The 71,797-nt window shown below is 42.5% G+C and overlaps 3 protein-coding genes across 4 annotated transcripts in view; all 3 read right to left on the reverse strand.

Annotated features, from left to right (window-relative positions):
* Positions 1-26,061: 26,061 nt before the first annotated feature.
* On the reverse strand, positions 26,062-37,306 carry LOC141425735 (protocadherin Fat 3-like). 2 transcript variants are annotated; one of them, XM_074083137.1, is made up of 4 exons: positions 36,853-37,306; positions 33,153-33,266; positions 30,472-30,507; positions 26,062-29,869 (listed from the first exon to the last, which is right to left on the reverse strand). In XM_074083137.1, exons 1-4 carry the CDS (start codon positions 37,304-37,306, stop codon positions 29,247-29,249), a joined length of 1,227 nt encoding a protein of 408 aa, XP_073939238.1. In that variant the 3' UTR covers positions 26,062-29,246. The 2 variants fall into 2 exon arrangements, with proteins under 2 accessions (XP_073939238.1, XP_073939245.1); XM_074083144.1 differs by lacking the exon at positions 30,472-30,507.
* Positions 37,307-37,356: 50 nt separating this feature from the next.
* Positions 37,357-51,302, reverse strand: LOC141425737 (protocadherin Fat 3-like). The gene is made up of 3 exons (XM_074083155.1): positions 50,718-51,302; positions 39,474-39,627; positions 37,357-37,489 (listed from the first exon to the last, which is right to left on the reverse strand). Exons 1-3 carry the CDS (start codon positions 51,274-51,276, stop codon positions 37,357-37,359), a joined length of 846 nt encoding a protein of 281 aa, XP_073939256.1. The 5' UTR covers positions 51,277-51,302.
* Positions 51,303-70,622: 19,320 nt separating this feature from the next.
* Positions 70,623-71,797, reverse strand: part of LOC109676995 (protocadherin Fat 3-like) — a 7,143-nt gene continuing 5,968 nt past the window's right edge. Inside the window, exon 2 of the mRNA XM_074083171.1 lies at positions 70,623-71,416. Within this exon, the coding sequence (XP_073939272.1) occupies positions 70,688-71,416 (729 nt within the window). The 3' untranslated portion in view covers positions 70,623-70,687. The remainder of the gene's footprint in view (positions 71,417-71,797) is intronic.

Here is a 71,797-nt window from a genome sequence, read left to right on the forward strand (position 1 = left end):
CATTTGTAAGGGACACTCAACTGACATTGATTTCCTTTTCCTCATCCACTTGTTACTGGACAGTGAGCACAGCTATCTTCCTCAGTCCTTGTATGGGCAAGAGAATTCAGGCAAGATGCAAAAATGAAAGCAAAGTTTAGTAAGAAAGACATTTAGTATAGCAGGATAAAAGTAGGGAGAAATGAGGGTGGGGAGAAAAGGCAGAAATATTTCCTGCTCCCCATGCAGGAAATGGGAGTAAAGACTCAAAAATGGTGGTTCCTACCTGTAGTCTAATACTTCCTGAGCTGGGGGAACACGGGAGGTCATGTTTCTAGCCAACCTTCATCATTAGACAATGGTTTGGGTGACTAAGATGGGTGCTATTTATTATTTTAAAACATGGAGATGTCATCTAGGCCCACCTAGACTACAAGGACAATAGGTGAGTTTTAGGACTTCCCTTTGCCAGCCAATCTCTCCCTCTACCCTTTCAAGCGATTCCCAGCTTATTAACATCTCAAAGAAGAAGGCAGATGCAGGTGTCCCTGTAAGTCCTCTCTTCTTACACTTAACATTTAGCAGGAAATGGGAAGGGGCTAGCTGCTCTGGCTGTTTAGTTTTTATTTCCTTTTTCCAATGTCTGAGTCTGACTTTTTTTGGTATTTATTAAAAATAATATTAGAATTTCTCTGTCTCTTCATCTTTCTTGCATCATACTCATCTAGATCTTCCACTTTCAAATTTAGAAAACTATAGTTCGAAGAATTACGAGAGTAAAATGAAATAAAGCATTTATACACTTGGCACAATTGCCATTTACTAGTATTCACAGTTATTAACATGACACATTGTGAAAGTTCCTAACACATGGTAGACATTTAACACATTTGCTAAAACAAAACAAAACAAAACAAATAAAAACTGGTTGGAAAATGGCTAAGCTTAAAAGAACAATCTTCTCCTGTTCAGGTTCTATGGATGAGTCCCAAACCAGTGATGGAAACAGACCAGAGTCTAAACTTGGGATATCTCTAGAGGTTACAAAGAAGGTAACATAGTCCAGGCTTTGGCATCAGCTCTTCTAAAATACAGACAGCACAAAGTTCTCAGAATAGTAACTCCCCATCTGTGAAGCCATTGACTACATTCTCAAATGGTCATTCAGACGTCAGTTTTCACACACCAACAAGCACTTTGAGTTTCCACTCAAATCAGAGAAAACTTGTCTTGAGATAGTTATCTTGCCTCTCTCCTCTGCGACTTCCCACCAACTTGCACAATTGTTTCCTCCTTTACTGTCACACAGTCAGTTTCTTCTCCATCTCTCATTATGAACTTGAACTTGAAAGCTGCCGTCATTTTATCAATTATGTGTTACCAGTTGATAAAGGCATGGGAGGGGAGGGGCTATGCTCAACAGTTGACCTGGTGAGCTTTATTTCAAGTTTGAAAGATTGTTTAAAGCTCTTTGCTTCAGGGCTCAGCCTATTTATTACAGTTCAGAATATTCAATGTTTCGCAGTGGCCTGCGAAATGCCACTTCTACTATAAAGACCTGGGAGTAATTGAAACTGGGCTTTTGGACCCAAAGGCCAAACTCCTGGGATTCCACATGGCAGGTCTGGTCACTCACACTCAATATGACAAATAGAGGCATGGTGAAGGCAGAGAAGGAGATTTAATACATGGCTCAGGACATGACATGGGGAGAGGCAGAGTGAGCACTCAGCCTGTCTTTAGCCATCGTTGGGGTACAGACATGAGCTATAGGCTTAAGTAGACAAAAGAACTGAGGACAAGGACAAAAAGAGGCATAGTTACACAGTTCCAGGCACAGGTGTGGTCTGCTTGGTTCTTCTCTCAGTCCTTGTTCTGGGAGAGGTTCCTTTGGAGGGTGTCCATCCTAAAGAGGCTCTACTGTGGGAGGTAGTTTCTCTCCCTTGTCAGGAAGATGTTATCTGTTCTGTCTTTTCTGGAATCCAAGGTGACTGCAAAGTGACTGCAAAGTGGATGTCTTAGAGCAAAGGCAGATACAAATTGAGGGAGAGATGCCATGCTTTTTTCCTGCTTTTAATTGGCCTGAGTAAGGAGTTTGTGCTTTTCAGCAAAAGCAGTTTAAGCACCTCTTACATAATGAAATACATTCACATTGTACCTTGAAAGCAGTATTCTGATGAGACTTCTGTATCTCAGTAGCCTCCATTGTGAAAGGGGGATGGTAATCCTGCCCAGCTCATAGGGCTATCAGGAGGATGCAATAAAGCAATGCATGAAGAGTGGCTGTGACTGTGCCAGGCATGGAAAAGGCCAACGCGTACTTCTAATGAGAGTTGTTTTGTAGGAAACCAAATCTTTGGGGTGACAATGCATTGATGATCTTTGCAGTTTTGTGGAGTCCGACTACTGCTTTCTTTATCCATCATCAGAATTGGTCAAGGTGTGAGTCCAGGCCCAAGGTGGCTGTGTGATATGTGAGCCTCAGGCATAGCCCACTTGAACCCAATGGTCTCAGACAGGGCACCATTTCGTGTTTTAAGGGTGTGACAAAATGACAGCAATAGCTTCAATAAGGAGACTTCATTCCTGTTGAGCAAGTAGACTAGGCAGCCAGCTGAAAATAGTATAGCTAGAACAGAAGGGCCTCCAGGGAAGGCCCTGGATTATGATCTCCCTGTGACTGTAATGATCTCCCTGTGACTGTAATGATCTCCCTGTGACTGTAATGGTGGAAAGAAGCAAAAGCAGGACTTGCCAGAATGAGGACACTATGAGGACTAGTCAGAATTCAAACTCCCATGGTTTAAAGAGTGCAACCAATCAGATCATTGCAAGCACAGCCAACCAGAATGCTACTTTCTGCAATACTCTGGAGTAAATGGATAAAACCTTAGGCCAAGTCACTTCATTGGCAACCCATTCAGGATCCCTCCCTGTCTCACATGGTGGCTTTGTCTTTTTTCTTAATAAACTTCTTGCTTATACACTCCCCCTCCATTGTCAGTGTACTATATTCTTCACGTTCATGAGACAAAGAATTTGAAGTGAATTGGGAACCCTTTGAGCTAAAGCAGCTGTGACCTAGCCAGCCCAGCAGATCCCCATCTCACAAGATGATTCTGGTTTCACTATTTTTACAGAATCAACAATGGCTAAAGGGTAGTATAAATATCCCAGTTAAATTCACAATACATTTTATTGAATAGATGATGTGCTATCAATGGCATTCCTAAGTCTGGGGACTCAAGAAAGTTTTGGGACACCTTTTGTGATTGTTAGTGCCAAAAACAAATAGGAGTGGGATTTGCTTGACTACAGGAAATAAGAGCACAGGGGGCTGCTTTCTGTCCTATTTTTCTATGCTGTAATCCAGTATTTTCCAGACTATTCTTCAGTGCATTAGTTCCACTGGTGGTTAGCAATTTGCCTCTATGAAAGGGTTTTCCAATCAGAGATATGTGTGAACTCTAAGATTAGAGTTCCATTTACAGCCAGGTTCCTGTGGAATCTAAGTGCAGGCTATTCTGTTCACACTGTGGATGAGGCTGTAGCTTTGTAGAGGCAAATGAAGGCACAGCTCTCCTGGGACTGCATTTTTATTGGCTTTTTGGGCACTTAAAATGTGCAGATTATAGCTTAGTTGGAGTTAGTTCTCCAGAACATTTACCTCACCAATTATAAGTGAATTTTCTTCTTTTTTTCTGTTTCATTTTCTTAGTGTTAGAAAAATAGACTTCCTCCATAGCTGGGGACAGACTCAGCTCAGTTCACCTGCTCAATCTTACTGCTTGCTGCTTCTGTTCTTTTGCCAAGATGTGAATTCCTCAGTCCTTCCCCAAATGCTAAGAGCTTTTCTACTTTATGACTACCCATTCCTTCTCACAACCTCCTTCTCTGCAGGAAGCCTGCTGACACGTATGAGCTTTGTTGAAATGCCACCTCTTAGCCATCAAATATTGACTGCCTGTTTTGACCTGTGCTTTGTTGTTATAGGATCTTGTCGGAGACAAGGCTCCCTTTGTGAGCCATTCTGTCTTGACCTTGCCCTGGAACATTTTGCGGTTGTTTGTCCCAACTTCTCCATCTCCAGCACAAGATGGCGCCGTCCCTGCTTCTCTTCCGGGAGTTTACCTTGCCGCCGGCGCGAACGGGCACCCTATCAGAAGTCCTATAGCAGAACCAGCCAACCAGCCTGCACCTCCTCATACCCCTCACTCCCTCAGCACATAAATACCCCTGTATGAACAATAAAATTTTGCAGCTTGATCAGAACTCCTGTCTTGCTGTCTCCTTCGTGTCTCTTGTCCCTTCATTCTTCCCCTTCTAGGTTCGCTACCCACGCTGATGTGTCCTGCAGGACGGGACAGGATCTGAGTAAACAGATTATCCCATGGATGGATTTACTCATTCCTTAGATTTGGGAAGATCTGTTAAATAATGCATTGGCTAGGCATGTTTATCTTTTAGGGAGAAAAGTGCTCTATAAATCAGAGAGCTATTATAATATTTACATGGTGGTCCTATAGAAAATGATAAAAGCAGTTTTCACTATAATAGGAATCCTGACAATTTGTGTTTATATGGCACACTATTGGCACAACTTTGTCCTATTGAGTACCTTTATTTAAGGTGGTTTTACTTTAATTATCTCTCACACAGCAGTTGTAAAATGGTTATAAAACAATTTGCAAGTATGTGTAAATGGTTAATTATGAACACAATGCAATAGAATCTGATGTTTCTCAGGATAATATTTTAGTTGACACCTGATGGATAGTCAACTCTTTTAGTCTCTAATTTTTTTCTAGTTGTGCCCTCCAGTTTTTCTCTTTTATCCTACTTACTATCTCCCATTATACTAAATTAATTTATTTCTAAAGCAAACCAAGATATTCACAAAGTATGCGTGTGTTCACAGACTAACAATATGAGTTAGATCTGTAGGATACTTTAAATATTATCTAATAAATGGGCTCTTCATAGAAATCCAAGCATTTCCTTCCATCTTTCACCAAGGAACTTCTACTCTTTGCAAATCACTGTGAATAGCAGTGAGACAGACTAGAGTAAGGGGAAGTTTGGGACTGAGACTCTTCCCTGATGTACCTCAAGAGCTCCATCGTAATTATAGTAAGTTAGAAAGAATGGGAATTTCCTCCCTTATGGGTAGAGCACCTGAGAATTAACATCTGTGTTAATTCTCAAAGGTCAAGGTCAAGGGACCTTGACATGCCCAGCTTCTCCCCCTGGTTCTAAGGTCATTGGAGCCAGGGAATGACATGCCCTCATCTAGCTCAGGAACCACATATGCCTCTCCCCACTAATTGATTATTGGATGGGAATCACCTTGTTCTCCCCTCCCCATAGATTATCATAGGTTTTTAAAGCACCCAAAGAGAAGAAACACACTCTCTCTGCTTCTGGTTTCCACCTGGACTTTACCATGCTTCCCTTTGTATTTCTCTTCCTTAACTTTTAATAAACTCCCTTTATACCCACATGTCCTGCCATGGATTCTTCCTGGTGGGTTACAAAGAATTTGGAGGTCTTCTGATCACAAACTACACCAGCACTGTTAATAGTAGTACCTTAGAAGCAGCAATGAATCCTGGAGTCACAATCCTGGAGCATAGATTACCAGGAAGTTTCTGGTAATATTTACAAAATCACTTTTTTTCCAGTGCTCTGGAGGTAACATCTATTTACTTATTTATTATTTTACTGTACTTTTCTTTTCTTTACTATTTTATTTTATTTATTGCCAGTACTACAGAACTTCTGTGTCATGGATTTGGGGAGCTGCAGGTTGGTAAAAGAATTTACCAAGACAAACAGTAGGAGAAGCAAAGATTTATCAGGACACCATTAAAAGAAGACAATGGTGGGTGACTATGCAAAAGAAGCACAGCATGCAGAGACAGGGTTCACAGTAAGTTTTATACCTCAGGTTAGGCCACTTTTGATTGGCTGTCTCTTTTTCTGTGGACCTTACTAATTGGTTGACTCTGACTGATAGGACTCTTCTGGATCATGGCTTGAATTTTGTATAGGCAGGAAAATCTTTGGGAGCTTAGCTTTTACTTCTGCATTCCATGCAGGACCCCAGTGGGAAGATCCACACTCCATTCCATCTGTTCATTGGTATTCCTTTGTTCACCATGTCTGCTTAAAATGAGGGCCTCCTCCACATTCTGTTCACTTTTTAGTGTGGTTACTCTGTGGATTTCTCATGGAGCCAATGGATTTATTTCCAATCTATTGTCTGATTCTCCTAAGGACTGGTGGAGGGGCAGGACTGGTGGAGGGGCAGGACTGGTGGAGGGGCAGGACTGGTGGAGGGGCAGGACTGGTTAGCAACCCTATTCTACAGGTGGAGACTTTACAATTCAGAGTATCAATGACTTATCCAAAGTCACATGTAGATAAATGAGAGATAGAACCTGAACTCAGATTTCCAGGGGGAAAAAGTGTGCTCACAAATATGGAATAAATGAAAATTTGATTTGCTGTACATCGTATGCTTGACAACTGAAAAAATAAAAATGGAAACTCTGTAATTTTCCCATTGCTTCATGAATGAATGAAAGAGTGGGCAGTTCTCTGCTGGTACCCCTGGTGACTTCTCAGACTGTAGAAGAAAGCCCTGGTACAGTCAGCTTTCACTGTGCCCTTAGTATCCTTCACCCTCCACTCCTCCACTGTCCCATCCTGCTTCATTCTTTTCTGTTGAACCAAAGAGGGAAGGAGCCCCTCTAGCTGTCTTGGCGCTTCCCTGAGACAGGGAAAAGCAGACTCTGGGCTGGTGGTGGCACAGTCTTGACACTTTCTGCCTTCTTCTTTGGTTGTGCTCTGCCTCTGGGATGAAGTTCAGAGTTCACTTACTTTTAGATTTATACTCCTATCTGGCATATAATACAAAGTGAATAAAGATTGAGAACCTTAAAATTAACTCTCCAGTCCTGGAAGAAAGGGATGGTCCCTCCAGTGTACTAGGGGAGAAAAGTGATGGTGTAAATATTACCTGGTGCCCCCTTTGTTGGATGGCTGTTCAGTAGAAGTACTTGTGTTCACATCAGTCAGTGGAACCTGTAGAGGCCACCGCATGTGCCACTGCATCACAACAGTTACCTACTTGTGTGGGTGTGCATGTGTCTCCCTAGTTGACCTGGGGTTTCCTAAAAGAGAAGTCCTTCTTGCACTGTTCCTAGCACATAAATGTTTATAGGCTCAGCTCAGTTTGAATCTGACTGACCTGCATCTTAGCTTCCACGTCCAAGATGAAGATGCTATCCTAGAATGATGCCTTGGGGTTTTCTTGAGGGGCAGCATGTCCTGCTGGGGCAACAATGCTCCCTAGAAGGGGCACATCTTGATTAAAATTTCAGCTCTGCTGCCTACAGTTTACCTTTTCTGTGCCACCTGTAAAATGGAGATCAGGTAAAAATGCTTGTCCACATTGGGGTGGCAGAGTGACTCAAGTGCCTCACAAGTGAGAGGCCCCGAATTCAAACCCAAGTACCTCCCTTCCCCTTCCCCCTCTCCAAAAAAAAGCTTGTCCACAACATTGGGTGGGGGGTTCAGTGACACTGAGAAAGTGCTTAGGAAATAGTTGCTGAATGAAGAGTTCTCTGATAGCTTGGAGTAGAAGCTTTGCATTTTGACAGGGCTTAGCCAGGTCTTCCTACACATCAATCTCTGGGGCATAAAGGAAAGACCCTGCTCCCTCTGTCTGCATTCTCCAGCTGAAGGTTTTGAACAGAAAATCACCAAGTTAGAGTTATGAAATATTGAGTCCAATGTGAGACTCTAGCTTCTGAAGTGCAATGTGAGTGAAACTGTCCTTATTTTCTCCTTTAGGCTGTTGATTCAGGTACAGAGATATCATGGTCTGTTTATGCCCCAAGACTTCCATGTGGAAGATGCTCCATATGCATTTGTTGTAAAAAAAATGACTCCTTCCTATTTAGGAGTTGCCTTTCTATTTCTTCAGGTCTGCAAGCTGAGTCTCTCTCTATGCAGGTGAACAGCTCTCGTGAAGTTAGCATTCCCTGCACATTCACAAGCTTGAGATTGGGATGAACTCAGTCAAATAATTCTTGATTGGAAAATTCTATTTTCTATATTAGGATGAAAGAAACTTGGTTAGTAGATGGATCAGAGAAGATATTCTACATATCTACTTCAATATAATTGCTTTCAGGAGACACCCATAATCTAAACTTCCCCCAAGTGGAATGGTTTTGTATTTGACAAGAATAGAGAAGACATAGACAATGCCAGAGATTACACCATTTTGCTTAAGTTAGGTCTATGTACACAGTTTAACAACAACAAAAACAAAAACTGCTATGGATTTTTTTATTAAATATTGAACTGAATTTTTTTTTAAAGAAGGAGCACAGTTTTATTATTCATATAGTTCTATCTTTATTTCTTGAATTCAAAATCTATTAAACATTTATTAAAATATTTTATTGGGTCTTATAAACATATTAGACAAAATGGCGAAACCAGCTGGGATATTGAATCTGAAATATTCTTGGATTGGTAGGTTCAGTCATTCTGAATCTTTCTACTTAAATATTTGGCTCAATTGAAAAAATGAGCCTAGAATTGTACTGTGGGCATAAATATAAAATGTCAGAAGACTATGTTCAGACTGGCTGATCCTTTTATGCTTTTATAAGCTCCCAAAAGTTGATTCATGACCGAGCAAAGTTGGAGACCCTGTATCATTTGGGAGTGTTCTTGTAAAAAGCTGATAAACTATGATAGTTGATTTTCTTAATTCTGGGATCACAACAATGAAACAATGGGCAGAAATCTCTGTCCTCATGGAGTACAATTCTGGAGCCAGAAATCTGAATCCAGAAGCTGGCAGGGCTTGGCTCCTGGAGGTGGTGGAAAGCAGCCTTCCTTGCCTTCTTCAGATTCCTTGAGACCACATCAATCCAATCTCTGCTTCAGTGACCATGTTGCTGTGTCTCTTTCTGTCTGTCTGTCTCATGGGCCATGGGTACTTCATCAATAACATTGCACCAACACTTACTAGGTAAAGCAGCTCATGACCCTTGGACCTTGCTACTGTTGGTGGACAGGGGGCCTGGGCTTTATTTCTAAGGCTTGGGGAAGGAAGTACATTATCACAAACCTTGGAAGAGTTTTTCTCACCTATGTCAATCATCCATCCCTGAAGAATTAAGGAAGAAAGAAGTAAAAATCTCATTGCTTTAATGAAGCTTGGAGATACTGCTACCCTCTGGAGTTGGGGTAGGGGCCTGGTTTAGTGACAACCAGATAAGTAGACCAGAAGAAATGAACCAAAAGCTCATTTACCTGACTGGTTAAGAGTTTGTCTGGGTAACAGGACCAATGGACAGGATCCATGAATTTCCTTTGAGTTTCTCAGGGTACCAGCTTTTAAGGGATTTGACACTTCCCAAGGTCTAGCAGGACCTTGTAGCTGGGCATGGTTGCCACCTCCTCCCCCCTCAGCTCATGCAGTCCTCCTATCCCATGGTGCGGACATGGTGATAGGATGGCATGGGTGAGTTTGAAGTGGGCATCTTCCAAAGCCTATAGACTCCTGACCATGCACTATTGGTCTGCATGCAGGGCATGAACCAACTCATAGTAGCAGTCAACAGGATGGACTCCATCCAGCCTCCCACAACACCACCTGCTGCCAGGACATCATCAAGGAAGTGAGCACCTATATAAAGAAAAAGTTGGCTATAACCTATAACCCTGACTCCATGGTCTTCATGCCTATGTTCAGCTGGCATGTGTCAACATCCTAGACCCCAGGACCAACAAGAGTGTGCATGAGTGTGGTGATCAGAAGGTGGAGACAGCCTTGGGTTGGTGTGCCAGGAACCTTGCCCCTGACTGACCTCCACTCTACATCTGGGCAGGTGTCCTTGTTCAAAAGCTGGAAGATGTAGGGGAAGTAGGGAACCACCACCTGGGTGACTCTGCTAGAAACTATGTCCCATCCACTGGCCAGGTCAACAAGCCTTGAGGCTGACCCTATAAGACATTTACAAAATTAGACATGACTGAGGGCTGTGTGGGACTGAGGCTAGTGTGCTCATTTAGAAATTAAGGAGTTGATAAGGTAGAGACTGACTTGTAGGGCTTAAATACTTCTTTGAGCTAAGATCAAAATACAAAAATACACAGAATTCCAACCTGTCTGATACATAGTTTACACAGAGCCACCTGGTGTGTTCCACCAGTTCTGTGTGTGGATCTTGTTCTTGAACCCAGAGCCAAAAGGACCTATTCCCAGAAACTGAGTTCTCACTGAGTGTATCTCTGCGTGGCTAACTTCCCTTCTTACCAAACAGACGTTGGCACTATGTCTGTGGAGCCAACTTCCTGAAACCTGGACTGGTGGTCACCTTTGCCAGGGGTACTTTATCACCAAGGTCAAATCAGTGTTGCTGTATCTTGAGGCCTTTCCCAAGGCCCTGCCTGGTGACAACAGAGGCTTCAATGTGAAGAATGTGTTTATGTAGGGAATTTGGCATAGGAATGTGGTTGGAGAAAGCAAGAAAGAATCACTCCCATCATGGAGACTGGCAGCTTTGTGGCACAGTAAGGCCTAAGTAGCCAAAGGCCTTGGGGGTATTGGTGGTGGTGGGAATGCTTAAGAATTAGTCTTGATTTAGACTGAAGCCCCAGGTATCCGTAGATTTTGTCTCAGTGCTAGACTGTCACACAGTCCGCATCTCTTGCAGTCTTGTAGAGCTGGAGGAAAAGATGGGGCAAGAAGCTAGAGGACAACTCCAAACCCCTGGAGTCAGGTGACATAGCTACACTGCAGATGGTCCCTGGCAATGCCATGTGAGTGGAGACCTTCTTAAAGTACTCACTTCTAGGTAAGCCAGGAATTGCTAACAAGTCATGGAAAGAAAACATTGTCTCCATTCTACAACTGAGGTGTGAGCAGAGGAGCACTCCTTTAGTGCCACTTCCCAGGAATCTCATTCTTTTCCTTCTCTCCCAATCCATTTTGCTGAACAGGACACAAAGCAAACTGTTGGAGTCATCAAGGTTATGGACAAGAAGTTCTCTACTGTGGAGAAGTCACCCAATCAGTGACAAAAGCCAGCAATAAATGAAGCCCATCATCTGAAGTTTCCTTAGCAATCCCCCAAATAACTTTACATTCTGTGTATATACTGAATAAAATTAATTAAATCTGACTAGCCATCTTGCTTCCTTCTGGGGAGGAAAGAATGAGTAGATAGGGACACTTTAGAGTAACTAAAAGCCATAGCTTTCCTGAGTTGTAAAGATAATTCAAGGTTCTCTACCTCATTCACGCCCAGGGTCTAGCCATTCCTTTGTGTCATTTTGCTCCCTTTCTAGCCCATTCTCCCTGTTAAGCTAGTAGGAATTTTTGTGATGTGAAGAGTACACTCACAATGGCGTAAGTGAGGAGGGATCTTGGTAGTGTCGATAGATTAGTACAACAAGGCTATGGCTCCTACTGTTGTGTCATCCAGAACTTAGAATAAAGCAGTACATGCCAAAGGTCTCTCAGCTAACAGGACAGGGTGGATACTCTTAATAGTTCATCTGGAAGTGTGGGCTCAGAAACTGGTAGACAGCAGACCAGCTCCATTAGGTTAATGTGCCTAGTGGGTGAGGAATGAATGGAGAGAACTTTGTAGCCTTTCTCCTTAGCTTTTTTTTTTTTTTTTTTTTTTTGTCAATTAATGGATGCATAAGGATGAGTCTTTATGGAGCCCAATATGTAAATTATGTGCTTATTTAGCATGTGCTAGGAGTGAGGACCCCAGTGTGCGCTCTTTATCTCATCTACTCACCCATCAAAGATTGACACTCACCATGTGCCAGATGGTGTTCTGACCCATGGACTTATTTAGTGGGTGGATACAGAAATTGATGTATGAGAAAATAAAATGTAGAGATGGGGAATAGACCATGAAGAGTGCAGAGCATGGAGATCACTGCAGTAATCCAAGATAGATGGCAACTTGGATCAGAGAGTTAGACATAGGGTTAAGTGGTGAAAGGTGATTCTCAATGTTTTTTCTAAGTGACAGACATGTTTAAAGATTGGCTACAAGGTGTGAAGAAGTCGTGTGATACTGAGGTTTTTAGCCTGTGGAATTACAAGGATGGGACCTCTGATGAGAGGTGGGATGGATTCCTACTAACAGAAATGCTGAAGTATTAGAAATGGCATGGAGTTTGGGGAAAGGTGCAGGCTGACTGAATCAGGGGAGTAATTCACAAGGAGGTAGCACCACTTTTCCCTAAGTACTTTCTAGGGCATACTAGTACATGCAGGCAGACTCTATCATCCTGGACGGGGATGTTAGCCCACTGCACAACATGATCAGTTTTTTCTTGGAAAGGCCGTCATGCTTGAAGCATTGAGAATGTTGGTTGTTAAAATGGCTCAATTCCCAAGAGGACTATGGGAATCTGTTCTGAATCAACTTGGGAATGCCATCACTTCCTGCCTAGCCCCAAGATTCCAATGTCCAAGGTTTAGAATAGTAGAGAGGTGTAGTTTTTTCACTGATGAATAACATCACCTGTCTTCCCTGTCAAACTGGCTCTCTCTCAAGTGCACATCTCATGGGAAACACTGGACCCTGTGCAAACATAGAAATAATAGCAGGATGACATATCAGAGCTGTCACCAGGCCAGACATCAAGAGGTTCACCTGTCTCCAGTGTTGGAAGGCCTGTCAGATTCCAGATGTTGTCAACATGAATCAGTGCCTACTGGGACCTGCACCAAGCTTTGGATTATCTCAAGCCTGTCAATGTCATTAAAGGCCACCCAACCTGGATGCAGAGTTTAGCAGGTACAAGGGTTGTGGCAGGGATAGGATGCAGAATGATCACCTATTGTATTCTCCACTTCCTTCCTGAGTCCTGTGCAAGAGTAGTCAGCTTCATCCAGAGCACTTTAGACTTCTATAAATCAGAAGTCTAAAATGATTGGGTAACATTTAATCTAACAACCTCTATGTCTCTAATATGCACTCAGTAAACATTTGAGCAATACTGAATGAATACCACTATATATTTGCTGAAATTAGTGAATGACTGAATGCCAGTTCACGTTTTATTAGCATGTCAATTGCACAAAAGGGTTTCATTGTGACGTTTCCATACATGCACGTAATGTGCCTTGATCAAATTCACCCCCTTTATTACTTTCTTATCCTCTTATCCTCCATCTCTCCCATTAAAAAAATTAATGGGTTTCATTGTTCTATTTTTGTACTTGAATATAAAGTACTTCAATTATATTCACACTCCATCACCCTCTCCTTTCACCTTCTCTCTTCCCACTGCTTTTGCCCCAAAATATTCTCCCTTTTATATTCATGTCACCTTTTTTTCATTTATGTCTAAATTCTGTATGTGAGAGAGAACACGTGGTCTTAGTTGTTCTTCTTCTGGCTTATTTCTCTTAACATGATGATCTCCAGCTCCATCAGTTTTCCTGAGAACAACATGATCTCACTCTTCTGTATGACTGAATAAGTCAGTTCACTCTTAACTCTCAAGAATTATGGCACTTATTACTTAGAAATGGTTTAAAAATTAGATTGAAAAGAAACTTAAAATATAAATTAATCCTCTAAGCTCAGTCACTGGGGAAGAGTGGAGCTCAAAAACACCTGTTGAAATGAATGGAACAGAAACTGTTGCTGGTAAGAGGGATTGTTTCATTAGAAATTGTGAGCATTTTTGTGCAGCACTAAAAAAAGAGTCACTCAAAACTCTAAGTTTCACATCAAACTGTAGCTGTAGCAGTGCCAACTAGTCCATAAAGGCTTCAAACTTTTATCTGACAAGTAGAACTTTCTAGTCATTCTTTCGTGGGCCAGCAGCAACTGTGCCTGGTGGTCCAGGGCCCCTGTTTGTTCTGAACATAATGTAAGCATCTTGGCCAGTCACAATTATTGGATTCATTTTTGGGGCAGATATCGGAAGCTTCATTGTTAGATTCCTTGCTGCTGCTCACCTGGTGGCGCAGTGAAGCAAGTGTCATGCTTCCATTAGCAGTCCCTAATAGTCAGTTCTTTGTGTTATTTGATAACCTCTCAGCAACCTGTCCTTTCAGTCTCAGATGAGCATCTCTCGTTTGTGTGACAATATCCTGGCAGTAGGCTTCAGCTAGCCCGATGGGGGGGACAATCCTGTGGAAATGACTCAATAGGATGGACTCCTTAGGCTTGGCTGCTGGACTCACTTCTTCATCCAGGGAGGTACCTATGCCATAGTTCTCTTCAACTCACAAGTCTTGAACTTCACTCATTTCACCAGTTAAACTATGATAAATAACAAACCTTTTGGTGCTGACTGGAGATGAACATGGTTGGGCCTGTCTGAGGCTTGTGCTAAAGTCCCCTGGATGGGGGCTTTGAATCATTCTTTCAAATGCTAAATAACCACCTGTAGTATGTATATTCTTAGTTTCAGCGCTTTGAACTCTCAGTTTACTCTACCCTACTGTGTAGAGCAAACTATCCTTGAAGACCACATAGTGTTTGGAGACATGGCACGGGGAGACCTTGGATCTACTGTTCTCTGAGAGGTCATGCTGCCACCCTGTTTACCAGAAGCCAGATGTGTTTTCCTGGCAGCAGTTTCCCCTCCAGTCATTGTTCAGTGATAAGGAAGCCATCTTGCTCTCTCTCCATCACCCTCAGTGTAAAGTATGCTGTGCTCTATAGTGCCTGCTCCCAACAGCCCCTGGCTGTAGAGCTACCTAGGCCACCTCTGCCTCAAAAGGAAACACCCTGGCTCCCAGGTTTCTCTATGTCCCTGTTAGATAGCATGGCTCTAAAAACCTTTCTTTCTGTTAGCTCTAAGCCCATCTCCTTAAGCCAATTTGGGAGACTCTGCAACTTGCAATTCACTCTCTGGGGCTATATGTGCTCAGAACTCACTGGGCCCAGCCACTCAGCAATCCAGACTGAAGTCTGTGGGTTCTTGATCTTTCAGACTCACAGCAGTTACACTGAAACTGGAGTTTTAGACCCCACCCAAACTCCTGAGGTTCCACGTGTCAGGCCCAGACATTCATCCCTATAAGCCAGATAAAGAGACATGGTGAAGGGCAGAGAAAGATTTAATATACAGTTCATACCCACCACAGGAAGAGGCAAAGTACACATTTCAGCCCATCTTCAACACTGCAGTGTACAGACATGAGCTGTGGGTTTAAATAGACACAGAATTTGGTCAGGAAGTGAAGTATGCATATTAAACAGTCCTGGTCAAAGTATAGGTGATCATCATGGAGAGGTTCTGGACAAATTGTTATCCTTGCCATCACTTGAGGGGAGCAATCTGGTCAGGAAAAGCAAGTCACTGTTGCCTAGGATCTGTCCTGTGGAGGCTCTGCTGTTCTTTCTTAGGGAGCACTTTCCTCCATCCTGCCTTGCAAACATGTTACTGATTAGTTCAGTCCTGTCCTTCCTGAATTTCAAGGTGTCTGCAAGGTGAATGACTTAGAGCAAAGTCAGATACAAAAACAGAGATAGGAATTGTAAGGAAATATAGGCCCCAAAAGTGACCACGTGGAGAGTAGTGATCTGACCAAGATATTCTTTATTTGCCGGGTAGGAGAGGGAGAGAGCAGAGAGCCAAGAGAGAGAGGGAGAGAGGGGCAGGGACTTAAATACCCCTCAGTGAGACTCAGCATGATCTGAGTGGTTAGGATCTTATGGTTTATGCTGATTGGAGGTTGGGGCAGGAGGAGGATTCAAGCTGGACTTGAGGCAGGACTGTGACCCTGGAAAGCAGAAGCTTAAGGGTGCAGTAAGAACCAAAACCTATCGGCACCATTATTGCCAACATTCCTCCCTTTTTTGTTTGTTAAGGAAGGGGGGCGTTGTGTTTGCTCTGGCTTCTTCGAGCTGGCAAGGGGTGGCATAGGGGAAGGGAGGATCAGTTGGCAAACAATGTTGGGGTGGTGAGCCTCACGATGGCATACAACCAGCCTCCAAAAATGAAGCTTTCCTCTTCCCTGAAGTTGATGAAGGTCCCTTGCAGCCACAGGTCATAAAGAGTCTCGAGCCAATCCTCCGACCTCTGCATGGTGGGTATCAGCCAACTGGAATGCCAGGCTCTTGTCCCAATTTTGGTTTATTTGTGAGCCCAAGAAAGGAGTTGGTGCTGTTTAACAATAGCAGTTTAAACACCTGTTACAACCCCACACTTTGAAACCAGAAGGATGGGTTCATTCAGAAACTCACTGATGACATCTGCAGTTAAATTGGGCTAGGCACAGTCTTGCCCATTCATTTCTCACAGTTTGGGAAGGGAGACAGAAGGTTATGACATGAGGGGAGACATGCTGTGATGGGGGCATCTTCCAGGGGCTTTGGAAGAAGGAAGAGGTCAATAATGAAGTTTGAAAAATCAAAGAAACTGCCTCGTCTAGAAGCATGTTCAAAAGTCTGAAGAGAAGCAGCAGGGAGGACAGTATAACTGACTTGCAGCCAGGGAAGGGGAGGATGGGCAGCTCAGGGAAGGGCCTTAGTGACAAGGTGGGGCGTCTGAACTTGGTACTGAGGCAGAGAAGAGCCATGGAACGCTTAGATAGGTGCTTTTCCTCTACGTGAGAAGTGCAGGCTTTCAGTATTCTCAGAACTTAACTTGGGCCCTCATGCAAGACAAACACCATGACTAGACCTGATCTCATAGTTGCATTGGCCACTGGAAAAGCAGGAGTCCTCTAGCCACTCTCATTAGGCCTGAAAAAGTCCAGTCATGATGGCATATGTGTCACTGGCACAGAAATAAATGAGCAAGACTCTACCAGACTGAGACAGGCTTTCCCCTGGATAGAAGCTAAATTGAAATTCGGAAATGATTCTCTTCATTTGTCTGAATACAAATGATTTCTTCTTGTCATATTAAACCAAGTTCCAGATATTGGAAAGAGAAATTCAGGCTGCCATTGCCATTCATGCAAACAATTGGTGTTTTGGCCTTGTGGGGGATGTCCCAGCTCATGTTTACCAGCTGTTTGCATTTGATGATGACAACATAATACAACTGAGAAAAGTCACCCGATGGGAAAATCTGTTTTCCTTCTGTTCTGAAAAGAAAAATTCCACCACATCAGACAGAGCAAGTATGTCCGGCATACACAGATAGCAGCAGAGTGAGATTCTCAAAGAGAAATCTGCTCCCCAGCCCTATCCTCTTTACCTTTTTAGATCAACTAGGGGTTAGAAATATTTCCAGAGAAAAATTTCCACCTTGCCCACATTCCGTTTCCCACAATTATCCAAGTCCTAATTATTCCTGTATTGTCTCTGCCACATTAGTTGTATGAGACAATGGTGTGTAGGACAACGGTGCATAACTCAAACACAGGCCAATCTAAAGGAGAAACTGGCAGAGGGCTCATGGGAGGATTACATTATTCATGAAAAGACATCAGAACAATTGGAGGATAACATTAGATTTTAAATCACAGCGGCAATTACAAGACAATTATCCCAAATGGTATAATTGCCACAGTGATGGGGTGTGGGGCAGAACTTACACAGCATTCATGTCACTTTCTGTGCCATCATGAACACTGGTCTGTACATTGTAAAGGGGTAATTCCACAGAAGAAACCATTTGTATTCCATATTCCCAACCCCCACACAGCAAGCAACCAGAGGCTGAATGAAAACTGTAGCCTGAGGCCAGGCTTAAATCTATCAGAATCCCTTGCCTGCTTACTCCACAATGTTTTGCTGTCAGTTACTTGCCCTGTTCTTGTGAGAATTTCAGTGCAGCACAGAACTTTAATTCTGCTCCTAGATGCAGTCCCTTACACTCTGCAAGGGGCAGTGGTTAGACAAACTGGGTTTTAATCATTGTACTAATAACTTTAGTATCTGCCAGTACAAAGGCAGGTACCAGCTACTCAATGCATATGATGGACATGCAAGACACCTTCATCTTATTCAACTTAACCCCAATGAGTCCTGGTTTTCACACATTCACTTATTCAGCACATGTTTATCTAGCACCTTGTACAGAGCTTGGATTACAAAAACAGAACCCTGCCTTTGTGGAGCTTATCTCATGAGAAGAATTTTGCACAACTCTCAGAGGTACAATGGACTCTCTATGGCACCAGCAGAGCAAAAATGCAAATTGGGATCAAAATATTGTCACCTCTTTTTTAAGCTTACTTCTTTCCATCTACTTCTACTTCTTTCTCCTTTCCTCCTTTGCTGTTTGGGCTTTAGATCTCTGTGTCTCTTCAAATCAACTCAACAAACATTTCTTAAGCCCCTATTAATTTGGCAATATCCAGCAACATTTAAAATGGATAAATCCTTTGATTCTACAGTTATACTATTAGATCATTATAGTATAACATACTTAACCAAGATTGCTAAAATATGTTTAATGATTTTCATTGCAGCTTTGTTTTTGATACAGGAAACAATGTAAAATGTACCTTAATAAAAAGGTCATTTAAAAAATTAGGATGCATTCATACAGTTAGTTATTGCAGCTGTTAAAAGAATGTTCAGATTATGGAAAGATGTTCAGGATCCCATGAAGTAAAAAAGGCAAGTTTCAAAATAGGGTAGACAGTCAAATCCCATATTTGTTAAACAAATTTAATATATATATAGCAAAAAGACTGGAAGGTTATGAATGAAAAGACTATATTGGGGTGCCTGTGGGGAAATTAGTCTTCTTTATTTATCTTCTGATTTATAGTTTGTACAGATTACTTCTATAGGTAAAATAAAAATAGATGAAGAAGAAGCACCAGACTGCTAAGTAAGAGGGCATGGCTTCCTGTACTTGAGGAATGTGATGATTAAATTAATGTGTTAACTTGTCCACACCTTTGATCTAATATTATTCTAAGAAAATGTTTGTGGATGAGATTAACATTTAAATCAGTGGACTTTGAGTAAATCAGATTGACCCCCATAATAAGGATGAGTCTTAGCCAATCAAGGCTTTAGTCAGTCAGTGGTCTCACCCAATCAATGAAGACTTTAATAGAGCAAGGACTAACCTTTCAAGCAAGAAGAAATTTTGTCAACATACTGCCATTGACACTCTTCCCCAAGCCCACCTACCCCACCAGATTTTGTACTTACCAAGCTTCCTCAATCACTTGAGACCATTTACTAAATTACACTCCCTCCCTGACTTGTTTCTGTTTCTCTGGCAAACCCTCATTACTAAAATAAACATGTGGTTGAGTAGTCTAGTGACACCATTAGGGGAAGAATGGTTTTGCCAGGAGCCATATGTCTGAGTGTGATTAGTGGACACACCAAGGGGTTGGCTTGGGGGGTATTTTAGACCTCCACAATTTCCTTCAGCCACTCAAACATGAAATCCCAGAGTATGCTTGCCCAGCAAGAACAGTTTGAGGACAGTCTTCAGAGAAAATCAGGGAGGTTGTCTCTGGAGAACAAGGCAGGCAGACACAAACTGGGAGGCTTTGAAACATTAGAAATTATTCCTCACAGTTCTGGAGACTTGATGTTTGAAATCCAGGTGTCAGCAGAATTGGTTTCCTCTGGGGCTCTGAGGGAGAATCTGCTCTGAGCCTCTCTCCTAGTGTCTATGGATGTCAACAATACTTCATGTTCCTTATGCTTGTAGACACAGCACTTCAATCTGCCTTCACTGACCACCACATGGTTTTCTCCTCTGTGTCCCTTTTCCTAATCATTTTTGTATAAGGTGAGAGAGAATCTAATCCAATGTGATCTCATTTTTGACTAGATTACATTTGCCAAGCCCCTATTTCCAAATGAGGACAAACTAGGACTTTAACATATCTTTTTAGGGGACACAATGTGACCAATAACTGAGGGAATCAACCCTAGCTCTCTCTGAAACTTCTGGGGTGCAGTCCCCAGTAGTCTTGATAGTATTCTTAAAGGAGGAATTTTGTAGGTATAAAAAAGACAATGGATTCTAGGAAATTATTCTAACAGTCTTGAAAATGCACAATTGATGAATTAATATAAAACATCAGAAGAAGACATAAATATTTACATAAGCAATGCCTGAAATGTGAAAATGAGTGATTTTGTAGGTCAGTAGATTGTAGCACAACTGTGAATGCTGGGTTCATCAAAAGTTAATTTCATTCTTAATTTTTAACTCCCTGAGTACTAATTGGAGACCAAAAAAATGTTCACAGCCTCTATTTGTCAAGGGAAGCATAATTCATTGGTAACACAATGTCACCTTTATTGAATATAGCAGTAGTTGATTCATTCTCTCTTGCCCCAGTGTATAACATGAAATAATGACATAGCTTCACATCCACACACACACCCACCCACATGCACATACCCATGCATGCACACACACACCCACACACACCAGCACACACGTGCATACCCACACACACATGCACACACACACCCACACACTCACACACGTGCACTCATGCACACACGCACACATGCACCTGCACACATGCACCCACACACACACACGCACATGTGCACCAGAATTACAAATACAGCAGTATTAGTAGCTTGATGATAAGAAGACATGAAATTCAATGGCAATTTATGCACTTTTCTCTCAAATACGTTTCTGTTGCAACAATCATTTCCCTGATTTAGATTCAATCATTTGATCCTGATTTTCACTAGAAAATCAAAATCAAAAGAAATAATTTAATTTGCTGACTGCACTACACAAACATTACTCTTATGTTATCTGAATTTGCAATCTATACCACATGACCAGAAAATTAAATTTTCTCATTCTTAAAAATGATCAGAATAATTCAGCAGTATGCCTCCAGGTTGTGGTTTCTCTAATTACCTTGTATGCTGAATTCTTAATTAATTTTATTCTGTGATGTGAATAAGTCCCTTTGTGCTCAGAGCCCGTCTCAAGACTTTTTCTGTGCTAGGTGAATTATTTACACAGTAAATCTTATCACTGCATTTCAGTTTTTTTCCCTGAAGTTGCTGCCCTTTTGGTCATTTTAATCTCATTCCTCTCAAAGTCAATTTCCTAGCATTTAGAACAAGCATCCTGAGTGTCAGTCTTCTCCACACCAAGATCATCTCACCTGTCACTGAATTCCTTTGTGACCTAGTTAAATGCCTTTTCTTTCTGGGTCACAGAAATTAAAGTTTGTCTCAAAAAGCAGCTTCTGAAGTTGGTCAGAGCCTTGGCTTTATTAGAAAATGACTGGGTGAGAGGAGATGAGCTTCCACAAGGATGAGCAACTGCATTGAAGCCCCGGATGTCTTACCTGTGCAAAGCATACTTATTTAAACAAGGAAAGATAATGTTTCCAAGAGTTTCTGAGAAAACATGACTCCAGAGAACACCTGAGCTTTAATTCAGCTATGTTAGCAGTTTTTCTACAGGCTAACATAGATAGGACCCCTAGAAGTGATTAAAGGTTCTTTTACACAATGGGGCCTAGAAGAAAATTAGGAAAAATATTGAATGGCTACCATTTGAGTTCTTATTATTGTACTAAGCTCTTCACATGCATGTGTCATTGTCTTTTTTGTAATCAACCTGTCTTGAAGCTTAAGCAACTGAGGTATTGAGGAATTAAACATGCACCCAATTTCACACAGCTGGCAAGTATCAGGTCAAATCAACAGTCAAAGGCAGTGTTTCCCAGATGTGAGCTGCACATAGATCACCTGGAGACCGGTGAACATGTAGATTTTGATTCAGTGGATCTGGGATTCTGCTTTACTGGCGAGCTCCTTGGTGAGCTTGGTGAGGCCATTGTTGCTGGTTCTCCCTGAACCTAAACCCCACAGCCTAGTCATACTTGTTCCTGTCCATGTTCCTTTTCTATTTGCAGCTGATGGAAATTCATGGTGGGACTGGGGTTTGCACTCAGGACTTCATGCTTGCAAAGCAGGCACTTTACTGCTTGAGCCACACCTCCAGTCCATTTTGCTGTGGTTCTTGATTGGGCCACATGAACTATTTGTCTAGGCTGGCTTTGAACCACAATACTCTAGATCTCAGTCTCCCAAATAAAGTATTTAGAATTCAGGATGCCAGCAAGATGGGCTCTGGTGAGGGCCCTCTTCGTGGTTTCAGACTATCAAGTTCTCAGTGTATCTGACATGTATCAAGTTCTCAGTGTATCTCACATGGTGAGAGAGATCTCTGGGGTCCTTTTATAATAGCACTAATCTTATTTGTGAGGGCTCCACCCTCATTACTTAATTACCTTCTAAATTTCTGACTTCCTAATACCATCACGCCAGGATTTCAGCATGCAAATTTTAGGGGGATAGAACATTTGGTTCATTACTCACACATACATAGATTCTTCCATATCCGAACCTCTCACAGTTACAAGGTTGGCTGAGAAGCAAAGGTAGTCCACAGTAAGAAAATATTCACCAATGAAATGAAATCTTGAAAACCTAGTCTCTACTCCAGTAACTTCCCTGATTAGCACAGGAGGCTCAGATCAAGTCTGTACTGCTTTGTCTATATCCAGTTGTGGATTCTGTAAACTTAGTGCTAATTTTGTGTAACTGACTGCCAAATGAAAGGCAAAATCTTGCGAGGATGCAGGATTTCACAGAGCCTGACCAACTCTTGTGAAATGCTCATGAGAATCAATGGAAAAGCTGGTAAATCATGAAACATGTATAAAGGAAATAATCAAGGAAGATCACAAGAAGGCACTTGATGTAAGAATAATTTCAATATGAAGGATCAAAGTGTGTACAATATTTTAAAGATGTGATCTTGCTTATGTGCAGGTGGAGGCAGTATGGAAGATGGTACAAGGGAAGGGGATGCTTGTGCTTTGTTTTGAAAGCTTTGTATGGGTTCTGTTTTCAGGAGAAAGTAGTCATCTGTTATTTGGAGTAATAGATTTAAAAGCTAGCTTCCATCTCCAGCACCAAATGGGAAAAAAAAAAAAAACATGGCCTGAAAGAATATAGTCTTGATAAAATACTAACTTTGGTAGCCATTATTGAAGACATACATAGGGGTTCTTTATGATATACTTTTGACCTGCATTAATTTTCTTCTTTTTATAATGACTTTGCACTGTTTTGGAAACAAAAAAAAGAATGGAGGAATACAGGTTGAGCATCCATAACTTGAAAATCTGAAATCCCAAATGCCAAAAATCTGAAACATTTTGAGCAGTGACATGTCACCATGAAGGGAAAATTCCTGCCTTCATGTATCAAATTGGGGCACACTAAAAATTATTGTAAAAAATTACCTTCAAGCTGTGTGCATAAGTGTAACATAAATGAATTTCATATTTAGACTTGGGCCCTATCCCCAAGATATCTTGTTATATAGATTCAAATATTCAAAATTCAAAAACGATTTGAACTCTGAAACACTTTTGGTTTCAAGCATTGTAGATAAATTGCTACTCAACTCATAATATAAACCATAGTACAAATCTATAGTACTACTCTATTGTAGTGCAAAAATTGAAGAGCATTTTTACAAAGTATTTTAAATTTTTGTTTTTAAGCCATTTATTCTTCCTCAGCATGTTACACTATTTTTATTTTTGTGCCAGTTTGTTCCAAATTATCACCTATTATTTGATAATTAGATTGTCCCAAATCTTCATTAAAACACAGCATAAAGTAGGCATAATTGTCCAAAAGTTAATTAGCATTTTAAAAAGCAAATGGAGACAAAAATGCAAGAATTTTGAAAAATGCTTCAAGTTGTACATCTAGATGGGAAAACTGCCCATTTGTATATGGAAACTACCAGTTATTTGAAGCTGATGACTGAAGGAGACCATTTTTGCACAAGTCACAATTTGATAGAATGTTCTGTTGATCAGCTTGCTTTCACCCAGGATGCTTTTGGCTGAATCATGTTGACCAGTTCTTTTGCTTCCATGGAGAAGGCAGGTAAGGATTAGAGGAAGAGCAGCAGGCAGGCCACTCAGAGGTCCTCTACATACTCACAATGTACTCTGCGAGGAACTGAGATTATTCACTGCTAAGAGTTATGGCAAATGGGAGTCAGGTGGAAATTTTAGAGGAAGTGTGAATAGAAAAGTTAACATACAGGTCCAATATCCTTTTGAAAGATTGATCCTTGACTGTTGTATGGGAACTTGGATTTGGGTAAGGTCTCTACCATTTCCAGAACTGGTAAGAGTGACTTGGTAAGCCTAAACCATACAACAGGTGCCATTAATATAGAACACCTGATATCATTCTATGGTTCTGGAATTTTGGTACATCCTAGGCAGAGGCTTCCAACTTCTGAATCTCTACTGAGTGTCCCAGGTTGACAAAATTTCACACATGTGGTCCCAACTTTTGTTGTGTGTCATACATCCTGTGTAACTCCATTGGGAGAAGACACTTAGGAGCTTGCGTCTGATTTCCCCTAGAATCCAGCCTGTACACTTTTTCTTTGAATCCTTTTATTGTGATAAATCATAGCTGTATACTACATGCTGAGTTCTGTGAATCTTCTTGGTGAGTAATTAAATCTCTGACCCATGGACAGAGAGGTAGAGAGAGAGAGAGGGAGAGACAGAAAGAGAGAGAGATTCATATATAACTACTTCCAAGCTAGGTGCCAGCCCTTCTATCTTAAAGAACTAGCAGAGAATGCAGGTAGATAAAAACTGTCTTTTTCTTTTCCTGTTCTCCCAAGAGTCCAATATAATTTCTTAATTAACATCTCTGGATTGATCTGCCATTTTAAACATAGGGTTGAAGATTTTAAACCAATTATCTTTCTGCAAAAGTTGGCCATACAAAAGACAGACATGTAAATACTTTCCTGTTACTAAAATCATGAACATATCACCATGGTGTGGGGTTGAAAGGAAGGAGACTTCATCATTTTAGTTCTGTTTCTCTAATCCTTCTCAGTAAAGTGGCTAAATTTATCAAAATGAGGAAGGATCAAGGAGGACAAGGGTTATTTATCTGGAAATGTCATTGATTAATTTTTTCATTCTAAAACATTGAATGAGGGCCATACGTATACTACTGTGAGGTGATGAAGCTACGCTGCCTTCAGGTAACTTATGGTGTAGTGGTGGTGCGGGGGGACCCTTGGCATAGCTCCTACTGGCTGGTGAGACTGTTAGACTCTCAGGAATATTATGAACCACTTCCCATTACCTTGGTAGTGCAAAATCAGTCATGATAGCTGTCTTTACACCAAAGGAATTGGTTTATGCTGCCAGTGGGTGCATAAACCCAGCTGTTAAAACACCTGCATACCTCTGGGGGTATGGACAAATTCCCAGAAGCACTCAGTGAGTTCTGAAGGTGGAAGTCAATAAGGATTTCAAGTAAGAAGGCTCATGTCTAGCTGTAGCCATTTCTCATGGAGTTGTGACTCCCTGGCTGAATCTTGGATAGGATCCTTGGACAGGTTGAGTTCTGCTGCTGGTGTAGACAGGGCCCACTCTGATGGCAGCCTCTGGACATTTGCTTACTGGCTACAGGCCTTGGCGTGCCCTCAGTAAAGCAAGACACAGGTTAGCTTCTTTCTAGAGTCTTCCGGGTCTTAGACTACCTTTTTGTGATGTCTCTCATCTTCAAATTGTCAATTTGAGCTCTATACCCTCCCCAATTGCCTTATACATTTTAACTCATTTCACTCCACATAGAATTTCTGGAGATGTGGAGGCAAACTCAAGCACCAATTATGCCCCAAACTTTTAAGAAAACTTTTTTTTTTTTTTGAGAGAGTAGTACTGCACCTACTGCCAAGAAGAGACAGAGCTGTGCTTAGGGGACACTTTTGCAGAGGTGGAACCTGAGGGCCCTTACTTATTCTAGCCTCTGGCACTCTTAAAAGCACCACAGAGAATGTGTCCAGTAAGAAGTTACAGAAGACTCCAACGTACATGCATCTCAACCAAGGCAGAAAGTCTTTGAGAGGAAAAAAGCCACAAAACACAATGAAACCAAAAGATTTCCTTCAGGCCAGAGACTGTGTTCTTTGAGTGGAGATGAGAATTGAATTGCTGAGATTGGCCTTTTCACTCTGCCCTGTAGAATATACCCTCCTAGGTGCCATGTGAGAAATTAGCCAGGGAAACCCAGGACACACACAGGAACCACTTACAAAGAGTCAGCACAACAAATGGCTTCATTTTTTTTTTTTTACTTGAAAACTTGTTTTGACCATCAAATTTTGGCAGTTACAAATCTGTACACTGTTGTTGTTTTTTTTTTCTTTTCTCTTTTTTTTTTTTTTTGGCTGTGTTTTTTTGTTTCTTTTTCTTTCATTTTTTTAGAAAAAGAACACAAGACTGAATACCGCCAACAGCAATATATGCAGGAACAATCCATTTCCATAGGGACAAGATCCACTTCAAGTGTTAGCTTTCCACTTTGCATAAGTTTTGGTGTGTGATGTGTGTGCAAGTTTAGGTGAGTATGCATGTGTGAGAAGAAATGATATACCTCATCTTGATCAGTTGCTTAATAACTGGGCAAAACACATTCATCTTTAAAAAATGTCAATAGAAACATTTTCTTGAAAACTGAGGAGGTTAAGCAAAAACAGTAGAACCAAAGAAAAGTTACAGTACATTTTGAAATAATTTAAAAAAATCATTCTCAAATCTAGTCTTATTTTTTTGTATGTAGTTACCTCAAAAGTTTGCAGACCAACAAGTTGGATGACTTAGAATTATATTTGACCCTCGAAATTAAAGCATCTGGTAGGCATCAAATATAGTATCTACAAAAGCCTGGAAAATTGAAACATTTATACACAATTTTATAAACATTTTAAACACCAAAACATACATCTTTTACAAAGCAGCCTGTTTGCAACAGGTAAATGTACAAGACAGTCTCTGATACAGTGCTTTAAAAGAACTGCTTGCATTTTCAAACTCATTTGTCACTCCCAAAATGCAGTAGTATGGGCTAATAAAATTGTGGAACAGCAATTCAGGTATCTGTTTGCTGGAAGGGTACTATAGTATACACTAATGGATCTGAACACACTCCAAATGACTACACAATTCTCTAGTGCATCCTAAACACTGGAAGAGACTAATTATGGCCTTCGTGTATTATTACATACTTGTAATTATTGCTTTTCATTATTATATAAGGAAAGAAATACCTTATTTTTTTCCTATCTTAGCCAGCTGGCTAAATGTGAACTGACGCCAAACCCACACACAGTGACTTTTAAACTCCAGGATTACACAACCAGAAGCTCAAAGATGTGGGTTGTCGTCAGACTAATGTGCAGTTGAATGTTGCAGGACAAAACCAGCAAAAACACAAAACCACCTTCCCACAGACCACACAAAATGATGACACTGAAGAAATGCCTCTTCAAATCCCCATTTGCCAATGTTTGAAACAAAGAGCACAAGAGCAATATCTGTGTGCTGACAGGCAGCAAACTGAAGAGGGCAGACAATTATCTGGACAATCCAAGCCACACAAACACTAGCTCTTCCTGAACTGTTTCACCTAAGAGTGTTTTCTGGGTCTTCAATGGTTTGTTTTGATCAGTCCTTTTTCAGTCTCCCTGACTGTGATGATGCAGGCACAGCATTAGGGTGAGGCTGGGAAGTAAGCAGGAGGCGAATGGGATACATTTTCGATTTGCCTTTTCTTCAGGCTGTGCTAGTGAGTTCTAAGGGAAGTTCCCAGTAAATCTCAGAGTAAGTTCCCTTTCCAAACTTTCACACTGATTCTCTTATAGGTCAAACCTGAGGTGCATGGGTTTGACCAACTTATATTACTAAGACTTTTACCATAGCATTTCACGAATGTGCAGGAAATTGAAAAGAACTCAGCAGGAAGATACTCTAAGAGGAAAGGGAATAAATTAAGCACCTACTCATTTCATCTTTTACTGCCCCATGACTCCTGCTTCGAGTATGTCAGACACCATAGTCCAGCTACTCCAAATCTAACCAGAATGTGTACAACACATGTCAGAAAAAATAGAAAGACACTCATTGGCTTAAATATTTCCCATGTTTTTTATCATGGTGGAGGGGGGAAGGAACAAGCATCAGGTAGTGCTGTTAGAAGGAAAAAAACAAAAACAAAACTGAATCTGATTATTCTATAATCAGTTTCACTGCAATTGATGACTGGGCTGGGTACAGTTCTGTACTTATCATCCCCATGTATGAACATTCATTCTGTAAAAGCAGCATTTTGATGAATGTCCAAAGAAATGTAGGAATTCTGCAAGTGCATCCTTCCTGGGGGTGATGCTGCTTCAAAGAAACAAGATTATGAGGGCTCCACAAACATTCTCCATGAATTTTCTTTTCTTACATATTCCAAAGACAGATTGGTGGGAACTAGAGGGTCCATCAGAAAAAAGCAAGTGTCTGCTATGGTCAAGGCTGGTTAGTGGAGAACAAGGTTATTTAAAAAGAATGTTGGCTATTGGGTAGGCTCTAGTCCGTAGTTCCCTACTGCACTTCTTATGTGTTCTAGAGAACAGTAGAGGAAGAGAAACCAATTTCTGCAGCAGTGTCACAGTTGCAGATCTGGCCAAGAATATTTACTTGGAAACCCAAAACAAGACACTCACATTCTTTCCAGTGTTTGAATATTAACTTTCCAACACACACAATGCAACCCAAATAGTCTTGTATTGCTCTTCATTGATAACTTTCTCAAAGATCATAAAACCCAACTATATTATATTGGATGCTTAACACAAACAAAAGTAATTCAACTTACTAAACATATTACTCAAACCTAGTTTTATAGCCGAAAATTGGGCAGCTTATTTAAAAAAAAATAGTTGATTTTAAAGGCTTCAGCCCATTTCCTTATTTGATAATTGTTTCTCTTTTCTTTTACCTAAAACTCTAACTTTCCCAACAATCATCACTACTATTATCATCTCATTGGCTCAAAGTGACAAGCAACAATGGCTCTCTGATCACTGCCAGTTATTAATACTGCAAGGACGACCCTGTCACACTTTGTAGGATGCAATACTGCACTAAGCCATATAGGATCTCCTGTTAACTTCATTTCCCCTCCTTTGCATTTTCAGCCACAAACACAGGACCTTCACCAAGGACTATTGGTCCCTATCAGAAACAATTTCTGAGCCTTTCCTTTTCACCCAATTGGAATCAAGCTTGCTTATGACAATATGACTTATGAAGAAGTTCCTTGTGGAAAATACCACATTTCCACAGACTACTTTCCATTGAGACAGGAGCCCAGCCAATCTCCTTCTACTTTTCTGTAAGGAGCAGGGTAGAGCACCCACAACCCACAACATGCCCTCTACACTTGGGTCTGGTGCTGAGTCTCCACGAAGGGAATATGAAGGTTGGCAAGGCGGAGCTCTCCCACGCTCTCATAGTCACTCATGGCTACTTCAGAATCGTCAAAGCCGCAGCTGGCTGACACATCCGAGGATGAGGTGCCTCTGGAATTGTGCAAGGAGAGAGACACGCTATCTGTTGGGCCTGTGGCCTCTGTTCCCTGGTTCATGTTCACAGCAAAAGTACTAAAATCACAGCCAGCAGGTGGGCCAACCAAATCCCTTTCATTGGGGAATGGATGAGGAGGGAGGTACTGGCTAGGATGGAACTGGGGCCTTCTCCTGCAGTCTGGGCTCAGTGTGCTGGCCAATGAGACAGGCTGGGAGGGGGGCAGGGCCTCATACTGATCCAGGAAGTCTTCTGGCAGGGGCGGGGGCAGCTGGTCCTGACTCAAGAACTCTTCTTCCTGAGGGGGTGGGTATTCGCTGTCGATGTCATAACCACCCAAGTAGTAATCACTCTCCAACTCTCGTGTACTGTCCTGATGTGCAGATCCTCCATCCTGGTTCTCATAATTGGGCACTTCCTCTATGTCTGACAGACTGGCCCCTGGCATCCAGTCGGAAGTGTCCCAGTGATAGGCTGTGAGAGAAGAGCCATGACAGTTAATTTCCTCCAGACTGGATTTGGGGCAGGACTGGGAAAGGAGCAGAGAATGGGCCTGACATGCAATTCTTAACAGACAGGAGGCCCAAGTGAGCTGGGGACATCTGCATGCTCTTTACAAGGGTTTGTCAGGGCCAGCCATGCTCTGGCTTGGGGAGAATAAGGCAATGTTAACTCTGAGAGATGGCTGGCTGCTGCAGAGCTGCGAGAGATGGGCAGCAAAGGCATGCTGAGGAGACAAAGGTCTAGAAGCTCCGATCCTCCTCCCACCCCGTCTTTCCATCCACATGCTGTGCAAAGCCAGGCTGGCAGCATGCTCGCAGAAAGATGCATCCAATACACTGTGGACCACAGGAGGCAGGGGGGCGTACAGGCAAATGGATGGATCACAGCCGCAGGGGATGAGGCCGGGAGAGGAAGCTTTCACCTTGGTACTGAGCATACGAGACAACTGGAACATGCAAAATTCAGGTCACAGAGTCTCAGCGAGGACAGAGGGGGAGGGACAGGGTAAGAATGAGCTCAGCAATGTAAAAATGCATGGATAAAATGTTATCCTGGGGCTGTGGCACAGTCACCTCGGTTGTAGTTCTGTCCTTGGTCCATGACAGACACTGTTTAAATACAAAGTGAAAAATAAATCTGACGAACCGAGTCATGGAAAGATAAAGCAGAACACCTTAGAAGACTTACGATAAATCCTCATAAAGAACTAAGTTTTAGCCTTTTAAAATGTTCTTCCCATTGTTATTTGGGAATAGAAACATAAATCCCATCTATATCATGCTATAATTTCATTAAGTTGCTATAAAGGTTACCTGATTTAATTTAATCCCCATAATATTGTACTTTTTGGTGATTTCATCAGGATCCCCAGCTTACAGTAGGTGCTCAGTGAATACATGCTGAATGCAAGAATGAATTTAATATTCATTTGGATTCCAACTAATTGGACATTATTCTCTCAGAAGGAATTTTAAAAGAAGAATACTCTACATATTTATTTTTTTAAATTGTTATTATTTCAATCTATATAGAAGCATCCAGCATCTTATCTGAAGACACCTATTTATTGCCCCCTCTTGATTAAAGCCACCCTGGCTACACAGTAATATGGAAGCAAAACTTCTAAAAGGATAACTCTTTACACAAAGAAATGCTATGGAAGAAAAAAAGTAAATACCTTCATTCTGTATAGTATCAACTACATTGTTGACAAGCTAAATGACAGTCACTATGGATGCTTTTGGCAGGAAAAGAAGATGGGAGGGAGGGGAAGGACAGCTTCAGGTTAGTTATGTACTTCCAACATGTGTTAACTTCTTTTAACAACAACAACAGTGAAGGTACAGTAAGTACACAAAGCCTCTCCACTGTCTGTCCCTTAGGGAGTGTGCCAGTGAGAGCTCATTTGTGGGGGATGGAGGGGTTGTTGGAATAGAAGAGAGATGGTTGCAGTCCTCCTGAAAAGCAGGATTGGCAGGATTGCTGGGTCATAAATTCACAGCTATGGCCCAGTGAAATCAATCTAGGAAGGCAGTGGCTCATCAAGCTTATGCTAGTTTCTCATTAGCAGCTCCCAGTGGCTCTCAGAGGATGACCTCACTACTCCTGGAGATAAGCATTCGGTGGTCAGTCCTGCTGTGCTGAGCCCAGTGCTAGCAATGGAAGATGACCTTTGCAGGCCTGAGTGCAAAGGCTGTGCCCATAGCCTACAGCAACTCAAGGCTCAGCTCCTGCTGCTAAGTCGTGAACAGAAGTCTACAATTGGCCTCTCAAATAGAATCATGAAGGAGAGCTCTGTGGTCTAATTGAGTTCCCTTAGTGGCTGATGCATACACCTTGTGGAGAGGTGATCTAGTTTAAAGAGAATTTGATGAATGCTCCAAATATCACCTGCCTGAGTTGAGAGCAATCCTGAATGTTAGCCATGATGGGAGGTACAGGACCTAAAGAGCCTGTGAGAACTGTCAACCGGGCATCATAGCTGCAGTTGCTGCCTGGAGTTTGAAATTGTATGCTCTTGATGTTTTATATAAAATGCAAACTAACTACAGCATTTTCTCTTGCTGGGGATGAAGAAAGGAGGATGTACAAAGGCAAACTGACCCAGGTCAAAGATCTGTGCCCTTGACTTTCTGAGAAAGGTCAGAAGAAATCCAGTTCTATGGCTTATTATCCAAGCAGACAGATATATTGAGACTTCTACATATTCCACTGTGTGAGGAGGTAGAGGAGATCTGGGGGGGTGTGTGGTAAAAGTAGATGACTTTATTTTCATGACTGCAGCTATAGTCTTGGAGCTCACCTCTTCTTGCATCTGCCTTGGAGGCATAGACTGTGCCATTTTCATTTTGTACTGTGATATAAAATGCCCAGCACACAGACTCAGCAAAGGTTCATGTGTTGACTGATTATATGATTTTATTAGTTTATTAATTCATCAATTTTGGCCAATTGCTGGTAAATGGGAAGAATGACCCAAGGTACAGGCTGAGGTAGAGCTATATAAAATTATTCTTGCCTTAGCACCATATGGGAAGCACTCAGCTTTATGACTGCTTCTGCTTCCCTCTCTCTACTCAGCAGAGAACAACACATTCCCAAAAGTTGGTTTCTCAACTCAGAAAACCCAGTGCAGCCTTTGCACTCTCTCCAGAAGTACAAGTTCTCAGGAGGCAGAGATAACAGATTTGGAGTTATCAAAGCAGTCTGTGAGCCATAAGGACTTGCACGCAACATTCTGGGTGGGTGTGCATTTTTCTAAGGAACTCCTTCAGAGTTTTGAACAACTCTCCCAAATCCCACGACCCAAAATGATTTACAAAAGGAAGATTCAGCTCAAAAAAGATGTCACTGGTTCTGCAGGAAGGCATTCTTGCCTCTGAACTAATTTCTAACGATGAAGAGGTTAAGAATACAGTGAAAAGGGAAGAAATCAAAAGTAAAATAAAACAAAGAAATACATCATTCTCTTGGCTATAATTCTATTGTGATCCAAATCAAAAAGGACATACTACTGGACGGCCACAGGAGCACTATCAACCCCTGACTCAGATCTTTGGGGCTGCTCAGAACTGCATCTCAATAGGACCTTCTTTTCTGGCAATGACACTCCCCGAGGGAGTCAATGAGAAAGCTGGCAAACATGTTCAAAACCCACGAACAGGTTAAGAAACACTGCCAGTCACATCTTCCCCTCAGCCACTGTCTCCCACCCCAGGAGCCCACCTGCAGGTAAAGTAGGAAGTCTTCTTACCATTGTCATCTCCAGAATCAGACTGGAAGGAGCTGAGGGACTGAACTTCAGAGTTGCTCCCTTTATTGCTGCCTGCAAAGCAGGTCACTTCTCCTGGGTCATCAATCCCTTTGTCTTTGTGAATAGTCAAAAAGAAAGCAGAAGTGACACTGGTTACCTTGTGCAGATTTTCAGTCCGCTCTCCCTCCTCATTCCCCCACCTCTCAATCTAATTCACTTCTCAGGGCTCTTTCATTCGCTTAGAGAAAATAACTTAGCTCCACAATAGAAAACTGATTGTGCCACAGGGGGCAAAGGTCTGTCAATCAAGTGATTTATAATATGGATGTGAGCCCCTTAACCCATGGTAAATGAGCTTCCAAATAGCTGACAGCCGAAAGTAGCTGTTCCCTCCTGGAAGTGGAGTGACTACACGAAGAGTGAAATGAGGATGAAGTGGCTGTGCTGCTCTTGACTGTTCAGACTTAATTTGTGTCATTTACATGAACTGGTGTGGTGCCAACACCAGGTTAAATGAGATTACTTTTAAAATAGGGCATAAATATTTTATAGGCAAGAATGCTATTACATTCATCCCAGCTTCCATCTCTGGGGAGCAAATGGAGTTTTCAGCTGCACCTCGTAGAGGGCAGTGGTGTACCATTTTTGGGAATGACAAGGCTCTGCATCATGTCTGGTAGGAGGACAATCAGTGGAGTGGATGTGCCCTTAGCCACATCCTTCCTCCCTCTTTGCTGTAGACAGACAGACAGACAGACACACACACACACACACACACACACACACTGGGGCTACTTATTTGATGGACTAAAGGAAGCAATAAAAGCAGCCTATATCTTGAGGTTGTCAAGTGCAAAATGAATTAGTTTCACAGAGATTGTCTCACCAGCTAACTCTTCTTTGGTAACAAAGAATGAAATGTATTCAATAAAACCCAGCACTTTGGGGGGAAATGTGAGTTTTAGCCTGAGGTAGATTCTGGAAATAAAGCTGTCACATCATGTAGCAGGGATGGAAAATGGTCACCAGGAAAAGCTGCAAATCATCATGTAATGTAAGGGTACAAAAAGGCACAGACTCATGACTAGGGTAACAGTTCTTCTTTGTGGCCATAGAAATCACTGTTTCCTCCATAAAGGGTGATGTCAGGAGCAGGCGGGTGTTCTGCATCTGCTGTCAGATGTTGAAGTCACAGAGAAATGATGAGTTGAATAAATAAGTGATGTAAGTGGAGAGAGACACCAGGGAGAAATTCACTTCCCAACAGCTACATCACAGAATTTGATGACATGCTTCTGCACAGCACAAGGGGTACACAAGCTTAGCCCTGACTAAAAGAAGGAAGTGACAAACAGTCTGCCCTGTGAAGGCAGTGCCACACCATGCATAAAACTCCCTACTTCTCCATTTACTCAGAACTCCAACTCTTCATTGCCAAATAAAAAAGATCCAACTTGCTGGTGGATTGGCAACACTCTAGTAAATCCTAACTGTACAGATAATTTGAGAGGGAGTGCATTATGGTTCAGATCCAAGGGCAGCTACTTAAAATACAAGTGTGTCTACTGAAAGACAAAATTAGCAGATGGCATTCAGGGTGGGACTAGAATAGACAGACCTCATTCTTGGCCCCCTTCTCTCATCAAGACAAGCTCTTCCTCTTTCTTTCTCCTTTCCTGCCCCAGCTTCCAAGAGCAGTGCTGGTAAGAGCACAGGCTTTGGAGCCTGAGGCTCCTGCCTTTGCTGGTTATGTGCTCTTAGGCAAACTACTTCACCCTTCAAATCAGTTTTCTCCTCCCTTATGAAATGATGATTTGAAATGGTGCCTGTATGTGTGCTAGCAACCAGCTGGGACAATCAAAGGAGATAACACAGCAGTGGTGGCTTTACCTGTGTATTCTCACCAAATCTTTGTCCCTAAACCTTGCATTCTGGCTTCTGCCTTGATGGCTCCACCAAGAAGCACTTGTAATTCTAAAAATCTTTCAGGTGTTGAGATCAGTTTCCACCACCACCACCCCCCACTCGCTACCACACACACACACTGTGTCCTCCTTGATGGTTTTATAGCACTTCAAATTGCTGACTTTACTGACGCCTCTTGATTTCTGCGTAGTCCCCTTCTCTTTCCCTCCTTTCTCTTTGCTGGTATGTGCCCCTGTTCCTGGTTCCTGCCCTTCTGCCCTCCACCCACATTCAGGCATCTGCAAAGTCCGGCTGGAGGCCTGCTTTGACCACTTCTCTCTATTCCTTAGTAAGATCCCCTGCTGAAATCACCAACCGTGCTGCATGCAGATCATGTCCACATTTTCACCTCTGGCATTGATCTCTTTCCTGAAAAGAGCCAGATACCCCTCGGGTAATCCCATCATGCATCCTCTGCCCTGTCTAGCTGCTACCTGCTTCTGGGAGGCCCTCCTCAATAGTTTGCTACTAAAATCTTATCATGCTTGAAGATAACATAGGAATGTCCCCTATATCCACAGGGACACTCGTTACCGCCTTGGCTGCACATGCTCTCTAGGACCATTTGAAGCCTGCCTCCTCTCTTCTCCCCCAACATACACTGTAGTACTGTGACCATGACCTTAGGAAACGTGTGCTACCTAGGACACCACTACTGCTTATAAAACCATTTGACCTGATGGAAAGTCAGAGGTTACAACAGAGCTTGCCTTAGTCTCACTCTGAGACTAGGCAGGGCAAGCAATCACCATCTTTCAACTACATGTTCATAGAGGCTACTTAACTGGCTTTCTGTTTTCTTCCCAATTCACAACTATTCAGTCCCTTTCCAGGGATCAGTCTGAACCAGCTTTCTTTTTTAAAATTTATTTCTTTATTATTGTTATACACGGGGTAGAATGTGACATTTACCAAAGCTGAACCAGCTTTAAAAAAACCAATTATTCTGCCTCTCTCCTGTTAAAAACCTGCACCACTGTTGCTGCTAAAATGCATATTCTCTCCCTAGCTGCTCACCAGATTCCAACTACATTGAGCGCCTCTTGTTATTCACCACACCCCTTTCCTGCCTTGGTGCCTGTGCACCTGTGGCTCTCCTTTGTGCTCAGAGTGCTGCTGCAGGAGGCCAAAAGGAGAGGCAAATACCACCCTCAGGTCCGACTGGCTCCGGCCACTTTTCCTACTGTATGGTTACCCTTTGTTTCGTGGGCCAGACATTGCAGCCAAAGAGAGTGACTTGCTTTTGTTCTGATCATGGGGGTCCGTCCACGTGGAATGCCCTGCTTTCTCTGGGGGACCCTTCTACTCAACCTGGTGTAACTCGAATGCTCTTCTGCTTCCTTCTTGTCTTTACTCTAGGCCTAAAAATACTTGCTTCTTCTGAGAGCAAGTTTACGTTCATCACCTCGCGGCTACTTGGCTCTCCGTGGGGGGACAGCATAGATTGCAGAGATTCTGGAGACCAGGACAGAGCACCGCAGCCTCCTGGAAACTGTGACCCTGGGCATGTGACATGACCCCCCTCTGAGCCTCATTTTGCCCATGTGTAAATGAAACAGGAACCAGAGCAAATTCCTCGGGTCCATGTGTTTGTCGATGATGGTATATGTCACAGCGAGTGCTGTGTACGCTGTTTCTCGCCCCCTTTCCTTAACTCCCTCCCACCACGTCGCCCCGCGGCAGGCTCCCAGTACTACGTGGAACATGACACACAGCACCGCTGCTTCCCACTCACTCTCAGTTCCCGCGTCCCAGCCATTCTTCCGGATGGAGTCGCAATCCGAGCGGCAGGGTGACACTGCCGGGAGGTTGGGGGCCACGCTGCACACGACCACGCGGCGCCGGGCCGTGAGGATGCGCGGGGACTCGGGGTGGAAGGTGGTCATCTCCTGGTGCTCGCCCCCCAGCCCGTCCACGATCTTGTCCAGGTTGCTCCGGGAGTCGCTCTGGAAGCAGGGCGTGTAGGCCATGGGGCGCACGGGCACCTGCGGCGGCCCCACCTCCTGGTACAGGTTGCGGCCGTCGCCCGCGCGCAGGCCGCGGAACCGGACGCCGTTGCTCTTGTGCAGCAGCGCGGCGGTGGCCGGGCCCTGCTCCAGCGTGATGTTGTTGCGGGAGCAGTTCTTGCGGAAGACCACGAAGAGGACCACCAGGGTGAAGATGACGAAGAGCACCACGGCGATGCCCATGAGCTCCTCCTTGCCCTCGTAGGAGTGGCCGGCCTGGATGTGGGGCACCACTACGGGGCGCAGGCCGCAGAACTGGCCCACGAAGCCGGCCGTGCAATTGCAGAGGAAGGAGCCGAACACATTGACGCAGGCCCCGCCGTTCTCGCACTCCTCCGCTCGCACTCGTTCACATCCTCCTCGCACCTTAGCGACAAAGCAGAGCCCTCAGCATCAGGATTAGAACACGCCTGCTTAAGCGACAAGAAAGCACCTGAAGGTACGGATGGAGCAGGACAAAAATGGTGGTGGTGGTGGGGGGGCCTTAATTTAGATTTCCCTTTTTTTTTTCCTTTTTTTTTTTGGTGGTACTGGAGTTTGAACTCAGGGCCTCATGCTTGTTAGGCAGGTGCTCTACCTCTGCAGCTACACCCCAGCCCTTTCTGCTTCAGTCTTCTTTTCAGGTAGGGTCTGGCGTTTTTGCCTGCGTGGCTTCAGAGCCCCAACTTCTGCAGCAGGGATGACAGGAGCACATCACTGCATCCTGCTCATTGGTTGACTTGGATGGAGTGTGGCTAACTCCTTGTCCAGGCTGACCACAAACCTCAATCCTCTATATCTCCTCCTCTTTAGTAGATGGGATCACTGGAGCAAGCCTAGAGTGGCCTAATTTAGGCATTTCTGTGCTTATGGTGACCCTTAGTGATCGTCTTGCAAAAAGATGTTCCTCCCAACCCAAGGAAGAATGTGGGGGAAGAAGAGTAGAAAGACAAAGAACTGATACTATGGAAAAGGTACGTCAGGGCCAGGTGCATATTAAAATTTTAAATCATGCAATTTTAGAAAGGACCATATAGTATTTATTTCTCACATTGTGTAAAATACTCTTGCCCCTCAACAAGAACTGTGCTGGCTGAGGGCCTCATTTTTAGATACACCAGTGTTTGTACTTGCTAGATGAGATCAATAAAGACTAGAAGTAGCCTCAGAGCAGTTTTGGAGGTTCTCACAGCTGTCAAGACTATAGAACTGCACATAAAAAGCTGTGACCCTATATACCCATTACAGGGTTTCTCAAGAGGAAAAACATGTTTGGCTCTGACATTTTCCTCTAACGGTTACAGTAATTTTTGGTCCCACTGGAAAGCTGGAGGCTGCTGGGCAGGTGGAAGGGGTGGGGGGAAGGGTAGGTGGAGGGGCTACATCTTTTCCAGATTCTATGTTTATGGCAAAGATAAAGCTAATGTAGATTATCAGGAAAAACTACTGAAGCATTCTTATGAAAAATAATTAAATCAGATTTACTCTCTTTAAAGGAATTCATGACTCATTTTGAGTATATATATATAAGGCAAGCATTTATGTCTTATTCTTTAATGTTCTGAAAACATACACCTTTCCTTCTTCACTTTTCTCTACTTCAGTAATTGTTCTGATATGCTCATTTTAAAAAGCCAATCGCCTATATTTTTGGTAATCCGCCTTTTAAAATGTAGCTGAACCCCCTAAAATGAACAGATTGAGGCCAGGTCAGCCGGAAATTAGTTAGAATCACAGAGTATTTAAAAATAAATGCAGCTTTATTACTTTAAATTATATCCAGTGATTCAGAGTCGGCTAAGTATTTCTTGGTAAAGTCCTCAGGAGATTTGCTCTAATGAATACAGGAGACTGGTCTGTAATTAGAATATCACTTGCCTGAGATTACATGTATATACTTCTAAAACGATCAAGGACTGTTGAAAGTGGCATTTTACTACAAATTTTAAGTGTTCCCTTTCCATTTGGCTCACACTTTAATTCCACTCATTTCTTGGAATAAAAGGGGAAGGTTTGCAAAGGAAAGGTAAAGCTTAGTCCAAGTTAATGAATTCTGGGGTAGGGGTAGTTTGTCTGCTTGAAAATTATACTGGAAATATTAGCTGGTATCAATGGCTTTCTTTAATAGAATTGTTTTCTTAATTATAGAATACATAATTATTCAAAAATTTGAAAATATAAAGAAGATAAGAAGTATATAAATTACCCATAACCTCATGATACTAACACTTTAGTTACCTGTAAACATGACATTAGCCTTCTGTCTGTCCTAGCAGCCAGCGTAAATACATTATTCTAGTGAATTGCCTACTGTGTTATTTCTTTAAGGACAGGAAGCAGCATAGGAGAGACATTGCACAATCTCACTTACGTGACTCTGGTGAGCCCAGTTTTACAGCTGCAGAGGAAAGTGTTTCCTATCGGGTCACAGGACCCTCCATTCTGGCAGGGGTTTGGGAAGCAGGCTGTGATCTCGGACTCACAGTTTCTCCCCGTGAACTGTGAGAGACAGGAACACTGATAGCCTGGGGAAACAGATGGTCTCATGAGCCCTGTCTTAAGCAAAACCCAAATTCTGAAGATGATTAGCAAATTGGTTATTTGGAACCCATTTCCCCACAAAAATGCCAAGTTTCTGTTTCGATTCCTTGTTAGTCCACAAAAATTCACCTAATTAACCATATACATGGGGGCTGGTGAGACCGGTAAGAGGCACATGGGGACAGATTCCAAGAGCAGACACCAAGATGGGAGGAAGATGCTTTCTCTACCACAGTGCTACTATAAATGGGGGGCAGGTCCAGATAGAGCAGGGTCCCACTGGAACCACGTTCCCTCCTTTCATGAGCCTCTGTTCTGCCCTGAGCTCTTTTTCCTTAGTCAAGGACTGAAATCCCCAGCCAGGGAAGAAGTGAAGGTGAGCAGGGAGATTGAGAGTAGTCGATCCTCAGATTGACAAATGCGAGGTAACAGAGAACTCCAGCAACCCACCCAGATCCTGACTTTTGCATCTTTTCCACTTCCTGTTCATGAACCCATCTGGCAGAAGTGGGCAGCAACATCCCAACTACAAGATCTAATCAACATGAGATAAGGCAAGATTCGAAGAAGAGACAGCATTGCGCATTTCCCACAAATGCACTTTCTTACTTTAAAAATAAGAAATCAAATCAGTTTTTGTTGTTGAAGTTACATACACACATAGTAAAGGGGCAGACAGTTCTATGGATTTTAGTTTTTAAAATAAGGCATTTATACTTCCTCAGAAATAATCTGGGTATTCCTTTCATATTTTGTATTTTTCTTCTGTTCAATTTTGTTATTTCATGATTATTTCCCTCATATGCATTTTCATAGCTCCACCCCTTACGGACACTCTTCTGATGGTTCTACCTCCTGATATATTGTAATACTGTAACTATTATCACTATTTGCAGCTAAGCCACCTAGTGAACTATGATTATTTTTACTTTCATGTGCAAGGTTTTGTTTTCCATGGAGTTACAAGATTGTCCTGTGTTTTGGGTTGCTCATATTCTGAATATTTATTATAAATTTAACTCCAAACTCTTCATCAAGTAGGTTTATGTTGAGTTGCATCTGTGCCCTGCATTTCCATCCCCTGAGGAGGTCTCTCCTGAGGCCTCTGAGGGGCTCCACCCTGACTAGCTGTATTTCACCCTGCTCTTCTATGTTGGAAATGTTTCTTGCATCACCTGGCTGCCTATTCTTGGTTAACCCTCTCATTTCAGTAGAAAAAATGCTATTGAATCTTCCCACAAAGGGCTCCTAGGGCAAAATAGTTTCTGCCAGGTATCAAGGGGGTGGGGGGGACAGGAAGGAGTATCAAGGGGGGCAGGGTGGGTGGTAAGGGAGGGGGTGGGAACAGGGGGGAGAAATGACCCAAGCATTGTATGCACATATGAATAATAAGAAAAAAAAAAAAAAAGAAGGGCTCCTAGGAGTTGAATTTCCTAAGATCTTATGTAGCGGAACCCTTCTACCTGTTTTAAGAGTTAGGCTGAATATTGCATTCTAAGCAATCCAAATTCATTTTGCCTCCTGAAGTTTGTATGTGACCTGTTTTTTTTCCTCTCTAATATCCTGGAAGATTATCTTTTTGCCCTCAGATTTCTGATATTTTGCAGTGATGTACTTTAGGTGGGTTTATTTAAACCAATACTGGGTACTCAATAAGTCCTTGCACCTGGAAATTCTTGTTCTTTAACTTGGGTAATATTTCTTTTATTATTTTACTGGTGATTTCTTTGTTTTTGTTTTCTCTGTTCAGTAAAAGTATGGAACTTTTATTGGTTCTGTCTCAGATGGATACTTCTTAACTTTCTCTTTCTCTCATATCTCTGGGGAGGTTTGCTCTCTGGCTTTGGTCTTGCCATATAATATCTCTTTAGCACAAACTCCTGCTGTGATTCATCTACCATGAGTCCTCATCAGAGCTGAGTTGACACTATTACTATGTCCTTGAACCTCCAGAACTGTGAGCTAAATGAACTTTTCTTTATAACATGCCAAGCCTCCCTCAGGTATTTTATTATAGAAAAGGAAAATAGATTAATACAAAGCTCTTCTCCCTGTCATCTCCCCATCAGAAGTACCAATACTTCCAATTCTGGGTCTTTTGTGGGATTCAGTTCCCAGCATTCCCTTCTATCAGAATTCGGGTCTCTAGGAGTTTTTCTTCTCTCTTCTTTGCAACCTGTGTCTCTGACTTCTGCTTTCAAACTTGTGTTGGTATTGTCTCCTCCATTTCTCCTCACATCTGTGGGCTTTCATGGTGATGAGGTTGTGACAGCAAGCTGCCAGCGTTAAAATGAAGAGGGCAGAGAGGCTTTCCTTATTCATAAGATCTGTGTGAACACTGTGAGGAGCCATCCTCATTCTTACCTACAGGGCTCTTGGGGTGACCAAGTGATTAGGGACTGATGTGATATTTGATGGGCTGAGTGCCATAGATCTAAAATAGTTAAAAATCTTCAGACTGAAGTATTGTTGATGCAGTCTTTGCAAAGCAGGCCAGCCTGAAGCCTGTAGGCAGGAGGCAGTCATCTGAGGTATGCTTAGGCTTGCTTCAAATTATGCCAGCTTAGGGCTATTTTTTTTCCAATTTTGGAAGTTGCTCACTGTATTGGACTTCTTGAAGGCATCTGGGATTGAGAAAATCCTTGGCCAGGATGGCATGTCATTTAGAGATACAGTAACTATAAGGATCAATTAGATTCTATTTTAGACTAAAGAGAAGGGTGGGATGGCCATCGGACAGGACTCAGTGCATGCCATTGAGCAGGAGGGAAGGACATCAGGAAGGGGTTAAAGCCAGGTAGTAAACTCTCCAGCTCCTGTTTGGCAAGCTTCTGATAAATTCTTAAATAAAACTGTGCCAGAAGCAGCTGGGGGAGGGGATGGGAAAAGGAGGTTCTGTCTGACAATCAGGGACATTCAAATCACTATCATGGAAACTTGATTTTACCTTGGGTAGTGATACTGATTTCTTATCTAATGGCGGAGGAGCGACTGGAGTGTCTCTGTGCCTTGGAAAATCAGAATTGAAAATGAGATGCTACCTCTAATGTGCACTTTTACTCACAGACATTTTCCTTCTGCATTTCGTCATTTTCATTAGCTTTTGTAGGACATCTAATAGCACTTGATGCAGCACCCAGCTGACTGATTAACCTGTCCACACTGACTGAGTGCCTGAGTAATGGTGGTGGTTTGCTGCAGCTCTCTCAGAGGGTCATCAGAAATGACTGCTAAATATTCAGAAATTTGGCAAGCCAGCAATCATGCTGGTAGCTTGATACCAGGAATGGTATATTTACACCATGGAAATCAGCACACACTACAAATCAAGGCCTTTATTTTTATAGAGAAGGTGTAGCAGCACAATGCTATCTTAGAGACCAACAGGCACTGGGAATACAAGGCAGAAAAACACTATCTATACACTTTTATAGACAAGGAAACAGGTTTAGAGAAGCTGGTCACTCATTCGTGGTCACAAAGCAGATGTGGCCTTGAGCCCAGGCAATCTGTCTCCAGAGTCCTGACCTGTTCTGAGCTTCCTTTCTAACACCCACACTTTAGTACACTCCCTGTTTGGATCTCTCTGTTATCCGAAAGAGGCAAACTGTCTAGGATCTGCTCTTATGATCTCAAACCTTCAGAGGGCCTTTGGGACCAATCTGCTTTTAGACCTTTAAACTTGGAAGAGTTTTTATATTAACACATGAGAGGGAAAAGCAATTGGATTTCTTAAAAAGAACTCAGATTAGTTTTTTAATGAAAAAGAATGGTATCTATTGTTCATTCTCTATGAAAGGCTTGTTTGTCAAAATAATCAGTTATATACAGAGAATTATTTATTATTTCATTATCCTGTCATGGAACCTATTATAACTAATGTGTACACCAGTAAGTCTGCCATAATGATACTGAGTGATCCCCGGTGCGTTGGTGTTTTAAAATCACTTTTAGTCATTCTTTGTGACTTTTAGTCACAATAATCCTATGAAGGAAGAAGAGGCTCCATCCCATGGGTTGTTAATGTAGCTCAGTGGTTTCTCCCAGGACTTACAGCTAGGAAGTCAGTAAGTCTGAACTTGAATCCTGGCTTTCTGATTCTCTGATCTTTCTATAAGACTCTGTTGGCACTGGAACTTGTCAGCAAGCAAGAATTCATGACTTCCTAGGAATAAGAGGGTGGACTTACAATTATTTCCCATAGCTTTCCAGGAAGCAGACAAGATACAGAATGATGGACAATAACAGATACTCCTTCTAGGAGCCAAATAATCATTAAATAATGAAGTAAACAGCATAATGAGTTTCTGCTCTTCTGAAGCATTATCATATGTGCTATAACACACAAATAAAGGGAACGGAATTTCAAGAGATATCTAGGCATTAGTATTTAATACTTTGGTAAATGTAAAAGAAAAATATAATTGTGTTTTTGGGGGACTGGGGTTTGAACTCAGGGCTTTGCTGAGCCACACTTTCAGTCCAATTTACTCTGGTTGTTTTGGAGATGGGTTCTAGCAAACTACTTGCTCTGGCTGGCCTCAAAAGGTAATCCTCCTGATCTCAGACTCCCCAAGTAGCTAGGATTACAGGTGTGAGCCACTGACATCCAGCTGCAAAACAAAATTCCTTGTATCGTCTCAGAGACTTAATAAGAAGACTTTTTTTCTTTGGTAAGAGAAAAATCACAAGAATGTTCTAAAAACTTTCTATGTATTAAATCTCATTTAATTCTTGCAACAACTCTAAGCCATAAATACTATTGTCATAGTTATTGTACAAATGAAGAAACTGGGGCTTAAATAGGATGGCTTTCTCAAGGTCACCTATTCCTATGAGCAGCAGATGTGCTCTACAGCAGTTCTCAGATTTAAAAAAGGAAATGCTCTTAACATTGAGATAAGATACATGTACCAAAAAGAAAAATAAGCCCTTGCTTCTTTCCCCTCAAATCTTGGCAAAATGAGAAGTGTATTTTTAAGCCTTGCCTCAAAGCCGAGTTCTTGTTTACAATCTTTAAATTATAGCAGATGCAGATGGGTTTGAAATCTGCACCCAAACTTAAAACGCCTTCTTTTTGCTCAAAGAACATTGCAAAACCTATTAGATGCAAAAATAGAAATGGAATAAGTGACTATAGAGTGAGTTTAGGCTATACAGACAAATAAGCAAGATAATCCCTATCTTACTCCTTTGATTAGTTGTCTGTTTCTAACCCAGTTCATCCAGGTGATGGCCTCAGCCTTCTGCCCTGCTCGCTGGTGCAGGTGAATGCCAATGTAATCAGTTTCAGCAGCCTCGATAGATAAGGAAACATCTGCCTGCTGCACAGAGGTGGAAATAATGACAAATGCACAGTGTGCACTTGGGGTCTGAAGTCAGCATCAGCTGCCATGCTTGCTAAATTATGGACTTCGTTTAGAAATCCTAAGAACCTACATGATTTGGAGAGTTCTCTATGATGTGGTGGTGAGGTTGTGGTACCTCTTTAAGTTCTGTTACCCACCAGCTGGGTGTGATCATGGTCAACATGCCTGACCTCCAGGAACTTCCTTATTATTTCTTTTTCTGATAAATGATACATACTAATACTCACTTCATAGGGAATTATAGCGTTTCTAGATTCATAAACCATAATGCAGCACACAAACATAGATGCTTTGCTGTTGTAAATTATTATAATTACTGTGGGTTCTGAAATCATCTTCACCTCTGAGTTGCTTACAAAACCACAATTGAAAGCCACGGGATATTTTTACTGTTTTTTAGGGAAACATTTAAATCTCTAGTTCGTGTACTCCCAATTAATGTGAGAGATTTGGGGATGCCTTATCACATGAGACTCTAATCATAGGTGAGGACCAACTCAACTGCCAATTATGGCCTCTGTCATTATTTCACTATGTCAACTTTTAGTCACTTTGACTTTTCTCTTCACCAAATAGGGTACATTCAATGCCTCTGACCTTGTAAAATGAAAACTTCTGAAGGTGAGGACCTTAATGCTTCTCTGGAAATCTGGCCCAAAGTTCATATATTATATATTGAGCCAAGTCTTTAATGTTTTCTTGAGGATCTGGAAACTTTTAATGTGTAGGCATGCTATAATTTCTATCTTCTAGTGTGTTCTTCTGTGCCTGTACCTAACCTTTTTTTAGAGTTTTTCTATTAGTAGTTATAATTATTAATGCTGTCATTGTCAGGGTTTCCCAAGGTACAAAAGAACAATCACAAAAATAGAGTAACTCAATATTTATAAGAAAGTCATCAGAAAAGAAAAAAAATATCACCAAATTTCTCTCCACAATGTATTCCCTGGCAGTCTGGCTTTCTCTCTTCCTATGCCCTTGCTCAGATGGCAAAGCACATAGGGACCCTGTTCGGTTTTCCTATTTCTGCTGTGTGGCAGGGAGGGAGACCACACAAGGAGGGACTCAGAATTCAACACGGAGGTCAGTGCAATGCAGGCTCTTAGACTTGATGTACTGGACTTAGTGAGACCCTTACAAGCGAGGGACACAAAGTACAAAAAGTTGCCAAAAACAACAACAGAAAACTGTTCACAACATCCAAGAACGCATATCATGCAACTTGACAGGCAGAATAGCGTATTCATGACTGCTTAACTGGCACTGGCTAGACACCTATTAATTCTATCTTTGAAGAAGAGCTCAGGGTAGCACAACATTCATGACAGAGAAATGGTACTCCATCTTTGTACTAAAGCAGTTTAAAAACTGCAGGTTGTTCATCTGACTTTAATTCCTGAATGTTCTATATCTCTTCACCTTTCTTGGAACTCACTGCCTACCATTCCTGCAAATACGGAGGTACTACAATTCCCAAAAGTCAGTGGTTCTCAAACTTGTATGTGCATAGAACCCATGTAGGAGGCTTGTTAAGAGTAGATACGCCTGAATTTTCCCCTTGAAAGTAGATTCTTACTTTCAAGATTTGGGTCCTTCTCCTCCTGGAACTTTTCTTGGCAGTAAGTTCAGGAATTTGCAAATGCAGTTCAGTTACCTCACAGAAGGTTCTTTTGGCATGGGGGCAAAGGATGGTAGCTAGCTTTCCTTTTTAATGAACAATCCAAGGTCTAGTTTACCAAGGTCCCTAGGTGATCTGATGCATCTCAGAGTCTGAGAACCACTGTCTACAGTATGAGAAAAAAAAAAAAAAGATTTCCCATGTACCAGTGTAATTTAGGGCCGGGAGAGAAATCACTTAATCCCCTAGCAAGTTGGTTGAAATACAGATTGATTGGGTGGACTTGGGGTGGGATCTGAGATGTTTCCTTGCTGACATTCCCAGTGATCCTGATGCTGCTGGTCTCTGGAACACATTTGGAGTAAAAGGCATAAGAACTTGGGCTGGGAGTTCTACAAACCTAGGTCAAGTCCTGGCTTCACCACTTCACCTACTGTGGTATGCATAGCTAGTTACTTAATGTCTCTGCCTGTTCTGAACTTGTAAAGTGGGAGTGGGTAGGTAAAAGGGAGAATAGTGCACTTCCCAGAGTATTGTGGGAATTAAACTTCCCAGTGCAGAAGCATTTGCAAGGTAAGCACTTAGGTACCAAAGGTCTAACAAATGGTATCTGTCACTACTAAAAGTTTTCCCAACTTTTCATTTCACGAGTTAGGCTTCTAGACTCATTCAAAGCTGTCTGAATAACTATTTCTGGCTTAGTGACTGCCCAACTTGCTGGATTGCTTCACCAAATGATAGCTTAGCCTCAACTGTGTTTTCCCTCTGAGCCTGAACATGATAGGCATGGAGGATTGAGCACTCCTTATCCAGGCTGTGGGTGATCACTGAGCTATTCCCTACCCACTGGGTCTGAGTATGTAAGGGTCAGAACAGGCCCTGGCCACTTCTTCTCCATGATGGTTGCTATTTCGAGTTCATGTTTTTGAAATACATATAATTTTAAGACATTACCAGGAGAGAGCCTTCCCTCTGTGGTTGATTTATAGAGTCATATTTACACTCTTATTACAAGTCAGCATTCTGGGCTTTGCTTCCCCTGGGGTTCCTATGGCTTGCTTTAGGGTAGCCAGAGTTACAACATTGGTCAGAACAGCTGACCATGTCATTCCAGGGCAGTACATGAGGCTCCCTGACCTGCACGCCAAGAGTTTGGTTGGGTTAGAGGAGGTTAGAGCAGAACACTGAAAGAAAATGCTCCTTTTTGTGGGTTGCTTGCTTTAAAGATTATGAATGTTCTGGAACAATGTGCTAAGACAATCACAGTTTGAGAGTGGAGTCTGTCATCATGAGATCCAATGACCAATATTCCAGTATTCTTGGTCAAGGGAATGACTATGCTAAAATATGTGTCCTGGAATTTTAGAGTAACACACAACACAGGGTCCAAACAACAGAAAAATGTTCAAATAATAACTTGTGCCATTAGCACTGTCACACACAAGGATGTCCCTCTTAAGAACCTCATTCTACTTTCTCTAAGCCAACTTTCTCCTTTGAATACTGCACTCATCTTAGTTTTCATCTGGGTTCCACAACTGCTTGTCTTTATGGTTAGACCTTTCTGGCATGACTATTCTCTCAGTAAAGACCCCGTCTCACTGGTCTTTAAAAAACTACCACCCATAGCTAAGAAGATTTTTCTTTTCTTTTAAGTAACCTTATAAGTAGCTACACAGTTTCATAGATATGAAGTAAAGGTCAAATTGTTGGTTGTTTGTTTTCTTGCTTTTCCCCCCTCCTCTATTTGGCGAGAATCTGAAGATAGAATACAAGAACCTGGCAAAAATTCCTGGGACATGAACAGACAACAAGGGCAAGAAAATAGATTCTCTCCTCTTTTCTTAGAGGCCAAGGCCTCATCTTGACAGGTGGGAAGCAGGTAGCTTCCTCCTCACACATCAGAATAGGAGTCCTGTACCTCTGGTTCCCTGGAAAGCCATAGGAGTCCTCTTAAATTTCCTGGTGAGTTACAAGGAGTTTGCTCACTGTGGGCTCAGTATTTGCTGTGCAGGAGAGCCTCAGATTGCTCCATATGGGACCAGACTCCAGGGGCTACTGAGGAAAGAACCATGGGACTAGGCTTGAGAGTAGCCTTGGTAGGAGGGCTGCTCCTGGGCACCCCTCTGTACTAAGCAGAGTAAGTAGTGAACCTGAGAGGAGGGAGTTGAGTGGACAGAGGTGAGGAAAGACGCGCTCTTCACTGTAGGAAATCATAACCCAGGGGAGACTTGAACTGGTAAGAGGCTTCCTGACCTTGTTAGAAAGAGAACCGGTTGTGGAGTCCAAGTCCCAAGCCCAGTCACAGAATGAAGTGAAGAGCAGGGGAGACAGCAAGGCTGGCTCTCAGGGAGGGTAAGGCACATTTTTAAAGCCATGTAGAAATTACAGGGCAAGGGGTCCTTCATACTAAAATTTGGTTAAACCAAAAGAGCTTTAAAAAAAGAGAGAAAATTGCTGTTTCTCATATGGGTCCTAATCACTTAATTAACATACCTGCACTGAATACTTAGCTAAAGGATTTCTCTGCAATAAAAACAAAATAAAATGCACACTGCAGAGTAAGAGTCCATGGTCTCCCCCTTCCTTCAGTGACTATTATTATTATTTTAAAGATAGCCCATTGTGGAAACCCATAGCTTTGCCAGCAAAAACAACATCCTGCCATCCTTAAAAGTATGTTACAATTTGTGGCTGTGTACCCAGGATTTGACATGGAGTGGTGTTCTATTTCAACCCAATTTAATTATATGCTCCTTTTATATATCGTAGATGGCTCACACTAGCAGAATTGTTTTGCCTGGTGAAAAACTGGCCATGACTTGTCATAATGGGCTGGTTTACAGGACCACTGAAGTATAGTTACTGCCCATCATTTGGGAATTATGGCACCATAACAGCCCTTTATTTACATATACTTCTGAGACAGTAAAAACAGCAAATAGATTTCTTAAATCGAGACGGCAGAAATTTCCCCCCAGGGTACTTGGCCCTCATTGTGGCAGTAACATATGCAAGTCTAAATAACTTTGGTGTCTGTACTTCAGCACTGCATCATTTCACGGACAGTTTATAACATTCTTATAATAAAATGGACTCTGAATTTGAAGTTGGGCTTCCCAAACATTAGATGGTAATGCACACAGAATCTTTTAAGTGATTTGTGAGGAAGGTTTAAATTTGCTAATCACACAACTGCTGAGCAACTCTGGGAAGGGGCTGGAGTGGAATCAGCAGTGGGGCTGCTGGGAGGTGGCAAGTCTCAGCCAGGAGGAGGCCTACCCTACTTTACCTTAACAGACATTGCATATGGGTGAAGTCAGGGATTCCCTCCTGGTCTTAAATAATCTTGGCTTTTTCCTCAAACAATAAGAACACTCTATAAATCTCTCTCCTCTCTCTCTCTCTCTCTCTCTCTCTCTCTCTCTCTCTCTCTCTCTCTCTTTCTCTCTCTCTCTCTGTCTCTCTCTCTCTCCTCTCTTTTCTTCATGATGTACCTTTGGGAGAAAAAGTGTTGGGGTAAAACATCATGCTATCTTTGACTGCTATCCCTTCTGATAGTCCACATAAATTTCATTCTCCTTATTCTTGACTTCCTACTCCTTTATAAAGCTGTCACTAGAGTTATTTTTAACACATCGGTTTGAAAATCACGCTCAAGGCTTCCACTATAATTCTGTTCCTGGGGTGGCAGTTTCCCCCCTTTTAACTTCTAGCAAAATTATGCCCAAGCCTGGTCAGCAATTCCAATCAGTGGGAGGATGGGGCACTGATGTCATAACTCACCTGCTGCCTAGCACAACTTAAAAGGAAGTCCTGTTAGTCTGGAAGGGTGTAAGGTTGCAGGGAGGGGGCACAGCTGATGCCATCTGTGGCCTCCTGGTTCTGTGGGATGTTGGAAATGATTGGCTCAGCTGGACACTCCTGTAATCGCCAAGCCTTTAAACCTGCGCATGCATCTTGAGTGTGAGTGCTCCTAGCAGGAGGGCTCCAGGTGGGTTGCGGCCATGAGACCCTCCGGGGTCCCCACAGGGCAGGTGCGTTCCCTTCCCTCCCTCCGTCCCGCGCAGTCCCCAGGAACACTCACCCCCCGAGGGCAGGCCGGTGCAGCTGCCCCCGTGCAGACAGGGGCCGCGCTGGCACGCGTCGGGGTACAGCACGCAGCCCAGCTTCAGCTCGGTCAGGCCCACGACCTCGGCGAAGCTGCTGCGCTTGTTGTGCAGCGGCAGCTCGTTGTTCAGAACCACCGAGTCCAGGCAGCCCTGGAAGCCGCTGAGCACCTGCGTGACCCGCGTGTCCGCCAGGCCGCGGACGTTGTCCGCCTGCACCAGGGCGCCGAAGTAGATGGTGCTCTCGGCGCTCAGGGTCTGGAAGTAGAGGGGCGCCCTGCGCCGCTCCACGTAGCTGTCGTCCAGGGCCAGGCTGGTGAAGTTGCGATTGAGCTCCAGGAAGACCGAGTGCCAGCTCCCATCGTTGACAGTGCGACCCGAGATCCCCAAGATGCCAGGGCCGCTGCCGCAGTCCAGCTGGAACCACAGCTTGCCGTCCACGATCTGCGGGAAGGAAGGAAGGAAGGAAGGAAAGAAGGAAGGAAGGAAGGAAGGGAGGGAGGGAGGGATAAATACCGGGGCCTTTGACATGTGCATCTGGCCATACGTGCTCCACACCCTGATTCTCGTCGGCCCCGGATTTTGACCCAGGCTTACATCTGCCGCAGTTTGATTTTTCACAACCAGCCCCCTCCATTACCTGCCATGAAAATTCATGTCTGATGATTCACGGATCTTCCTGTAATTTGTGATATGAACACAGTTGTATTTAAGAACATTGCTACTCTTTGGATCTTTACCCTTTAAACATTCACAGTAATATGTTGTTCAGAGGTGCATGTTTTCTCTGTACTCCCTCTAGTCATCTCTGCCGCAGAATGAGTCTGTGAACTCATTTTTATTGGACATCTGCCATGTGTTGGACAGTGTGCTGAGGAGACACGGTGAGCAAAAAGAGTTCTCTCTACTCTCCTGAGGCTTCTGTTAAAGAATCACATGACAACCTATACATTTTCCAAATAAGATCACGAACAGGTACTGCATGGAGAGAAAGAGGCAAGGTAGAAATAAAGATTTCCTAGTTCCCAGCTTTGTATACATTTTAGATTTAAAAACGGTTTTATATTAAACACTGGTGTGATTCTCAAACCTGTCCTTTGGCAAACTGCTCATCATTTAGATAAAAGATGTCTCACAAAGGGCTCAGGCTTGGCTATTTGCTTAGGCGATATGTATGTTTAAAACATCTGTCCCTCCACAAGCATCTTCTGGTTAGCTGCTCACACCTAGGAGTACTTGCCGTCCCTGGTCTGGGTGGGTATGATGGAGACCCTCTTGCTTGCTTGCTTGCACTTATGTAGGGGAGGAATCTAGTTCCCCCAAGAAGCTAACCCCAGGAGATATGACATGGGAGAGAAAAACCCTGCTGCTGAAGGACACTGGGGATTCTTCCATGGAGATAGGCTGGCCTTTGACTCCTCTGTCATCCACTCCTGTGTGCATTTCTCAGAAATGTTAGGTGGCTTTAGGATCATGGGAATAAAGGCTGGACCCCTGTCTAGCCAAGTTTATATTTGGGCACGAAAGGATTCACAGTCAGAAACTGTGAGACAAAAGTTTCTTTACTGGCCTACGTCTCTGACCCAGCAAAATGATCCTGTGGAGACCAGCGTTGGAGTGAAAGAGGGACTGGCTGTCACTGAGGTCCGCTGGCATTTGTATTTCTGTGCAGAGCACAGACACTTGTCCAGAGAAGAAAAGAAAAAGCAAAGGAAAGGAAATAACAGGGCAACACTGACCTTCTAGGTCACTAACAGCTAATGAGATACAAACATAAAATGAATTCCTAGAAATAGGCTCAAACAGTCTTTGCAAAACGCGTTTTACTCATGATAGAATTAGCAGTTGTCACAACACTAATCATTTTTCACAAATAGAGTATTTCTCTGTTTCAGCAAGTTCCAAAATCAAATCATTCGTAAGGACTCTCACTTCTGCCTTTGTGACTTATGGATTCTCTCATATGCATATGTCTCACAAAAAGCAGGGGCTTCATGAACTAGGCAAAGCTCTGGGAATTTAGGAATGAAGAATCTAATTCATGGTCTGTCAGTTACCACCCAGGTCACTGTTGACAATGGAACTGGCCTCCCTGGGTTTGGGTTTAGAGAGCAGGGTTTAGAGAACTTTTGTATGGCTCGTTTTGCAAGGATTCTGGGCCTGCTGCAGAATGGGTGGCCACACCATATACTATCCATCATTCTCCACGCTGCATACAAATGTCTGAAGCAAATATTCCACTTCAGAGGACTTTCACTTCTAATCTTATGCAATTGCCTTTGCCAGTCTGTTTGGTTCAACAAAATAGACTGAAGGGGTATTGTCAATCATACCAGAATACTTTCTCAGTGATATCTATATTTGTACTTCTATGTAAGTAAAAAAACGATGAAATGCAATTTTGGAGACTATCTTTTTCTGCCAAAATCCATCTGCTCTTTTGCCCTGTGGCTACAAAATGTAGTCCTCAGTCTATTAAGGAAAATCTGGTGGTAAGGGTGCAATTCATGTAAGCTTTTGTAATAGGATGTTCAGTTGCTATATTATTTGGTCCATTTCCTTCCCCATTCCTACCCCTGCCTCTTTGAATAATAACCAAGAAATGATATGACTGATGTGCTCACACGTGGAGTGTCTGTAACAAGAAAATGAAAAGATCTGTAGGAACACTGAGCACAACCTAAGTCCTCTTTCTTTCTGTTGAAAAACAATAGCAGCAACATTGCTAAATCAAAGAACCCAAATTCCACATAATTCTCACCTTTTTGTTTGTTTGCTTATTTTTTGTTTTCTTGCATTGCTGGAGATTGTCTACCATGATCTACACCTCAGACCCAATTCTCACTTTTGTACAAACCAAAACCATTTGGATCTTTACAATTCTAGGAGTTTGGAATTATCGGCTTTGTTTCTATGACAAACTAGAATGTTGGTGCCAAGTTGTCTTGTGAAAAGTTAATAGTCTTAGCTACTTCACAGGTATATCATGGCAGAGAGAGAAAAGAACACTTTGCTCTTTTCATATTTAAGTGTTATCACATTGGAAAAATAGACTCTGATCATACTTCATTTTCCTGTCTTCAAAATAGGATCTACCTAGTTTTTCTTTTCAAAGGATGACGCTCTCTCAAATCAGAGGGCAAGGTATCTTAATAGAAATTGAGGTGTGCAGGAAGATGTAGGAAAAGTCGGTAGCAATGACACTGAAATGAGGTGCTGCCTGGGTTTCAGCTAGATCATTTGTTCAATGACATGCATAATTCAGAGTGTTGCCCTAATGTTATAAAATATTTAGATCCTCAGGGTTGTTTGAAATCAATGATGAGCTTTACCCCAGATTTTCAGTGGCTTGGAGCTTGGGAGACAAGCAGATCAGAACTGCAAAGAGTTATTATTGTAGGAAAGTAGGATTTTGAGTAAAAAATGTAAATTCTGGCACAAAGTCTTACTGCTTTAGATCCTTGGTGTGTGGCTTAGCAAATGAAGCATAATCGTGGACCTTGTAAGGGGTTATTAAACGTTCTTTGAAAGGACACTTTTTAGAAGCCTGTTTTCAAAGCTGCCATTAAGAGCTATCTGGCACAGAGAAAGTGCTCAAAATACGTTTGAATGAATAAATTGATAGATGAATGATCATCGCAGCCTCTGAATCTCTCCTTCTGATAAACTCCTGTGATATGCCAACCTGCGTGCCTCTGTTGCATACCCAGACTAGACACACTTTGAGCAAGTCAGCAAATCTCTTGATGTCAGTGTCCTCACAGGCCAATGTACTCATACCTACAAGAATGGGACAATCAAAAATATATCTACATGAAAGTTTGTAAACTGCTGGGCATTTTATTATTACTACAAAATTTGTCATTATTTTAAGTTAGCCTGTTTTTCAGTGACATTCTTACATAGACCCCTGAAACTGAAATCTTATGAGAAGCTTCCTTGGTCTATGTTGGGAAGGTCTGGCCATACCAAGTGCACTGTTTTATAAACCTCATGAACTTGTCCTATCTTTCTTTTAACTTGCGGTCTCAAGCTAGCCATGTCTGAGAATCATCAGAATACATGGCTATTATCTGACACTTTCTTAAAAGATAAAGCACTTGATATTTCTAGAGAAAGATCGTCTTATGTTTTTGCCATAGTGGAGCCAAAAGGCTGACATAAAGAAAAAGTTTGCTGTCCTAACAATCTCTCATCTCCTCTGGTGACCTGGCTTGTTTCTTTCATAGGTCTGATGGGTGTCACATCCACTGTTCACACTGTTGCTTTGGCTGCCAGGAAACTCAGTTATAATTGGGCTCAATGGAAGTCATTCCCCTTGACCTGGATTTTTAAATAATGATATTTACCCTTCTCTAGTTCATTGGTTGGCCCTTCAACTTTTATTTTTATCTTGATGGTGCCTTGACTTTATTGCATCTCAGTGTTTATGGAAAGCCTCAAATTTCTTTTGGAAGACAGGGTATTAATGTAGAGAGGAGAATGAGTGCTTATCACTGCTGGGAGACAGTGGTACTTCTATCTGTGAGGAGTTTCATTTCTTGAGGTCTCCATGCAATTCTGTGACACCCTTCATTCTATGGATGGTCTGAAGTACTTTTTTAGAGAATGTGCTATGACTGTTAAAATACAAATAACCAAGAGGCACAATTTAAACAATGCATTGCCGCTTAGTTGTTGAACCAAAGTACAAGGGATATACTGTACCTACAGCCAATGAAATTCAGTCTTGCATGAGGCTGCAAATGTTAAGCAAACAGATTCAAATCCCCTAAGTGGATATTGCTGGCGACTGTAGGAGAGTATCTGTCATAGTTCAGTACAGCTGGGTCCTGCTTTGGGCAAACTCAACATATGAAAAGCAAACTTAGAGAACAGACAAAGTGGGAGTGAGGTGACGATTCACATCAGAGAGATTAATGGAAGAGTTCCTCCAAATAGCAGCTATCCTAGCTTATTAGAATTCCATTTACAGAGATTCAATTTATACAATTTTCAGAAACACACTTGTTTCATGAAATATAATCTACCTTAGGAGTCAGAGCTGCCTAAAAGGTTTAATTATTCTTTTTTTCTACCCCCAGGGATCTGTACATTTTAGACATTTGCCTGTGAAGTGTCAAATGACGTGCTCCATTTTAGAATCAAGCCAGTCAGGTCTAATATTTTGTCCTCTTTCAAATTCAATGCTCCATAGAGATTTGCTGACAACAAGTCACAAGGATGTGTTAGAGCTTGAAGGAGCAGAGGGGAGACCAGTGTGACCCAGGCAGAGCCAGGAGCAGCCAGTATCTCTGAACAACACAAACGCTACCTCATCAGGCAGCTGAGAAATCTTCTCACCCGAGGCAGGCTGCTTCCAGGATGGCAGGAAATAAAAACAGGACTTATGGTTTTGAACTTCTCTTGCACCTCGAACATCTGATAGGAGTCCACTGTTCTCTAAAACCATGCATCCACAGTGCTTCTCCTAACTTCTTTTAAAAACATTGCTTTCCACTTCTCAGCTAAAATTATTCTCTAAGCCAAATGAATAAGAGTAATGGGAGATTCTCCATAAAATTTACCACCTTTTAGACTCTGACTCTCTGCTCACTCACTCTGGCCACCAAGCAAGACCTGGCAGTACCAGAAGTGGGTAGGTTCAAGTCTGTACAGTAGTGAAAAGAAGTCACTGCCATGTCATGTTCTCCATGTTTCCCTCCTTCCTTAGCTGCTTTCAGGATTAAAGCCTGAGCCACTGGTCAACTTGGACGTGATATATCAAACCAGAGGACAGAAGCTAAAATGGGCCACCATGATCCTAGTTAAGACCAAGTCTTGGGTGGAAAAAGATTTCCAGAATTTCTACTGGGAAGTCTCTGGCTCTGAAGGTTTTGGAGAGCACTTACTTATAGTAGGGTATAATAGCAACCCTCATTCCTCTCCAGGCAGGTTGAATCTGGCCCATCAATAGCTTGAATGTGGTTTCTGACAGAGCGAGTTGGGGCAAGGTGGAGAACTGAAGATAGCACGGACCTTAAGAGCATGGAGTTGGAGTCACTGGAGCGTGGGTCCAGATCTTGCCCTTATTTGTTGTGCAACGGTGGGTAAGTAACTTAAACTCTCTGAGCTATTTATTGGGGATTGAACCCTAGGCCTCCCAGTTACCTAGCAAATGCCCTACCACTTGAGCAATGCCCCCAGCCCTTTGTGTTTATTTTGTTTTGAGATAGGGTCTTGCCACCTTTGCTGGGACTGGTCTTCAACTTGGCGGTCCTCCTGCTTCCACCCTCAGAGTAGCTAGAATATAGGTGTAAGCCACCACCCTGGCTTGCTGTCCTCTTCTTGGTCAAATGAAAACCTTGCTACATTAAACTTAAAATAAAGATGTAAATAAGGCTGTAATTAATATTGTGGGGTTTTTTGGAGGTACTGGGGTTTGAATTCAGGGCCTATACCTTGAGCCACTCTACTAGCCCTTTTTTGTGAAGGATTTTTTCAAGACTGGATCTCAAGGAACTTTTTGCTGTGGCTGGCTTTGAACTGCAGTCCTCCAGATCTCTGCCTCCTGAGTAGTTAGGATTACAGGAGTGAGCCACTGGTGCCCAACAATATTGTTTTCATGAAGGCACTAGACGCCCCAAGCTGCATACAGATGCCAGATTTGCTCTAAGAGAAATCTGTGTGCCTCAGTAGGGGTTCTGAGGCAGGGTAATTGGGCTATTTAGGTCATGATGGGATATGTGGCAGCTCCAAACTTATCCTCTGAGCAAGAACAGATTCACCTCAGAGGTAAGTGAGGATAGAGCCGTGCAGTGGAAGAGAATTTGGTCAATCCCGTTAAAGTACCACCCTGTGGATTAGGAGATACATCATAATGAACTGGTGAGTGATTACAGCTCACAGGAGCCCAGTCCTGGAATCCACTCTACAGGGAGGTGCCCCAGTGTCAAGAGGAAATGTGATGCTGGCCTACATCTGCTTCCGCAGCAGCTATCCCCTTTGTCCTGAATTCTACTCTGGTCTTCTAAGTCCCAAAGAAAAAACAATTTCTGTAGTCCCTAGTTCAAGAGCCAATACATTCACATGAGAACCGGCTTCAGAAAAGTCAGGCGGTTTTATGCACCTTCAGAATCATGCAGGGCTTTGCTCAGGTGTACATTACAATCCCATTGCTTTGCAGGGTTCTCAGGCGCAGAGCTAGCTTCAGGTCTTCTTCTTTGCTGTTTTCTGAAAGCCGGTATTTGATGTAACTGTTTCCAGCAAAGCTGAGAGAAGTGTGCCCTGGGAAGACATTGCAAGAAGATATATGTTCTTTTAGCATCTAGAAATGAGCAGGGACACATGAAGTCACTCAACTATCACCACGGGAAGATAGAGAAGGCATTGATGAGAAATCTGTTTCGATTAAAAACCTTTTCTCTGTTTCAGGTCATGTTCTTAACTTCAAAGTTTTTCTTAGTCTCATAGGTTCTCAACTTCCACTTTCTCAAGCTAATATTTTAAAAAGATCCCTTCTTGCCTTCCCCAATTCCTGAAACAAAGGAAAGACAATGAAACTGTTTTCAAATAATATTTATATTCCTCAAGTATCCTAACATCAACTAGCCAACTTAGGTCATTTTCATTAATGTTTAGAAAAGGAAACTGACAAAAGAAACCCTCATGCAGTCGCAATTCCATTTTCTGGCCACTGATGAAGGTTTCCTTCCCAGAATCTTTAGTTCAACCCACACTGTTCTTTTCTGAGTTGAACATTTTTTTAATTGCCTCCAACTCCATGTTTCAACAGGCAAAGTAATGGCCTTGCTGGGGTGAAAGGTAGAATGTGTGGAAGTAAACCAAATGGATGACAATCCTGGACAACTGAAAGTTTTCTGTGTAGAAAGGAAAGAGAGGACTGGCAAAAAGCGACACCAGAAGTCACAGGACTTGGCTTTATGGTTACCTGCATGTCCATCCGCTGTGTGCATGGCACATGTTGGGGTGGGCAGCACAGTTTTCTCCTGAGCTTACACCTTAGATGACGTAGGCAAGCACCTTGGTTGGCTCTTTGCCTCGTGGACACTCCATTCTTGACATCAGTCGTGAAAGAGTTTGGCTTCCATTTTTAAGAAAAGTACTTCTCTTTGCAAAGACTGAATTTCTAAAACCCAATGCTTAGCAAAGTTTCTTGTATATACTAGGCATAATTATTTTTTATTCTTACTATAATTACTATTATTATCATTACCTAATGAATATTTCTTGGATTCCAAAATTTGTATCAGTAGTCTTGTATTTTAAATGTGCCCTGTCACAAAAAGAGGATTCTATTGGCACAAAAATGAACAATACGCTTTTTATAGGAAACAAGGGGTACAGAATATGCCAATTAAAAGAAGTATTGAAACTGAGTGAATATCAGAAATAGAGGATAATCTGAATTTAAATAACCTAAATCCTGATATTTTTCCTTTACAATGCAGCGATGGGCACATCTTTCTAGAACATTCAGTTAGTTGTACATTTCTAATGGAGAGCTGGCTTTTTTGGTGCTTTGGACTTATTTTTTTTTACTGGGGTTTGTTTGAACTCAGTACCTTGAGCTTGCTAGGCAAGCTCTCTACCACTGGAGCCATGCCTCCAGTCCTGGACTGAGTTTACTGTATGTGAAGTCCACAGGATTGGCTCAGCTCTACCTTCTGTTGATCCCTGCTTTGTGGCCACGGATTTGTAGAGTCTCCTGATCATCAGGGCCTTGCCACAGATACTGACTCCCATAATTTCATACTCTTAGCCACCATGTGACACAATTGAGAACACATATTATGGCCTCCCTTTTATATATGGAGCCCAATGTTTACATGTAGCACAGGCTACAGCTGTGACAAGTCCCCAGTAAACATGAGGGTGAGTGTTAGCTGAGTTGGCACAGTTGAAGAAAAGTGTGGCATGCACACACAAGTGTCTTTTGGAAGGGCCTGGGCAGTGTAATCTACTCCAGGGTAAGTGTTTCAGGAATAAGAAGTAGACCCTCATCATTCCATGCAACTCTACACCTGAGCACTCTCCGAGCTTCGCTGGTGGACACTGGCAGAGGAATGGTCTCCTGCTGGCTTCATAACCGACACATTGCATATCCCATGGACATGGCTTCTCCAAACAGGGATTGTTAGCCCTTGGGCATAGTCCTCCTGTGATAAAAGGGGAACAAACATGATCAGCACACAAAGGGATTCATCCTGCATTTCAAGGAGCCCAGGAACGTTTCAGGAGCTGGCATCTCCAAGCTCTGAACTGAGTAACAAAGAGCCCCCACCCCCAGTAGCAGAGACCTTCAAATGGGCTTCACCTGCATGGGTGCCCATCATGCACCTCTACATCTGCCAAAGGTTCACGGCCAGGCTGAAAATGCCTCCTTTAGGCTAAAGTCACACTTGGACCAACTTCAGCTTAAGAAAGAGCACCATGCAAAGGCTCTGCAGTATTTATTGGAGTGGGGTTCCTGCATCTTGGATGCAAGCATTGCTTGGAATTGCATTTCTTCTACCATCCATCTCTGCCCTGAAGATACTGATGGTAGACTGCAGATGTTAGCTGTTGATTTCAGAGAGTCGGGGACGGACGGGGGAGATGTTTCTAAAGAGAAGTATTTGCTATAATTCTAAATTGTGAAAGTACAACTCACATGGTTTCCTAATCCCTTCTGCTACATGCTATTTTATTGATTAACTGCAAGAGTGCCCAACCAGCTATTAAAAATTGTAGAATTATCCTTGGCAAAGGCAGGTTTCCTTTGTAACTTCTGATGCGCAGCAGGATGAAAGGTTAATCTTTCACAGGGAAATCCTTGGAAGCAGATTAGCTGATTAAAGCAGAATTCAGGACCCAAGTAAGTTAGGTCAAAACTGTTTTGAGGGCAGATATGGGTTCACTAAGGAAGCATTCTCTTCAAACGTCCTGGGTATTTCAAGAGTAATTGGACTCCTTTCGGCCTGGCAAGAGTTTAAGTGGTAAAAGTACTATAGAAAGGGACATTCAAATTAAAAATAACCTACAACTGAAATGGTAATTGCCTAAATGGGTTAGTAGAGGTCTAAGGGGGTGCCCCTTCCCTGTGAACCGAGAACACATTGGACTTCAGTGTCTTCCTTTCTTGGCAAGAGCTGGCCCACTATCAAGCTCTCCTTCATGATAGCTATTTCTTCATTAGACACATTGTCCCATCACACTGTCATTTCTTTGTCCAGGAAAAAGCAGAAATGTAATGCTAACTACACGCAAACATTTTAAGAACTGTAATCCTCAGAAGAAGCAATATAAGTAGCACTAGCAACTCAGAATTCATAAATCCTATTTTCCACTGGTTCATAACTCAGTTGTAAAAGGCACTCTTGGCACTGACCCAGCTTTCAAAGTCTTAGAAGATGAAGGCAGTTTAACTGAAAATTTACAACAATCTCTACAGATGGTTCTACAAGACCCAAGTGCCCTGAAATATATCTTCTAATTTTCTTCCCCTCAAATCTTTATTCCTATCATATCTTCATCAATATTCATGGAACTCAAAACAGCTGTTTGACCATCTCATGACCCACTTCAAGAGGGTTTCAAACTTCAAAGTTTTTAAAGAACTTTAGGTATGTTAATTCAGCAAAAAGTAATTTGTCTAATTCACTCAAAAAAAATTGAAAAATATTAATTCCATAAAGTAATCGCTCAAGTTCAATGAAGTGACAGGTCTGGGCATACAGAGATGACAGGCAGTGACACCAATGTGCAAAGTCATGCACACTCCACATGAAGGTAAGTGCTTTGACGGAGCTATGTGAGTGCAAGGGAAATACTAGAGGAGGAACACTTCTGTCTTTTGGAAGAATGTCAGATCTCCTCATAAGAAAGGGAGGGTTTTAACTCAGGCTTGAAGGACAAGATACTATGAGTCTTTTTTGTGCTCAATTATTTTTTTCACCCCCCAAAAAGCAAAGTGTGCATTTCCTAATGTTTACTCATGATAAGTTCATTATTCCACCAGAGGACTCTCTGAGGTCTCATGTGGTGTCATCTCGGTCTCTGACTATCTGCACACTTCTATGTTGTCCCTAAATGTTGACCTGCAGTAAGTATATGCTCAGAAATACAAACTGAGCCCAATGCTAACTACTGCCACGTAGAAGTGAGAATGAGCATAGATTAAAAAAGGTGTCCCATTAAGAAGATGTGGCTTCTGCATAAACTGGGCATCACTTTCCAATTGGACAGAGACAGCAGTGCATGTATGTGTGAAGTCTGTTACTTTCCACTGCACAGACATTGCTTTTTCCCTTCTCCATTAGCCAGTGTAAGGATACTTTATACGTTTCTACATACTGTCTAGGGACAGTGCATTTGTGGTCTGTTCTGCTCTTATGTAATGGCCGCATTGCTTAGAAGCCTTGCATTATCAAAAATCCAATTTAAATGCCAGTTTTCAAAGAAAAGATTACTAGATAATTTGAGACCTGTGACAGCAATGCTATTTATTTCTACAGGAGTTAAAGTTTAGGAAACAAATAAAACAATAAGTGTATATAATGAAAGCAAAGCACTGTATTTCAGTGCATTGGAGTATTTCTATGTTTTATTCATATGTTGGTCTTTTCTTTTACTATCAGTCTTGCCCTGGTGATTAGCACAGGGCTTCTCACTTGAACACCCACATTTCTGACTAGTTAAAAGCACAAAATCACATAGGCCAGCAACTGGATCTCAAGATCATAGCTCCTTTTCTTCAGACTTGCTTGTGTCATAATGCATAGCAGCCCACATAACTGTGGCACAGTCACTAGTTAATGGATTTTGCTAGATTCAATCCCCACTATGAGAAATATTGCTGTTAATACAAACACTATAGCAGGTAACTTTAAAGTTAATATTAATGTAATTAGTTAGATAATAATGTATGTTTATATTCATCCTAGTAGCCAGGGACTTTGATTGGTTCTTTTTTCTTCTTTTTGTTTTTATTAGGTTCATTAGGGCTAAGGAGACAGTTTTTGGCAAGGAATGTGTATTTGATGCCTCCTCTCATGTCCCAGCCCAGACATGGTCTGCCACACACACTTGGTCCAGCTGCCGCTGTCAGGTACTCTGGTTCAGGGCTCACTTCTGGGACTCAAGGGAGTGTAAGGCAGATTAGAAGTCCAGGTCAGAGCAACTCAGACTTGCAGCTGGGGACTGCTGTGCTCAGGCCCACAAACTGCATTCTATTCCCAGGAAAGACTTCTCAAGTTGTTGAAAATGAGTTCCTCAAAGTTAAATATTCTCCATATCCGATATTGCAGCCTTTTCCTCTCCACAAACTGTCATAAGAAATTAGGTCCTTCCTGAAATACCTGTTGTCAGAGGGACTTGGACTTTGTGTTCCGACTCTGAAAATGTCACCTGTATCTGAGCCTAGGTGGACCGAGGGTGTGGGTCCTGAGGACAATTTTGGGATAGCGACCCTTTTTCCAGTCACAGGCCTAAGCTCTCTAGCTGCATATGGTATGCTTCACGTGGATGTGGGGGTTAACTTGTGTTTAGAAATCATGTGTTTCAACAATGGGATTGGACTTTGAGCACATGATAAAAGCGAGAGCACACAAGGGAGGGGTGAGGATAGGTAAGACACCTAAAAAATTAGCTAGCATTTGTTGCCCTTAACGCAGAGAAACTAAAGCAGATACTTTAAAGTGGCTGACAGCAATAGGAGAGGGGGACCAGGAACTAGAGAAAAGGTTAGTTCAAGAAGAATTAACCTAGAAGGTAACACACACGCACGGGAAATTAATGTGAGTCAACTCCCTGTATAGCTATCCTTATCTCAACCAGCAAAAACCCTTGTTCCTTCCTATTATGGCTTATACTCTCTCTACAACAAAATTAGAGATAAGGGCAAAATAGTTTCTGCTGGGTATTGAGGGGGTAGAGGGGAGAGGGAGGGGGCGGAGTGGGTGGTAAGGGAGGGGGTGGGGGCAGGGGGGAGAAATGACCCAAGCCTTGTATGCACATATGAATAATAAAATAAAATAAATTAAAAAAAATAAAGCAGAGAAAAAAAAAAGAAATCACGTGTTTACATCACCCTTTTCAGGGAAGCTTGTGGACACATTATTGTTAAGAGCCTTAAAGACTCTCTCTGGTGGCAGAAAGTGCCTCATCAGCTCCTGAGTACCAGTTAAGAGATGACAGTATCAATTCCTGTTGGCTTCTGGGAGGAATTTTATCTTATTAACTATCATTAAATAATCCAGGTTTAACGAACTTGTGCTGTGCTCAGTGACAGCTTGGGGAGTGGGGGCTCATAGACCTGCAGGTTCTGTATCTCCAGGCATTCATCCATTTGGTGCCAGAGTGAGCATGAAGGGAGAAGGCAACCACTTCATCAAGCCAAATGACACCATTTATTGTATGCCAGGGCAGGACCAGGTGTTTCTAGCTCCTGTCACAACATAAAGCAGACAGAGTAAACTGTTCCCTTTCTCAGGTCCCCTTGGGAAGGTGGGGTAGTGGGAGAAGAAAGGGTACTGACTTCACTGACAAGCTGTAGACCTGAATTGTGGTCCTGGCTAGTTGTGGCCTTGAACAAATTACTTGGATTTTCAGGGTCTCAATTTCCTTTTCAGAAAAGTAAGGCAATGATTTTTCATAACATTGTGAAAACTAAATAGGCTACTGTATTTCACACTTGAAAAGAAAATAATTTGAATAAGGTATCAAAACTGGAGACACTCACTTGACCTGGCAACATGTCAGAGTATCTGAACTGAGGTCTGACCTTTCTACATGCTGTCCATTTTGATTCAGAGTCATGATGTGCACTGGAGGCGTCAAATTAGGCCTGGGGCCTTCTGTGCATCAGTGTCGCAGGGCTTGTGCAGCTGTGTCTGCACCACCTTCTCCACCTTATACACAGCCCTCCACCAGGATAAAGGTTCTTCACCTTCCCAAGGTTTCTCCGGTGGAGATTCAGGTCACTTTCTACAGCTTTGATAATAGATGCTCCACTTCAGCAGGAGATCAGCACTTCAAGAAGGCGGTCCTTCTGAGGTTTTAGAGTGGACTCACTATCATATTTATGACTGCCCTCATCTCTGCATTATCTCCAAACCCCATGGATCAAGTCTATGACATTGACCGCTACATCAGCATCTGGTGGTGAGTGTAATGCTGGTACTTTGAGCTGACTCAACCTCGTGATTTATGGCGCTGCCTCATTACAGGGAAGACTCCAGTGGCTACGGCAAATACCCTCATCCAGAACTCTCACACTTTGCCAAGATGCCATGCCCTGGCAAATGCCACATAAGTCAAGGAGCTCCTTCTTAATTCATAGCCATCAAGAAGTTTTAAGACACAGCTTTAGAGTGCTCTTCTGTGATTCCCCCAGAAGCAGAGACTCTCCAAGCATGCTGTAGTTTTGACTCAGCCATCTTTTCTGTATGATTTCACTAAAGGCTGAGTTGCAGTTTCTTTCACTAGTGACCTCTTCCCTGGGGCCACTTAATGTGTGTACTTGAGTTGAGGGATCCACAGAAACACATCTCTTGTGTCTAGAAAGTAAAACCTTCTCAGTTCATAGGTGGAATCTTTTTAAGATTCAGGGACAAAACCACTGTGATCAAGACAGTTGGCTTTCTCCTTAGCTTTACAAACCCCAGCCCAACAGCAAACCCAATCTCAATTTTTTTTTCTACTTAAAAAAAAGAACTCATTAAAGGCAAGTTTTAAGTGTCATATTGGCTCAAAGGAGAGTTCATATTTTCATTTATTATGCTTATTTGAAGTGCATTATCACCACCTACCAGCAGGCTGCATTTCCCTGTCCTACCACATTCCTTCTGAGACTGTTCTCACTCCTTCCCATGTACCCCGGCCGAGCTCTGTCATCTGCCCTAAGCCATGATGCTGTTTCATGATGCATGGGAGTGAGGACCACATGTATCTCCAACACCTTGCCAGGGCCTGGTGTAAAATGGTATTCAATTAACAGCTGAGTGAATGAGAAAACAAAATGGTACCCAAAAATCTCTGAACATCGCTCTTCACTGCTTTCTCTGCTTAAAATACATGCCCCTCATTATTATGAGCTTCACTGCTTCCTATGCCTTCTCCTACACTCCTCCAGGTAGCGCTGATGACTCCCTCCTTTATGTCCTCATTATGCCACTTTTACCTCTCCATAGCACACATTTATTTATAGCCAAGGAGCAAAGGAACTCAGGTGTTTGTCTAGGAAGAGGCTTCAAGGGATCGTAACAACTATCCTCAGCTATTTGGAGAACAGTCTTAGCAAAGGGGCTGGATGGGTCAGGTTCTCTATAACTGTAAAGGATTAAGCTCTGTGATTTTATAAGAAGGTGGATTTTGGTACAGTACTGTATAAGGCAGAAAATCATCTCAGGGCAGTCTTGTGAGACTTTGGACTGGGATTCAAATCCTAGTTGAATTTCTATGCCAGAAATATAGTAAACAGGATGTCTGTAGTGAGTGGGAAAATGGATTGGGTGACTTTCAAACTCCTTTCCAAATCTGTGCAGAGGAGGTAAAGCACAGTGCTTAAGAAGCACTTTAGTAAGATGGTCAGTTATGAATCCTGGCTTTCACCATTTACCTTGAGCAAGTCAGTTGACTTTGCCAAGTCTTAGTTTCTTCAATATTTGAAAAAAAATTATACCTATTTTGTAGGATTGCAGTGAGGATTCAATGCTGTTACACATGTGTGAAAAATAAAACAGAAACTGGTTGTGGTTCAACAACTATAAGTCATCATGTATATCCTTGCCTAAATTGCCTAAATTGGGCTAAATTGTACCCTGTTACTTACCTCCATGCTCCTCACTCTTTGGCTATCATGCTCCTTGCCCTAGAACTCTCTGTCATGGTCACTTGCCTAATTCTAGGCATCCTTTCAAGTAGCATTACTTCTAGAGCTTCAAGTTTCCTCACCTAGCATGAGCACACCCTGCGACATGGTTGGTTGAGGGCATGACTGCTGTCTCACTCTTCTCTGTCTAGCAGTGCTGCAACAATGGTAACATTCTATTCACTCTAGACTCCATTCTATTTTCCCTGTCTGAACAAAGAAGATAAATCAGGTATCTGCTTCCACCAATACTGTCATAAACACGTTGGCTTTAAACTCTAATGATCTCATTGGGACTATATTCTCTAGAAAAGTGTCTCTTTTTTTGTATATTTCTATTTCAGACTTTTGAAAAGTCAGTTAAATTTTTAAAGCAGGGACAGTCTACACAACCTTGTGAGTTTTTTTGGTGCCCTCTCTTTTCTCTTCCCCAATGGGGGTTCTGTGGCATCTATCATTCACCATTGTTTAAGTTAGTATCAGACTTTCTTACTGAAGTGACAATGTTCACTGAGCATTTGAATTTTCCCTAGAACTGTCTCACAATATCAGAATCTGCATCTCTTGAGTTGTGTTCAAACACGATGCTATGATGCTGCATGGTAACTTATTTGGCACTAAAATTCAAGTCTGCTTTCATTTTTGTTAACACAACTCAGCAGTTTGATGCAAGATGCTCAAGCTGATAATTGGACCCTAAAAATCTGCATGAGAAAAAGATGAGCTGGAAGTTTGCAGGAGAATAGAATACTGAGGCAAATTCTGTATAAACATTACTACACAGCTCAGAATGGATAGCTACCTCTATTTATCATGCTAATTATTCCACCAAATGGTGGGAAAGTCCATTTAATGAATCTGTCAGCCTCCCAGGGTAAACAGATGAGCAATGAATACTAGTTGTATGTGTGTGTGTGTGTGTGTGTGGTGTGTGTGTGTGTGTGTGGTGTGTGTGTGTGTGTGTGTGGTGTGTGTGTGTGTGTGTGTGTGTGTGTTGGGGAGGGAGTAGGGGGGAAGCATTTGTTGAATTAAGTAAACTCTGCTTTCCAATAAGATGTCTGCTGCTAACCTTGACAATTCTTCAAGGTTTTTATTCCTTTTTAAATAAAAAGTTTCCTTTTTATTTAAAAGGAAACTTTAGAAGAGATTTCTTTAAGTTTAGTTTCCTGATGTCAGCATTACAGTCACCCAGACTGCATATGTAGACTCCTTGGTGTAGACCTCCTTTCTGAGGTGGGTCTCTGCAATTCTAGAAAGCCCCTGCACACAGGAAATCAAAAGAAGATTTTTCCTTTCTGGGATTACATTGCAAGCCTGATGACTAGTCTGCTAGGCACATGGCATTATTTAAGGGTTCTTATAGAGCACTAAGCACTGAAGTTATGTTTACATTAAAAAAGAAGAATCCTTGTTATTAAGATGTAGATGCTGGTAATTTTTCATCGCTGTCACAAGATGCCTGAGCAAATCCACTTAAAGGAGGAAAAATTTTATGCTGGCTCACAGTTTCTGAGGTTTCAGTGCATGGCCAGCTGGCTCCATGGCTTTGGGGCTGAGGCAAGGCAGAACATCATGGTAGAGGAGTGTGATGGAGTAGAGCTGCTCATTTCCTGGCAGCCAGGAAACAAAGAGAGACAGAAAAGGGTCCAGGGACAGAGGCATGTCCTCAGTGATCTACTTCCTCCAACTAGATCCCACCTCTTAAGAGTCCATCCATCCATTCAACTGTAAATTCATCAATGGATTAATTCACTGATGAGTTAAGGCCCTCATGGCTCCACTCACCTCTCAAAAGCCAATCAGTTGGCAACCAAGCCTTAACACATGAGCCTTTAGGAAGTTTTAGAATAAAACTATAACAGCAGATAATAAAACTGGGGACCAAGGGGAGCCTATAATGAATTAGCAAGCCCAGTGCTATGACCCTGGGCAAGGTGCACAGCTACCATGAAGGAGGTTACCATATATCACCTACTGAAGGAGGTTCTGGAACAGATGACATTTTGAGCTATTTTTAGTGCTTAATTATGAGTGTCTTGAAGGCAAGAAGAGGCTGAGAGTTTAGTCTAACTATGCACAGAGCTGTCATTGAAGAAAGGCTCACTTTTCAAACTCAGATCTACTCTTGGCCTACCTAAAGGCTGAATCACAAAAACTTTTGTCATTCTAGGTTGACCGGGAGTACAAAGGTTTATGGAGACTACAGCATCCTGGGCAGGGGTATCACCTTGAAGCGTATTTAAAACATTTGTGTCTTGTACAAATGGAGGAACAAGTCTTTCCACCCCCCAACAGAAACTAGTCTTTTAAAGAAATTTTGCAAGCCCCTCCCTGCCTCTTCTTGATATTCATCCCTGAAGACCCAGCACATATGTGATCTCTATGTACAATATCATAAAAGTTTCCTTTTGGCCACATGAAGGACTCTGTGGTTTTTTTTCCTCTATTACTTATTATGCCAGCATTACTGCAGGTAGGTGATTCCAAGCTGGCTCTGCCATAGCCAGTTCCTAAGGGCAGAAACTATCTGTTTTCACTTTAAATCTTCAGTGCCTCAGACACTGCTACCTCCACAGATATTTGCTCTGAGTTCACTAAATATGAGGACTAATTAGCTGGTATAATTTCTCCTGCAGAGTTTGTCCTGTTCTGTCCTGAACCTCTGTTGAGCCCCACTGTGAACCACTCCATACAGGCCCCAGCAGAGCTTTGGTGCATAAATCAGTTTGCCTGCAAAAGACATTTAGGCAAGGCCTAGACAGCTGGCATCCATAAATTCTGCATATTGATGACATCTGTCAAGACTGCATTTCACCTAGCATGCATGCTCTGAGTTACTTTGTAGCTAATTTACATATTCCACAGGTCTGGTTATCACTGCATCTATCTGATGGAAATGCAAACAGAAGTCACTGGGAACCACAGGTAAGTGCCTGGCACGCTTCTGGGCTGCTTGGAAGCTGTCAAAATATCTCTTGGAAGGACCTGTGACCCCTAGGTCCTCTTTCTAGTGATGAGTACTTTTCCCAAAATGCAACCAAGAACTTTCTGTAAAGGAAGAGGTCAGGGGTTCTACCTGTCCCCAATTACCTACAGGGATGGTTTACAAAGGGCCTTCCTTCTGGCTGCAATCCCATGGATCAAGTTCACAATGGACAGAAAATCTGTGGGTGCAAATTTTATAGAAAAGGGCAATGAATTTATGGCTCCACACATCAAAGAAAGGAAAAGAGAGAGTGAGAGAGCAATTCTTCTCACTGATCACTATGGACATGTGACTCTACATAGCTACTGCCTTTGACCAGCAAAGGTCGAGATTCAATGACTATAATCACATCAATGAACAGGAACCATTCTGCCCTGCAGCTCTGAGGGCTGAATCCATCCCTTGATTGATCTCCTGGACCCATGGCCCTTGTTTTTAACTGAAGCAAATTGAGTCTCTCTTCCCCTCTGCCACAGCTTCTAAACTTGTTTTCCTGCCTCTGGACTGGACCTTCTCAAATCAGTCAATAGCTCCCCGCCCACCCCACCCCTATTTTGGGATAATTTCTAAATTTGTCATCTGTGCTAATGACTCTCCTGTGAACACTGGGCCTGCTTCTCCAGTCTCACTGCCTCCTTCCAGCCAGAGGAAAGCTTTCCTGTAGGATCCTTGCTCTCATCTTTAAACCTTCCTCAAACCAAATGCGTTTTACCTGGGACACTCTCCCTCTCCTTCCTTAATTCGTACTTCACCTTTATCTCAACCTGTAGGAAGTCCCCCTCTCACTGTGCCTCTATGAAGTATCTTATACTTCTAACAGTGCATGTCACATGACCTTGGCTGTCTGTGCTGTTCACTAAGCTACAGTTCCATGGGAACGGGACTGGCTTGTATTGTTTCTCCTGCAGCCCCAGAATCCATCGTGGTTATTGGGCACATAGTAGGTGGTCAGTTAATATTCAGCTGGTGAGTTTATGGGTATCATAAATGGCAACCAATCCACTCCTAAAATCTTGGGAGATGGGAGGAAACTCTAAACACACCATTACAGGTGCAACGCACGTTCCTATAGAAACGTGGACACACGAAGCTGATGCAAGCTGTGCTATAGGTCATGAGCACGTGGGAATCCAGTGACAAGCCCTGTTCACAACGCTGCTCCTGACAGTCCAGACCCGAGCAGTTCTTCTCCAGGATAGCTGAGATGCACATGACGTTCTCCAGGTGCCGCCTGCCACTGGACAGTTCCGGATCAGGTAGGCTGGCTTGTAGAACTCGCTGCTGTGCATCTCCACTGCGAACAGCATGTCCCGCTGGTTGGTGCCTGCCACAGGCTGGATGCTGATGATGTGCAGGCTGTCCTGCTTCTGAGTGAGAACTGCATTCCTTAGGGTGCGCCGGAACCCATGCATGTGCAGCCCCACGAAGTCCTCAGGGCACACGTCGTCAAAGCGGATGGTGACGATGTTCTGCAGCATCTCGCGTAACAGTTGCTCCACGTGTACAACCACATCAGTGGGCACCTGGAAGCGGCCATCACTCACAGACACATTTAGGACATGCTTGCCACTGTCCAGGCCTCCCAAGGCAATGATTTTCCCGTCGTGACTGTTTACTTTGAACAAGCTTTTCTGCTCCGATTTCAGGGCAAATGTGAGCACATCATACATGTCTTGATCTGTGGCATGGATTTTCCCAATGACCCCACCAGGAAAGTCATCCTCCATGGTGACAATGAAAATTTCCAAGGGGATGGCTGTGGGCTTGTGGATACTTTCCTCGATGACCCGCACTCGAATGTAGGAATGACAAGCTTGCTGTGGTTTGCCTGAGTCCTTCGCCTAGGGCAACCAAAAGGTAAAGGCAAGGAATTAAGTTAAAAAATCATAATAATTAAAAAGCAAACTCTCAGAGAGATGTGATGTCTTTACTTTTAACCAGGTTTGCGTCTTCCTCCATCCCCTGTCACTCTTCTGAAAAATGCTGAGGATGTGTGTTTGAGGAAGAGGAGTGACTTGGAGATGGAATCTTTATTCTCTATTGGATTCTTTCATTTTGATTGGACCAGATGGTACCTTTCAGAACACTTAAGAAACAACATTATTTAAATGGGACTCATACAACAGTGAAGTTTAGAGTAAAACCTGGCACACCAAAGGACAAAATAGGTAGCCTGAAAAAGACCTTCCCCCCCACCTTTTTTTTTTTTTTCTGGTGGGACT

The sequence above is a fragment of the Castor canadensis genome, chromosome 1 (genome assembly GCF_047511655.1).
Source record: "Castor canadensis chromosome 1, mCasCan1.hap1v2, whole genome shotgun sequence".
Classification (NCBI taxonomy): domain Eukaryota; kingdom Metazoa; phylum Chordata; class Mammalia; order Rodentia; family Castoridae; genus Castor; species Castor canadensis.

Excerpts from the sequence above, each read along its gene's own strand:
- LOC141425735 (XM_074083137.1), bottom strand. The coding sequence starts at position 37,306 with ATGGGCATCGCCGTGGTGCTCTTCGTCATCTTCACCCTGGTGGTCCTC. Across the intron at positions 33,267-36,852 it reads CTGGGACGCGGGAACTGAGA|ACAAAGGGATTGATGACCCA; the intron begins GTGAGTGGGAAG and ends CTATTCACAAAG. Across the intron at positions 29,870-30,471 it reads AGGACAGAACTACAACCGAG|CCTATCACTGGGACACTTCC; the intron begins GTGACTGTGCCA and ends CTTCTCTCACAG.
- LOC141425737 (XM_074083155.1), bottom strand. The coding sequence starts at position 51,276 with ATGCACATGTCAAAGGCCCCGGTATTTATCCCTCCCTCCCTCCCTTCC. Across the intron at positions 39,628-50,717 it reads CACCGGCCTGCCCTCGGGGG|GCTATCAGTGTTCCTGTCTC; the intron begins GTGAGTGTTCCT and ends CTGTTTCCCCAG. Across the intron at positions 37,490-39,473 it reads ACTGGGCTCACCAGAGTCAC|GTGCGAGGAGGATGTGAACG; the intron begins GTAAGTGAGATT and ends TTTGTCGCTAAG.